The sequence below is a fragment of the Salvia miltiorrhiza genome, chromosome 8 (assembly GCF_028751815.1).
Source record: "Salvia miltiorrhiza cultivar Shanhuang (shh) chromosome 8, IMPLAD_Smil_shh, whole genome shotgun sequence".
Lineage (NCBI taxonomy): Eukaryota > Viridiplantae > Streptophyta > Magnoliopsida > Lamiales > Lamiaceae > Salvia > Salvia miltiorrhiza.
In genome coordinates this window covers 12,838,501-12,908,118 of record NC_080394.1, presented here as the reverse complement: position 1 = coordinate 12,908,118, position 69,618 = coordinate 12,838,501, and the positions used below count along the sequence as shown (strand labels likewise).

Sequence of the window (69,618 nt, the reverse complement as noted above, 5' to 3'; positions counted from 1 at the left end):
GATTAGCTATTATAGAAATTCTATAATATAACATTGATTTTTATATTAGTATATATCCCCACCACTATCCTTTTTATGGTGAAGCAATTTTGTGTTTTGAAGAATAAAGTTGGAATATCTCCATGATTATAGGATATCCACAAATTCAGGTATCGGTAACATATATGTGAGAAATATATATCGATTTTTTTGCTCTTTGAATTTTCTCTTTCTTCTTTTGTTTTGGTGTTTTGGGGTTTTATGGCCAACAAAAAGAAATTATTGTGAGATAATTAATTAAAATGCAATTTTGTTAAAGAGAAAAAAAAAAAAAAAAAACAGTGGAGGACCTAAGAAAATTCTTGAAGACACGATATGTAAACTAAGGGGGGTGTATTCGTTGTGAATTTCCACAGACTTTAAAAAGTCCATGGAATTTAAATTCCATGGAATTCACATAGATTCCAGACGACTTTCAAAGAATTCGTGGTTGGATTTCACCCCGATTTTCACTGATTTTCGAAGACTTTAGGGGATAATTCTGGAATTGAAATCCATGAAAACCAACGCCCGCTGAGTCCCAGCACCGCTGGAAACCCAGCGACCGCTGGGAATCCAGCGAGCGCTGGAAACAACCGTCGCTCTATTTCTTCTTCTCATGTTCTGTACTTTATGTTATGCTATGGGATCTATACTCATGTTCACTAATGTCACAAGACACAACTATGCAAACCAGGAAACATGAACCAAAATTCAAGTTTATGGCACAAAGTCAGATACAGGAGGGCAGGTAATTGATTGGAGACAGTATTTGTCTACCACTTCTTCACACACACACTCAGATGAAGTACCAGAAACGATTGGATTGTCGGCAGATCCAGCCAACCCAATTTTCAAAAGAACATAGAAAATGTAGAGGCGGTCGGCCCACAATACCGGTGCCTCCACCAAAGTGGCAGATGGCGTTATTGATCTGCTGCTACCATTACTGTTATAGCGCCAAGTGTTTGCTGATATGCCGCAGAGATGAAATCCCCTATCGAGATGAGGTAAGAAGGGGGTTTTGGTGATAGAGAATGAGGAAGGGTTTTGCGTCGGATTCTTGGAGGTATATAAGTACCGGCACCCAACCGGCGAGGCGAAGGCGGAGGCGGCGACGGTTGTTTGCAGAAGCATTTCCGAGAAGAAGAAATAGAGCGTATGCTGGACTCTCTCAACGGTGGCTGAGTTCTAGCGCTCGCTGACTTCTTGGCCGCGGGCGCTGGAACTCAGCGCTCGCTTAAAACTTCATGGATTTCAATTCTCGTGGTTCTTGGCCGGATTTCGTCGTGTGTATTTTTTGGATGAAATCCATGAAAGTCATTCCGAATTTTAAGTCAATGGAATAACGAATACACCTAGATTTGTATGGATTTTAAAAAGTCTCAAACGAATACACCCAGATTTCTATGGACTTTTAAAAGTCTTGAACGAATACATCCAGATTTCTGCAGACTTTTAAAAGTCTGGAAAGAATAAACCCAGACTTTTAAAATCCATAGAAATCCATTAAATTCCAGAACGAATACACCCCCCCTAAGAGTCTGTCTCATTAAAACCTTCTTAATGAAAACTCGAAAAACATTAAGAAGGAAAAAAAGTACCTATCTAGAAAGATGAAATTTAGGGCTGAGGGAAACACTACGATTAAGTCGGCTTGGTGGAGGAAAGTGGTGGGATTGAGCAGGGGTGAGGAAGAAAAAGGGGTGAGAGAAAATCTTGAGCGAGTGATAGGAGATGGGAACTCTGTGAGGTTTTGGACACACAAATGGGTGGGGGAGAATTCTTTGGCTGATACGTTTCCGAGACTGTATCGTCTCAATTCCAACAAAGAGGGTTTAGTTAGTAGTATGGGGGAATGGATTGAAGGAACATGGGAGTGGAAATTCGAGTGGGAAAGGATTTTGAGGGAGAGAGATCTTGAGCAGCTTCGAGCTTTAATATCTTGTGTTAGCAAGGTACGGTTGAATGCAGGTACAGATGACTGTTGGAGATGGAAGGCAACCGGTAGCGGAGTTTTCTCTGTCAAGACAGCATACGAGATATTCAATAAAAACAAGAGAATGTCGAATCTTTGCGGAGTTCAAAAGAAGTTGGCTTTGATCTGGAAAGCACAAGTTCCTGCTAAGGTAATTGCCACAACTTGGAAGGTCCTTAAAGGAAGAATCGCAACGGTGGACAATCTTCGGAGAAGACAAGCTGCGACGCACTCGGCGGCTGATTTGTGTGCCCTTTGTCAGCTGAAAGAAGAATCCATCGAGCATATTTTCTTTCTTTGCCAAAAAACTGATGAAATCTGGAAAGAAATCTTGAGTTGAACAGGTGGATTTCATTATCATTATCAAACCAAAGCCCATTTCATTATCAAACCAAAGCTCATTTCAATGCTTTTGTGAATTTGGGGAGCAATAAAGATGTGGATTTCTTCCTTGGTGCCTGGATGTGTGTGATTTGGAGCATTTGGAAGACTCGAAACAATTGTATTTTCAATCAAGGAAGTTGGAACAAGGAAATAATGATGGCAGAGATTAAGGCGAGATTGTGGGGATGGCGATCGAACTCGGTTCAACCAACGCAGGAGCAAGAGTTTCGAAGTTGGTTTACTGTAGCAAGAGGTTTTGACACCTAAAGCTTGTGTTTCAGCTGCTGATCCCGTTCAACCCCTTCTTTTGATCTTTCGCTTCTTTGTTCAGTTGCGGATTGGAGATTGGGATGTCTGAGTTTTTTTTGGGGGCGTTTCGTGATGTTGTATTGGTTGGGATTTTTTCGTTTGCCATTGTTTTTTCATTCTGTTTTTGTACACATTGTACCTCTGGTACCTTGTGATCCGGTTTGTTGGTTCTTAATGAAATCTCTTTTTCTGATAAAAAAAAAAAAAGAAAGATGAAATTTAGACCATGAACATGAGGGGAAATCAAGATGATGACGTTTCCTGAGCTTCGGACTAGCTATCACTCAGAAAATACTCCCATCCAAATGCAAGAACAAAAAATCATGCTGGGGACAGATTCAATTATGGAGTTTCAGACTAACCATCACCCCAAAAATTATTGTGAGATATTTTGTATTGTCTCGCAAAATCAAATTATATAATTATTAAGTAGAACTGCAGCATTGAATAATTGAGTGCATATAAGCTCTAAATTTTACAAATAACATATACACCTTAAAAAATGGCCGGCTAATATCATATGCATCAGTTGAGATTTTTTATGTTCATCTACTGAAGACATACAACAATCGCACCAATAAATTAGATTAATGTCATAACAATCTATCATATATTAGTTGCTTGTTTTTTTTTTCTTTTTCTTTTTTAAAAAATGATCAATAATAGTTCCTCATTTCCCTTTTTGGTGACTTGATCCCCCGACCTATTAATTGGAGGGGAAGCATCCTATCATATATTAGTTGCTTGCTTGTTATGGATTAGTATACTGCTTCCATCTATTAATAAGTGTCACATTTAATTTTTGAGTTGGTCTTGCATGCGATTGACCGCATAGTATGCAGACGGTTACTTTTAGAACACAAGATATACATTTGTTCGCACAAATGTATACTTACGTAATAGTACAAGTTCTCATGAATAAAAGTAACACTTACTGTGAATAAATATAATAATTTAGAAATATTACATTTAATTGTAACAATAATTACTTTTTATTATTACAATGATTACTCGACCAAATAAGTAAGAATAAAAGTATTAACGAGTGAAAATAACTAAAAGTAAAAGTTCTTATGAATAAAAGTAAACATTATTGTGAAGAAATGTAATCTTTCAAACTGTCCGCATCGTATGCGATTGACCGCACATGAGAATTTGCGTTAATTTTTTTTTCCGTGTTCTCCAATATGTGTTTCTTTTCAAAAATTTAGAGTAAGTTATCCATATTTTTTTCATAATATCCCTATTTAACATTTTTCTAATATTTGAATAATAAATAAATAAATTGAAGTTATAAATTTGATATATCTTTAAATATGTCTTTTTTGATGATAGGGGACACTTATTTATAAACGAAGATAGTACATTATACTACGATATGTACGTACTGAAAGATAGTACATTATACTACGATATGTACGTGCTGAAAATAATTTTGATCAAGGTAAAAGTGAAATAAACAATTTTCACTAATTTACTTTCTCCCTTCAAAATTTTATGTATCTCACAAATTGACAGCAATTAAATTCTATGATGTAGTAATAATGATGTGGTTGGGGCCCTTTTTTGCAAAATAATTGGTAAAGTTTTGAACTTTTATGAAAGTCACGAAAAAGGAGGGGTGCAACAAAGTGAAATACAAAAGGTAAGGATTCTTAAAATTAATAAGTAGCCCATGTTCCCAAAAGTCATCAAAGAAAGAGATAATAATGAACACTTAAGAGATTCAATAATTTCAAGACATCATCAAAACCTTACTCTCATTAAAGTTTCTGCACAAAAAACCAAACTTATTTAATTGTTTATATATTATTTGAACTTTGAATTCAATATGATTTTATTAATATTCAAACCTAGAAATGACTTTGTCATAGCCTATAAATGGGTGAAACTACTAAAATGCATATTTCCATTAATTTGCAACGAAAAATATTCATTTTATAAATATATTGTGTTTATATTTAAATTAATTAAATTATCTTTCATATCTCAATCATAAATATATAGGTTAATGGCGCCTAAATTATTAAACTTTGACCAAATTCCGATTTGGGTACCAAACTTTGATGTGTGTCATGGAAAATACTACACCTTCAATTTAATCTGATTTAGCCACTCCGTATATTTTTCGGCGTCTAAACTGATGACATGGATGACTGGAAATTCGACGTGGATACGCCGGACGAGTGATTAACACAGTCGTTTTGACTAGTATAATGCGACGTCGTTTGATGTTCTTCCCCAATTTCTTTCCAAAAAAAAAATGATTTTTAGCTATTAAGAAATTATAAATTGAAACACTCCCCTCAAAAAAATTGTATGTATGTACTACTCTAATTAGTGGGTTCTTTTTTTTTTAATAGCAACTATCTATTGATATTAGAATGAACAATATTTAAAAGTCATAAAGAAAATTATGCTTCTAAATCATTACGTATAACTAGATCATCACTACGCAGAACTAATTACTCTAATTAAGTAATTAGTGGTTTTATGGCTGCATTTTCTTAAGTAGATTCCTTTTTAATTCATAAAAATCGGGTTTACTCATATATTTGAATGCATCCAAAGGATTATGTAGAATAAATTTTGAAATGATAATTATAAAATTAAAGATGTGTATTAGATATATTAGTGGACTAGTTCAACCCAAAACTAAATAAATAAACAAATATAAATAGTGGATTAGTTCAATCAAAATACTGAACTTGTATGATTCATATTCAAGTTATCTATTCTATATGCCATCTAAAAGAAAGTTATCTATTCTATATAGGAGGTAGTCTCCTGTTCACCCGGATGTACCGTACATCTGAGTTGTACCCGATCCAAATCTTGACTCAATTGGACTATTTTAACTTTTTTTTAATGACACTAACAATAATACGATTTTGGAATGACACTAACCCTATTTTATTTTACAAATGACACTATTTCAAAAATGACATTAACATTATTTTATTTTACAAATGACACTATTTCGAAAATGACACTAACAGTATATTGAAATGACACTAACACTACATGTAAATGATACTAACACTATATCGAAAAGACACTAACACTTGACATTCGGATAGGATAGTTCAATTGGATCATATTCAGGTCAGGATCCGGATCGGGTACGACCCGGGTGTACCGTACACTCAAGTGTACATGAGATTTTGTGTTCCATATATAAAAAGAATATTCGTTCAAGAGAAAGTCATTTATGAGATCATCTAATCGTGAAAATATAAATAAGTATATGCATATACTTGCCTTATTTTTTAAACATGGAGTATGAAAAGAGTAAACAACTATTGTGAAATAATTAGCAATAGTAAATAATTGTTAACTTAATATAAAAATATTTAAACTGAGAAATTCATAAATGAAGATATGGAAGAAAAAAAGTGCTGGAATTGGCCAATACCATGTGTCATACTAGTTTTTGTGTTTCACAAATCGACGCAAATCATAGTCAGTTGCTAAGTAAAAGCATGTTAAATTGACACCACCAACTCATCATAGTCAGACTCAATTGCGAAGCAAAAGTATGTAAGTACAAATAAAATGGTGCAAACATTTTATTTTTTTAGCAGTTAAACCTAAACGAAATAGGAAAGAGCTTGATTTGAATGATATATTTTATCTTAAATTAGTAACAAATATGCAACACTAACAACACTCTTTGACATGTATATTGTTTTTTCTATTTCTTTTATTTGGGATATTTTGATAAAGGATAAAGTTAGATGAGGTACATATATGTACAATTTTGTCAGAGTCAAAGAGCATACTGCAACGTTGATATAATTGACAATTCTAATGACAAACATTAGGCTTTCCACATTTTATAGGGCGAATTTATTTAACTATTTAATAACCTTTGCTTAATTACATACATATACATCTCTCGAGGAAAACCCCATTCCCTACTCGGGAGTTACTTTTATATAATAATCCGTAAATTATACAAAAAAAATATACTAATTCTCTACATTCGATTGAAAAAATGTTAGGGTAAAAATCACATCAGATCTTAAACATATGCACTCAGTAGTGAATACTAGCTATTTGTAATTAATTAGGAAGAAAAAAAAAAAAGAGGGAGAGAGAGATCCATAATTTGTATTTGACCATGAAATGGATAAATGGAAGGCGATAAAAGTTGTTGGTAATAAATTAATAATTAAAATTGTGTACGAGATAGGTCCCCCCCCCATTTCCATTTAATTAGTTGAATATGGATAGAAGGGGACCTCTACTTCTTCATAATATAGTCAATTAGGTTTTCAAGAAGATTGACTCTTAACATGATTATTATTTTCTTGACTCAATTTATAGCATTATTTGTGATAAATCATATGCATATATTGAATGTATTAGTGTACAAGTATATATGGATTAATCTACCTATAGTTTTGCGAAATACTATATTTTGTGACCATGTAAATATTTGAACATTTATTTCAAAATGGTTATTTAGTATAAGATTTTTTCTCTCTCATTTTGAACTTCTAGATGATTGTTCGCGTGGATGTACTTTGAGAGAAGTACCATGTACTTTTATTTGGTTCCACTATTATATTAATTGCGTACATGTTCAAAAATGACATTATCCATTAACTAAACAAAATTGTTATATTGAAAAAAGGATTTTGACATTATCCATATTTCATCTTAGTAGGTTTGAAGATGTTGCTGATTTCCAATGAAGAAAAATAAAATAAAAGCTAAAGAATTGGAGAATTGGCACCGGCGGGTTCAATTCACTCATATCCATCGCGAGAAAAATCGACCTACGAATTTTATAGCTAGGCAAGCGCAATAGGCCCCAGCTCTGACTACATTTGATTCTGAGTCTACCCCTCATTTATTTTCTTACTCTGGTTAGGATGGATCAATTTAGTTATCCCAACTTCAGATTTAGATATCATGTCGTTGATATTTAGTTTTCTTGTGTTTTGGTTCCGTTTGATTTTGTCTCCTTTTTCGTCGGGATGTTGTAATTTTTGAGCCACATCTTTGTATGATTTTGTTTTGTTTGGTTCTTGCTTCCTCCTCCTTTGGTCCTATTTGGGCATTGTTATTACTTTCAGACAACATCATATATGAAATGTCAGTTGATGGTTATTTACAGGTTGGGGGTCTGCCTAACCCCTCACCCTCGGGTGTTTTTCTTAAACTCATGTTAGTGTCATGGATATGATTTTTTTTCAACTATCTTACTTTCTTTCTTTAAAAAAATATTAATAACAATTCTTTGTTTTCTCTTTTTCGATAACTCGAATCTTCAATCTGATTGATTAGAGAGAAATCATCTTACCATTTGAAATGCATTTCATTATCTAACTATTTTACTTATAAGCACACGTTTCAATTAAATCGATGTAAAAAAAATATTGGTAGTATTCAAATTCATAATCAGTCTCTTCATTAGGTTTATGTCACTCAGCCCGAGCTATGTCGGCAGTAGCCTCTACAAAAAAGAAAAAATGGGGAGATATGCTGGACGACGAAGAGATGGATGACGACAATGTTGGGGACGACGAAGCTTATTTAGATTTCTCCTCTTAGTTTCTGTTTTTGTTCACCCGTGGTCCTTTGCGGGTTTTCTGTGGTTTTTGTTTTGCTTTTTACGTTTCTTTTTGGCACGGCCCTCTGTTAGCGTCTGTGCTTTCAGGGTTTTTTTTTTTTTTTTAATAAAATTTCTATTTCAGCATTAGGTTTATGTCACTCCAGAAGTCGAAAATTGGGTTGATCGTTGACGAAACCATTTTATTAATTTTTAAAAACTTTACTTTTAAGGGGCATTTGATTGCTCAAAAATAATTTGTCTCGAAATTTACTTGAAATTGAATTGATTTGACATTACTCAAAATTAATTTTGTTACAAGAGATGGTAGGCCAACACTCATAACTCGTAAGACATAAAATAAATTTACATAACATTATTTTGAAATTAAGTATAAAACTATATCTATTCAATTAATCTTAACTATCAGGCGGAAATAGTTGCGTGGCGTGAGCGATTTCTTGGAGAGGAAATTCAACTTTTGCTTTGTTTCTCATTTCTCGTGTATTTTTTTTACTTTTTAACTTTCAGCTTCTCGTGATTTTTTTTCATAGTCTCAGCTTTTATTGACTTGCAATTATATTTTACATATTTTAGCTTGCAGTTAATATATAGTTATTAATTAGAGCTAATAATCTATAATTAAACTACGACAAAGTGTACAAATAACAAATGTTTTGTGTACCCCTTCAAAAAAGAAAAAAAAAATGTTTTATGTACTCTATTTGTTTTTGTTTTTGTTTTTGCTTCTTTTTTTTTGAGGAAAACTCTATTTGTTTTTTGTCTCTTCATAAGTCCGGCAAAGTTCATTATGCAACAATACAACCTACCCTAATCAATGAGAATTTATTCAATTTTGACCGAATTTTACAATTATCTAAAGAATAAAAACCTTTGTCGGATAGAGTTCTTGCCTCTGATCTTTGACGAATTTTACATATTAGCTAACTTTATGACTACATTAATAATTTTACAGAATCAACCAAAATATCAACCGATAATGTTGACATTTTTAGCTGTAAGACATTTAATTTTTTATTAAAAAATTGAACTTTTAATTAGCATGTATAAATGATAAATTGTGTAATTATAACATTATATTAGTTCAGTTATATATTCTTTGTAAAGGGATTTTTTTTTATGATGAATTAAAATTGGAGCAAATTAAAGAATTAAATAGAATAGAAATATAATAGAAAATGAGTAAAAAAAATATAACTTTTATTTATAGAAATAAGCCTATATAAATGAGACATTAAAAAAATGAAAACAAGACTATATACACACACACACACACACAAGCGGGACGGATGGAGCATGTTGATACGTTATACTCTCTCCGTCCATCAAAAGTGGTGTGGTTTGGAGGATATGAATTTAAAAGAAAATATTGAAATATGTGTTTTAGTAGATAAAGGGCCCCATAAATGTTAGGGCCCCACAAAGGGTTTTGAGTGTCGGGTTTTTGGTAAATATTATGCTTGAATGAGGTTGAAAATATAATGGTATGTGTATCGAAATTAAAACACACTTATTATGAATTAACCAAAATACTAAAAAGGACCACACATTTTGTGGACGAATAATTTCAAGTTAACGATACTATCAAAAGAGGTAAGATAAACTCAATAGTATCCAGATAAAATCAAACTAATTATATTGAGTATTGGATTCTTTCTAAATTCATCTAGCTGCCCATGCGACCAAATTATTTGGGTGTGTGGTTAGATGATCTACAAGCCAGCTAAATTATCTAATCACATAAAATCAAGCAAAATCATCAACATCTAAAGATATTTAAATTTATTGACTTGTTTTGAACATAAAGTACTTGTATTTATGGAAAAGGGTAATTTTCTTATACTATAACTTAAATATTAGTGTTAAGACTTAAAGGATAGAGCATTTTAGAGGGCATTTTTCATAACTTCAAGGAATAGGATATAAGTATAACTTAAAAAATAGGATACTTTAAAGAATAAAGCATTTCTAAAATTTCATATTATATAATTTGAAGAATTAGGCATTTTAAATTTTCACTCTAAATATTATGCATGTTTGCCTATTAAGACTTTGTTTAAACCGTGCTTAAGTGTGGATAATATCCAAATCCAACAAAGAAAACTCAAAGTAAAAGACTTGAGACAAACACAGCCTATATGGAGTAGTTGATATCCCTCGCTCTAATTGGTTTTAATTCTGGATGCACAACTATGCTCGCAGTCCACAAATAAGATACCACGCGGACTATTTCTATGGCCAAAATAAACAAAGCAAATGTGAAATAATGGTTTTCACTGTGAATAAATTTGATTGGACAAAATTGAGTTAAATCTTTGTTTCTTGTGCTCTTGGTCGTAGAGAAAACAAATGGCACATCCTTGGTTGTCCAAATCTTAGCTAGGTTGGAAATATGAGAACACGTACCTAAATAAATTAATGTCTATCAATAGTATGATGGTATTATACTTCTTTTGGAATAATAAATTTAGGGTAATTGGTGTATAAATATTTAAATTTTACTTAATTTTTAGTATTTAATATAAATTCTAAAATTTAATTCTAAATGTATAAATTTTAAATTTATTTAATTTTTGATATATTTTTTATTTTTCTTAAATTAAAATTAACTTGAAATGCCTGAATTTTGATGTGGACAAATCAACGGCGAGATATGATGGCATCGTTTTTGGTTAGAGGAAAATAATCCAAAATTAAAATCTGAAAGTGAACGATAAAAAATTGTCTGCAAATTTCACAAATTCAGAAAACCATTTTCATCTTTAAGATTTTGGGATTTGAGAAAGTCAATTTCGCCATTCAGAAAATCAAATTCAACATTAAGATTTGGAGATTTCAAAAAGACAAATTCGTCGTTCATAAAGACAAATTTTAAATTTCGTTCATTAAGATTTCAGGGTGAAATTTCTTTATGATACGTTTCGTCTAGTTTAGTCACATGCTAATTGAATAATTGATTTTGTCAGCTCAGTTTTAATTTTGACATATTAGCATTAATGTCGCTGAATATAAAAAGTGGTTCAATAATTGAACAATGAATAAGTTCATGTATATAATACTAGGTTTTTAAAATTCATGTTAAATACCAAAAAGTGAGTAAAATTTATGTATTTATACACTAATTAAACTTTTCACGGTAGCTCACTCCTATATATATATATATATATATATATATATATATATATATATATATATAGGGAAGAGTTCAATGGAGAACACTAAACATTCAAATAACAGAGAACAAATCTCAGCCGTTGATCTTATCTAATCTAACGGTCTGCATTTATTCACGCCATGTTCAATGAATTTTTATGTTGAACATGTAAGGGTTGAACCCCAAAGCCCCAACAAATTCAGTATATTTTGATGTATGTTCAACGAAATAACTGATATGTTCAATATAATTTTATGAACATGGACGTGTTCGTGTTCTCCATTGAATGCGACCCTATATATATGTACAGGGATGCGAACTAATCCTCACCTTTTATTTTACAAAATATACGGCTTAGATGGATTCTACATTTCCGTCTTCTCTTTATAAAAATTGGCCATCGGTAAGATTTTTACTTCACATATTTCGTAACCGTTTTATTCCTTATTTTGTGGGACTGTGTATGATAGCATATATGCCATTTTATTTTAATCTTATATGTTTGTCAATATACATACGGTGTACTTGATTGGTTTCGGTATATAGAGCATTTTATATTTTTTTTTTTGATCAGTAAAGTAAAAATTTTATTAAAAGAAAAGGGATCAAGGCATCAGGAATGCCAATCAAAACAACAAAACAAGTTTGAAGTCTTTGGAACACCAAGAAGTAAAAGTAATTCCTAACTCCACGATTTTGTAGGCCTCGTTCCAACTCCAAAGTCTCCCCTTAATCTGTAAAACAAGTCTATCAAAGTCTCTCTTCTTTTTTCCAGCCGCAATGAAAGAAATGAAGTGTTGAAAAATACCTCTCGGATTTGCCGTTTTGATGTCAAGCCATTGAAAGATCTGGTCCCACACCGCCGCTGCTTTCGGACAATAGAGGAACAGGTGTTCCGTCGTTTCCTCACTAGAAACACATGCATTGCACCATCTCTCCTCCACGCTGATCTGGACATTTCTTCTACTCAGATTATCACATGTTGCCAATCTGTTTCTAAGACATCTCCATGCCGTCACCTTGGCTTTATTTGGTGTTGGGGCCTTCCAAACCTTTGCCATCTCCAAAGGTAAAACTTGTTGCTCCTCTCTTGTTTTTGCCACAATTTCATATGCCGACTTGATTGTGAAGCATCCATCTGGTGTCGCCTTCCAATTCCATCCGTCTATTACATCTACACAAGGAACAAAATCAGCTATAACCAACCGGAGATCCTCCGCAAACCCTTTCTCCCTCTCCCTTAACTCCCTCCTCCACTCCACCCTCCACACCCACGACCCTCCCTCCCAAAATCCGCTTTCACCAACCAGCCTTTTCTTGTTCAGGCTCAAATTATACAATCTCGGAAACACAAACTTAAGGGGTTTGTCAACCGCCCACACATCCTCCCAAAAGCTGGTCTCAAGCCCATCCCCAATTCTTCGCCTCAAATTATTGATGAACCACCGATCTCTCCTTCCTCCTTCCTTATCCACAATTTTCTGCCACCACCCTTTCTGTCCACCTCTTCCCGCCACCGAACATTCACCCCCTTCCCCCCACACTAGCTCCCCATAAATCGATTTGATCACCCTTACCCACAGAGCTTTCCCATCCCCTAAAAATCTCCAGAGCCAATTACTTAACAGGACCTGATTAAACCAATCGATATTCCGAAACCCCAGACCTCCTGAATCCTTGTTTAGGCACAAGGCATTCCACTTAAACCAAGTGATACCCCCCGTCTGTGTGCCTCCTCCCCACAAAAATTTGGAGAACAGTGAATTAAGTTCCTTAATCACCGCTTTAGGTATGAAAGCGAGGGATAATTGATATACCGGGATGGATTGCAACACCGACTTGACTAGAGTAATTCGCCCTGCCAGCGAAAGGTGTCTCTTCTTCCAGCTTGCCACTTTGTTTGAAACTTTTTCAATCAAAAACTTCCAATCTCCAACACCATTGTTGCGCCCCCCCACTTTAGTACCCAAGTAGTTGCACGGAAAGGAACCGATCTTGCACATGAGGAGCGATGCCCATCTCCTCTCAACTGCCTCATCCACTCCCACTGTCAGAAGACAGCTTTTGTCGAAATTTACAGCTAAACCCGAGGCGAACTGGAAGAGAATCAAGAGTTTTTTTACGCTCTCCATATTCCTGTCATCTGCCTCCAACAAGAAGATAGTATCGTTGTTCGCTATTATTTTTACTACGCCGCAAGTATACGGTGTAGTTGCAATATAGGGAAGCAAGGTCGTATTCCACAAGGATTAGAAGTCAAATTCTAGTGATTACCTTAAGTCATTATGCTAGAGCTATTTAGACTAAACAAAGAGGTGAGTGGTTTAATTAACTAACAAATTCAAAGACAAAATAAGAACAATCAAACAAAGTGGATTAATTAAGTGATGAAGGTGGTTTAGGGATTAAGCATCGATGGATTAGCAATGGACTTCAAATTAGCTCAATATTAGTCTTGATATTCCTATTTATCTAGAGTGATCTCCCCACTAGTTCTAGCCCCCTCCCGGACGACTAAAACTGTAGATTACGGGTCATAGTTGCCGTCCCCGGTCAACTTCTAACCTATAACTCCCAAGAGCACAAATGATCGGTAAACTCTCACCCAACTCTCAACCTCCCGGTTTATTGAGTCAATATGTTTCAAGCTCCTAATCTATTATGATTATCCTCTCCCAATTCAAATCACAAATTAGAAATGCATAGAAAGTGGCCAACAATCCATACAAGAATTAAAGCTAGGGCTTGAAAAGATAATGAAGAAGGCATAATCAAAGACAAATATTGAGCATAATAATCAATCCATTACATAATCTACTAGCCTAATCCCCAAACCAATGGGGGATTTTAGCCTAACATGTGCACAAACAACAATCTTAAATCAAAGAAATACATAAATGAAAGAGAGAGTAAGAAGTGACAAATCCTATTAATGAGCTTTCTTCAATCTTCTCTCCTCTTCAATGCCTTCAATCTTGGTAAAAGATGTGGTAATGGAGGCTAGGGTTTGGTGTGAATGAATTTGGGGAAGATGGAAATGGGTGAGTATGAGGTTGGGGATGATGAATAGTGTGAGGAAAAGGGGGAGAAAGGGGTTTAAGGGCTGAAAAACGCGACTCCGCTCTTTTCCCGCGGTCATGGCCCGCGCCTGTGGTGCTCAAACGTGGGCAAAACTCAGGGAACCCGCGGTCCCGCCCCGCGGCCGCGGGTGGTGACCGCGGTACACCCCTGGAATTGGGAACAGCTGACCCGCGGTCCCACCCCGCGGCCGCGGGTGGTGACCGCGGGGTACTGGGCGTTTTGCACAGTCCGCTCGTTTTGCTCCGTTCTCCCTCGTCCGGACTCGGATTTGGTCGCCGTTTGCGCTCACGGATTCCTCTCGAGACGTACTTCAATCTCATATCTTCAAAATGCTCCAATTAATCCTTTATTTTTCCTGAAATTACTCCAAAACTACACCAAGATATCAAATCTTCATAAAACTAAATATTCGGGCACAAACAAGCATTCACAAGCAAAACATGAAGGGAAATGACAACAAAACATGTGGAATTGAGGTATGAAAACCATGTTTGTCAATCGTCCGCGTACTGTAGATGTGAAATGGGCACTTTATCCTTGCCAATCTTCGCTGGAACCAGGAACTGCCTCTCCGTTGCTCTTTCAATGAACTCGTTGAGGCCTTCCGCCACGATAAGGAACAGAAAAGGTGACAACGGGTCACCCTGTCTCAAACCTCTCTCCATTTTGAATTCTCCCGTCGATGACCCGTTCACCAATACACTTGCCATTCCAGATTCCAGACACCCTTTAATCCACTTCCTCCAAACTCCGTCAAAGTTAAATCGATCGAGAAGCATATCCAAGAAATCTCATTGCACAGAGTCATATGCTTTTGCGAAGTCAATCTTGAAGAAAATACGGCCCACTCTCTTCTTTTTTGCCTCAAAAATAGCTTCATTCAAGATAACCACCCCATCTAGGATGAAGCGACCCTTGACAAACACACTTTGATTATCGGAAATGATCGACCCCATAACCCTCTTCAATCTCTCAGCCAGGATTTTAGCCACAATTTTGAACAAGCTAGTGATAAGAGAAATTGGGCGAAAATCATCGAGCGACCCAGCCCCTTCTTTCTTCGGAATCAAAACAATAAAAGATGCGTTACCACCTTTCGGTATTTTGCCGCTTTCGTGAAATTCCTTCAAAACCTGGAGTAAGTCCTCTTTAACCACGTGCCACGCCGCTCTCCAGAATGTGAAGTTAAATCCATCGGGTCCCGGACTCTTGTCTCCACAACAGCTCCAAACTGCTTCTTTAATCTCGTCCAGATCAAAATCCCTGGTCAGCCACTGCCTCTCGTCATTTGAAATTTTCCTCCTCATGAAGTCCAGGGGGAAATCGGGCATCAGTCTTTCTTTCCTTTTGAAAAAAGCTTCAAAATGATTTCTCACTCTTGCTTTAACCTCTTCCGGTTTAGAAATCCACGAGTTATCAAAGAGCATTCCGCCAATCTCGTTTTTAACACGTCTCCCACGAATTGCCCTATGGAAAAAACCCGAATTAGTGTCTCCCTCTTTGAGCCATTTGATTTTGGCTTTCTGTTGCAGCATCATCTGTTTATTCTTGAGTTGAAGGGAGAGCAGGGCTTGAATCTCATTTCTCCTAATCACCTCTGATTCTTCAAGACCTCTCTGTTCGTCCACCTTATCCTTCTCTTGAAGTTCCTTCTGAAGTTCTTTAATTTTGTGATCAATCTCACCGAAAGATGTCCGATTCCACACCTTCAAGGCCTCTTTGAGTTTCTTCAGTTTCTCCTTAACCTCAAAAAAGCTCCATCCCCCCACCTTAGTCCCTGTCCAAACCTGCTTGACCATCTCCTCGAACTCCGAATGATTCACCCATGCATTGAGGAACCGAAAAGGTCTTGGTCCCCAATCCTCCGATCTTGTAGTGAGAATAATCGGACAGTGATCCGAAATTGAACGTTGAAGTCCTCGTGCCGACGTCCCTTCCCAAGCAGCCAGCCAATTCTCATTAACGAGGAAGCGATCAATCTTACTCTTGCACTTTCCATTTGGTTTGTGCCAAGTAAACTTCCGGCCTTGAGTTTTAATTTCCTCCAAATCGTTCTCCTGGATAAATTCTTCAAAACTTCTTGCATCAGCCGCGCCAAACGTCTCCCCACTGCCCACACGTTCATCCCTCCTCCTAACTGAGTTAAAGTCGCCCAAGATACAGACACTCCTATCCGTATTTTGTTCCACAATTGAGCTTAAGACATCCCACAAGATCCGCTTATCCCCTGTGCCGACTGGTGCGTACACGTTGATGATGCAACATAAAATATCACCCTCCTTGTACCTACCATTCACCACCACCGCCCCCGGTAAATCCCACGTACTAGAAGCTTCGAAAACCTCCCTATTCCACAAGCATACAATTCCTCCTGCCCTTTCCTCCGAATTCCTAATCGCTCTGTCTGTATAATTAGACCCCCACCAAGATTTACAGAACAAATCCCTGAACACCTCCATCTTTGTCTCCTGTAAGCAACAAAAATCGATCTTCTGCCCTTTCACCAAATCAGTAACATCTCTCTGCTTCGCAACACTCCCCAAGCCCCGAATGTTATAAGATAACAAATTCATTAAACATTCCTCAAAATACTCCTAGCATTTACGCAAGAAAGAAAATTACCTTGCGCCTCAATCTGTCGAGCAACATCTTCGTCTGGAATTTGACTTGAAAGCCCGATCTTCTTTCCAAAATCCCAGATCTGCTGACCTGAAATTTTCTCCCCAACTGTCGTCTCCTGCCCTTCTTCGTTCTCCCCCTCTCTTTCCTGCTCTGCCACTTCCTCCCCCCTTCCATCAATTGGCTCTAAATCTGAAATGAAGTGTTCCCATTTCTCTTTCTCCCTGGCTCTATTCTTTTTCTTTTCTCTCCCTTTTTTTCCTTTTGAATTTTGGTCACCAAACCTTTTGATTACGTAGGATAGGATATATGCCATAAGGTTAGTTACTCTTTTCTTTATTTTTTATGCAATCTACTTTATTTATTTTTTTTTTTCTTTTGTTAACTTTGGTTTCCTGCGCACTCTTAATTACTATTAAGAAATACAAATTAGTGCTTATTAGTAATTTTGTATTCAACCGTAAATCATTTTATATGAACCTATATAAAAATGTACATCATTTTATATGAACCTATATAAAAATATTGATGTGCAACTCACATCTAACTACAATGCAACAAAGAACTAGAACTTATGCAAGTTTTAATTATTATTCATGCATGCAACAAAGAATATTCTAAAATTTTAATCCATGTAAGTAAATAAGAGATTATTTAACCTTACTATGTTTATCTATAAAGACTATTAATCCTTCAAAGTAAACGTTCTCTAAGGAGACATTATTTTTATTATATATGATTGATAAGATGAATAATTGAGTACTTTTATCCTCTTTACTGATATTTTTAATTTCACCATTTCAATGAGACATGAATAAATCAATATTAGCTAAAATGATAATAATTATCAAGGGTCTTAGAGCATGTACATCACGGCTCGCTGGGCGAGCTGCAACGCGATGCTAGGGAAGGAGCTCGAGTGGGGGCGTGCACAAGCGCTAGACACAATAGGAGATGGAGGAACACGCGTGTTGAGCATGACCAATTAAAAAAAGATGTTGAATTTTAACATTTCAACTACTATTTGAATGTTTTTTTTTTCAATTTTTTAATTATAATAAAAGAGTTGTTGACTCATCAATGGTCCTTTTCCAACTTTTTTTCTTTATTTTTAATTTTCTCCTATAAATTATAAATTCCTCATTCATTTTACACCACAATTCACTCATTTATCTCTTCATCTCTCCTTCTTCATATTTTTATAAATCAATCTCTTTTTCATCTCCATAATATGTCTTATTCTTCACGCTCCTCTTCCAACTCTTCATCCGATTCGAGTCGATGAAGTTTTGACCGTCCAGGCTCCGAACATTCACTCCGGCCTTTTGGTGTTCTTCAAGCTTTTTTAGCTATATCATTGATCTGACTCGTCTATGGAAGAAGGAGCAACTTAGCGATATCATGTTTGCATGCACTATTTTACATAAAATGATAATCGAAGATGAAAAAAAGATATGATGGAATGGGAAGACGAGGGGAACGATGTGGCGTCAAGTAGCACTTCTCAAACTCAGACTCATACATGAGCTCCACCGGAATTTCATACGTATTTGGCTCGAGACTCCACATTTCGCGACAAACCGATGCATGCCTGCCTCCAAGGCGATTTAATCGAGCACATTTGGGCACGATTTGGTCCAATAATATAATTTTTTAAGTTATTGCAAAATTTAATTTTCTCATTAATGTAAAATTGATATTTAAATTTAATAAAAATTTTGTTGTTAAAATTCTATATTTAATTTAAATTACAAATGCATTTAAACTAAAGAAAATATAGAAATAAAAATTAGAGAGCCCGATTTAAGAGCCCCCACTGTTGAGGAGGGGCTCTCTAGGAGTGGGGACCACTTAAGGGGCTCGTGGGTGTACATGCTCTTAGGATATCCCAATGTTCCAATCTATGTCGGTAAATAAGGTATTAATTTTTCGTTTTCAATGGGACATCAAGCGGTACAAACTTAAGTCTGTAAATAGTTAGGTTTAGGGTTCAAACCTCATCGCTTTCCCTCTTCCAAGAAAAAAAAAAGGATTAGTGGTTCTAGTTTTATCCATTTGGGCTAATCATCAAAAGTACCACCTTTTTTCTAAGTAACACCTCTTTTCTAAGGACGTTTAATTAGAGTGATAGGATGGATAGATAAAAATAATTCAAGATAATTTATAGTTTACTTTGATGAACTAATCAGTTTTAAACTTATTTAATCATTTTATCTTTCAAATAATAATTTGTGTTAATGCTTTATCAATCTATCTTATCATTTAAAGCGAATAATCTCTTATTGTATTCAAACTAGCACAGGCCAACTCGTGCGATGTAATATCAGTATCGAAACTGAACGATATTTTAAATAAATACTCCCTCCGTCCGCCAAAAGTATTCCACTTTAGCTGGGCACGGAGTTTAATAAAATTGGAGATGATGTTGAAGTAGTGGAGAAAGGGTCCCACCACTTTATGAGATGTGTGGTTGAGATTGAATTTGAGGTGGGTTTTTTGTAAATAAAGAGTGTTTGTAAGGATAAAATATAAAGGTGGATGGTGGGACCATGACTTAAAAAGGAAAGTGGAATACTTTTTGCGGACGCCAAATATAGTAATTGTGAAATACTTTTGGCGGACGGAGGGAGTAAATATGCATAATATATATAATTTATATAAATCTAAATACAAAATTAAAATTATCCACGACATAATTTCAATAAAAAACATAATTCAAAAATATATAAATTTTCAATTTTTTATTTTCAATTATCAATTTATTGATTTTCATTGATAATGTGTATAAATATATAAATTCAATATATAAATTCACAATCAAAAGAAAGTATAAATAATAATGAGTATCATTATATATCATATAATATTCTAAGATGTTCAAAACTATTTATTTGCATATAGTTTAATAGTATATTTTTGGACTGCATATTTAATCATATTTATGTGGTCATTTTGTTTAAATACAAATATTAAAATAAAGTTCCTATACAATAGAAAATATGAAAAATGAATGAAGGAGAAAGAACGGTATAATTCAAAGAAATTAGAAAAGAGAAATGAGAGATAAAAGATGAGAGAGAAGAATTAATTTTGTAACTTTAATTGATAATAACTTATTCATTTTAAATTTATTTTTATAATTTTTATATCAAATTAAAGATCTTTTCGTTATCTTTAATTTAACATCCATGTTGAATATTTTTTTTATTAATCAAAGTTGACGATTTTTATAAAAGAATCAAAACAAAAAAAGAAAAGTGAGGAGAGAGAAATTTTGGTGGGAAAAAGCGGCCGTTATACTGCTATTTTATATAATATTCCATCCGTTCCACTGTATCTGAGACTCTTTCTATTTTGGGCGTCCAACTGTAAGTGAGACTTTTTTTTTGGGTAAAAGTTTTTCTCTTTAAATACATTTTCACTTTTTTACATACACATAAAATACATTTTTCTTAATTCTCGTGCCCCAAAAAAAAGTCTTACTTACAGTGGGACGAAGGGAGTATATAGATTAGATATATCTAGAGTGAAGGGAAAAAAAGGCAATGAACTTAGTAGTTATCTAATTTAGCATCTATAAATTCAATTTAAGATCAGTTCAAGTACTCGAATTAGTGGATAATTCAAGCAAATATCAAAAAGCAAAAAATGTAACGCTCGTCGCATACGACCGTAGCCCCGAAGCTCTGTATAGTTCACGAGTGGAAAGATACCACGTGGCGCACTGGGCCCAACCTATACATCTCTGCTTCACTATATAAAATCCTCGCCCACTCATTTCTTAGCACACATAAAAAGAAGAGAGAAAATCAATCCAATTGAAAAAACAGACACCCACAAACACAAATACACTCAACGAGTAACATCTCTTCGCCGGCCACTTCAACATCGCCGGAAAATGCAAATTCCGGCGCACGGTTTCTCTTTCTTCCCCTACAAGCACAATGTTCGTGTTTCCTTCCATCACCGTCACGTTTTCCGCGAAAAACCCTAACAGAAGCTGTTTCCCTCTTCTTAATTTTGCCTTTTGAAGTAAATATTGCTGCGCAATTCTGTTTTGATCCTTTTGTTTTTGTGTTGGAGTTTGATTGTAATCGGATGATTTGGAGTTGAATCAAAAGCTATAGAATTTAGATTGCGTTTTTAGGTTCGCTCACATTGAAAATTTTGTAGAAGGAATTTTGTTCGAGTTTTGAAGTAATTTGTTATCGAGTGAAATGCCTTTTCCGATGAGAATCCTGCCGATCGATGCGATCCGGCAGGACGTCGTCAAGCCACCGGTGTTGAAATCGCGGCTGAAGCGGCTTTTCGACCGTCCGTTCAACAGTGTTCTGAGGAATTCATCAGCTGATAAGCAGGCAGCCGGAGGAGAGAAGGACGGTGGCGTGGCGCCGGAATTCGAACCAAGCTCCGTCTGTTTGGATAAAATGGTTCAGAATTTCATCGAAGACAACAGCGAGAAGCAATCGTTCACCTCCGCTGTGAAATGCGGCCGTCACCGCTGCAACTGCTTCAACGGCAAGAGCAACGACAGCTCCGACGACGAGTTCGATTTCTTCTCGGACTCGTTAGCAGTGAATTCTTCTTTCACCGATCCCTGCGATAGTCTCAAGGTACCGCGATTTTCCATCTTTCCTTTACTGGTGAAGACCTAGTTTGTTGTGCTCTGTCGAATTATACTCCGACTCTTTGCTGTTATGATTGTAGAGTTTGATTCCCTGCGCGAGCGTGGCGGAGAGAAATTTACTGGCAGACACTTCGAGAATCGTCGAAAAGAACAACAAAACTTGTAAAAGGAATGACGAATTGAGAAAAGTCGTCACCGATTGCCTAATTGCTCTTGGATACAACGCCTCTGTTTGCAAATCCAAATGGGAAAAAACTTCTTCAGTTCCAGCTGGTAAACTCTTGTTCCATTCTCCACTTTCATTTGAGAAAGTGATAGATAACGATTCTAAATTCGAACAATTAAAATGAAATTCGTAAAATTCAGTCGTTTGAGGCTAAATTCATTCTCAAATTTGAATAATTCTCATCTCTGATGGTTTCTATATGCTCAGGCGAGCACGAATACATCGATGTGATAACTGAAGGCGGCGAGAGGCTGATAATCGACGTGGATTTCCGATCGGAGTTCGAGATCGCACGATCAACAAGCGGTTACAAGTCGATCCTGCAGTGTCTGCCGTCGATTTTCGTCGGAAAATCCGAGCGGCTACTGCAGATCATCTCGATTGCGTCGGAAGCCGCCAGGCAGAGCCTGAAGAAGAAAGGCATGCATATCGCGCCGTGGCGCAAAGCCGAATACGTCAAGTCTAAATGGCTCGGCCCTCACACACGCATCCCAGCCGTAAACAGCGCCGTTCAGAAGCCTGACGACGATCCCCGACCTGAACCCGAAGTTATCGAATTTCTAGAAAACGAGAGAGGAGAGCTGGACCTGATTTTCGGGGAGGAAACGTCGTCGTCGCTCTCGCCCGAGTCTGGTATGGAGAAACCGAGTTCGCCGGTGATGTTCTCCGGCGAAATATCGCAGTCGGTGACGTGGCAGTTGCCGGAGCTGAGGCCGAAGAGTTTGGAGAGGGGGAATAAGGTGGTCGTCACGGGATTGGCTGCTCTCCTCAAAGAAAAACTCTGATAAAAAAAATAAAAAATAAAAAATAATTTTTTGTTTTTTCACCAGAAGCTTCTCTAACTTTTTTTCTTTTCTTTTTTTACTATTGTATTTTTGAAAAAGAACATTAGACCGACAAATATACAGATGATCCCCTCCTAAAATAGCTTGTGTTGGGTGTATAAAATGGGGAACTCCGAGGGTTAATCTGAGGGATTTTGTTTTTGCGCTTTCATTAGCGTTCCTTGTTTTTCCTGTTATAATAAAATACAGATATTTTGAATTCGAATTATTGGTTTTATAATCCCTAGGGACGACGACGTTTGGCAATATTAAATGAGAGCTGGAGATGCATGCATATCCAATTGCTTCCTAGTTGGGAAACAGAAGGGATATATGATTCTCTTTCTTTGTGTGCTTGGGAAAAGTGTTAAAAATTGGTGGGGGGGAGAGACTCGTGCCATCTGGGGCATCGTGAAGGTGGAGCTAAATGCCGAATTGTGTAAATACTAGTAGTATTTGTTTGGATGGAGCTCCTCAAATTTTAGATTATTATAGGTGTATGCTTTCTTTCTCTTCCTAAAGAATACAAATATGTACAAATGTTTTGATGACTTGAGAGAGTAAAATAGGGCTCCTCACACAAATTACGTGATGATATTCCCTTTTTCTTTTTGTTGGTTTGCATCTACCTTTTCTTTTTTATTTTTCTTAACGGGACAAAGGGATTTGAAATTTCCAACTCATTTCAGATTTTCAAATATTTGGGATTCTGCACTTTTGATTTTACTATTTTTATTCTAATAATTGCAGCAAATAACACATCTTTTACTCGTAAATGCATTTTAAACTGTGGCCATAATACACCTTTTAATATTATATTATGCACCATATATTTTGGTGCGAATCATCTACAAGCGAAATTGATTATAAGGGCATTGATGTTTTGTGGGTAATAAATAATCTCAAAAATTAATCGGTACCATTCTTTGAATTAGATGTAGACACTATTTTGCTCATTTCTTTGAATTAAATGTAATGGATAGAATTACGAAGGGAAAGAATTAAGTTTAACAAAAAAACTATCAAAGAAAAAAGCTAAAGAGTGAAGAATAAGACAAAATTGAAACTCAGCTTCGCCATAACTTTGGAGCTCAATTTTTCCAAACTTTAGCAATCCCGTTAAACGTCAAGTTAATTACTATGTCTTTGTATTAAGTTTAAATTTGTAGGGATTTTCATATATATAAGGGATCATGATTCACGAAGTCATTCATTATCCACCAACTCAAAATAAAAACTCACTTTTATTCAATGCATTTTCAAATCCAAATTCTCAACTATATATTCTTATTCAATTTTTTTAGTTTTACAAATTTATTATTGAGATTCAAAATCAACTTAACAATTAGATAATTTAATTGAGTAGCGGCGATCTTATAATTTATACACATTTTAAATTTCAATTGTGATTTCTCGGAATGAATATTAGAATATATATATTTTTTTTAAATGTAAGGAAAGAAGTTTATACATAAGGGCATCTCTAATGTTGAACACTATTATACAACAACTTTAACATTTAAATACCATATAATTTCATTTCACATCTTTAGTGGTTTGTTCAATTATACAACAAAAAAAAATATTAAAAAGAAATTGTTTTAATTAATTTATTTATAATAATAATAATAATAGCAATGTTGCATAAAATTTAACCCAATTTTACTCTAAAATGCGCTTCAAAAAGCCCTAAGCGCTAATTTAACATCTCTACTAGAGATGGTCTATAACCTTTTCTGATTGGTACTTCTTATCTAGTTAATTATACGTTATAATAAAATGGTAATAATAAATATAGATTGAGTATAATAGTTACGGGTTTCAGTCTTTTTTTTTTTTCTTTCAAATTTTCTTTATTTGACGAGAGAAGAACTCAGATTCTTGAAACTTCTCTTTTGCTTTACAACAAAATAAGAAAAATAAAATAAAAAAGAAAATGATTATTCGCACGACACAGTAAAGTTCGTGAAATGAAAATCCGTATTTTTTTATCTTTGGGGCCTTTTCCCTTTGACCAGACAAGAAGGAGTGGGGCTGTGAAAACCTGCAGTTAAAAATAAAAAAAAGAAGACGAGTTACACGTGTTGCGTGTGCATTGGGGGCAGTAAAATACAAAAATAGTAATGTCTCAAGCAAAGAATATATTGAAATAATGCAACAGCCGTATGAACATTATTGGCCAACGTCGTATTACTTTATATCTCTATTATAGTAGAACGTTTTTTTAGTAAAATACTCACCCGTCTCGCCAATCTTGAGTCAATTCTTTTCGGCACAGAAATTAAAAAAAATGGAGTAATATTTAGTGTGTTAAGTATGGTAGATGAAAAAGTGAATAAATGAAAAAAAATTACCGAAAAAAGAAAGTGACTCAAAATTCGTGAAACGGAGGGAATAATTACTAGTAAAAAAAAAAAAATTACTTTTAATAAAATTAATTCAATGAAGATCAGTGTAAGATCATCTTATGAATTAAATTCTCTATAACATGTCAAATTTGGAGAACAAATACAATTAAGAATTAACATAAATTTAAATATTATATACTCCATCCGTCCGCCAAGATTATGTAAAAATTACTATATTTGGCGTCCGTCAAGATTATGTCACTTTCCTTTTATGGCAATGGTCCCATCATCCTCTTTATTATTTTATCCTTACTAACACTCTTTATTTACAAAAAACTCACTCAAAATTCAATCTCAACCACACATCTCATAAAGTGGTGGGACCCTTTCTCCACTATATCAAAATCATCACCAATTTTATTAAATCTCGTGCCCAAGCAATTTTACATAATTTTGGCGGACGGAGGGAGTATATAACACCAATCTATAATATATTAAAAATAGTTACTTTGAAAACAATTTCAAAATAATTTGAATGATAATTTTGTAATTTTGTAAAAAATAACGACTTATTATATGTACGCAAAGATTAAATCAAATTAACTTAATTAAAATTGCATCTAATTATTAGCAAAATTGGCTTATTATTATGTGATGTAAAAAACTGCTTTTACTTTCTTTTTTCTGTAATTCATCTTTTTTACAATATGCATATTATGTAAAAAAATTGTAATAATCCTAGTTTATTACTATGTAATTATTATAGAATAATACCATATAGTTTATAATTTATTTTAAGAAACATTATATTTTTCAATTTAATTATATAGTATTTTTTATTTTTGTAATTATAACTATTGTACATCTTTCGATGACCTATTCTAATACAGTGGTGGAGCTACTCATGGGCTAGGCCCCAATTAAAAAAAATATTTTTATTATTCATAAATAATAATTGTAAATAGAATGAGCTATGTTATTTGTAATGTACTATATTATATATGAAAATGTTGCTCGATTATTACTATTATATTTGTATTTTTATAAAAAAAAATGTCTAAAATGTATTGAATGCCCCAAAAATTTCATAGGCTATGTTATTTATAATGTATTGAAACTATACTAGTTTGTTGCCCGTCGAATTTCGACGGAATTAATTATTATATATAAATTTTGTTAATAATTTTAAATATAAATTTAATAATTATACAATATGTGGATTATGAACTTCGTTTATGTACTCGTATTCGTTTTAAACTCAACTAAAAGTGATTTTACTACTCATTCTCATTTTAAATTCATAATAGTAATATATGCTAATTATCCGAATATGCTTAAATTTATGAATTATCTAAATAATCAAATATAAGTTTTTACGATATTAGTTGTGTATCTCAATAAAAACTCATAACATTTCAAAATAAACATTAACAATAAATAATAAAAGATTAATAAATAGAGAAAATTTACGAAAGTATGTAGATAATTTTTTATTTAGATTCTACCATTAGTGAAGTCTTCCACAAAAAATAAATGTGAATTCCTGAACATCTATATGTATCATGTATGAGTTAACAATAAATGGTATGAATAATAAAAACTATATAATTTATGCACTTATTTAAAACTTATATATTTTTACTTGTGCCAAACCTAATTTAAAAGTAATTTTAATTATTCGCCTGTCCAAACTGACAAACATATGAGAGAGAGTTACTCTCTTTCCAAACACATATAAAATAATATCCGTTAATTATCTGGACTCATTTAAATTTTATAAAATATCTAAATAAACAATATAAATTATTATAGTTATTGGTTAACTAACTCAATAAAAGCTTACAATCAATGTCTTTCTGGACATTACAAAGTATACATTTATAATAAATAGCATAAATTATAAAAGATTAAAAATTAATTTATAATAAATGTAGAAATTATATATTATACGAAATATTTTTAAAATTTATATATCAGTCATGTCCCAGACCCAATTCAAAAATATTTTTACTACCGGTTCCCGTCAAAACACGTATAGTAATATTTGCTAATTTTTCTCAAACTCGTTTAAGTCTATAAATATCTAAAAAGTCAAATATAAGTTGATACAATAATTGATTATCTGTCTTATTGAAAATCAAAACATTACAAAGTAAATATTAATAATACCTAGTATAAATTGTTCTCAAAAAAATAATACCTAGTATAAATAATAAAAGTGGCTGGTACCTTTCTCTATAATTAATAACACACTATCAACTAAACATTTCTTAAAACTCATGCCAACCAATTTCATAAATTAGGAAATTATACAATTTACGAAGCATGTTTAGAATTTATATACCCGTACTCATCTCATATCTGATAAAAAATAATTTTATTGCTTGTCCTTTTCCCAAACTCATATAATGATACTGCTTACTACCTGAAATTGTTTAAATTTATAAATATTTAAATAATAAAATATAAATGGTTACAATAATTGTTTATTCATCTCAATAAAATTTTGACATTACAAAGTAAATATTAATAAATTGTTTAAATAAATCTAATTAATACTCTATATCAGTAATAACTTCTCTTCTCAAAATTTTACAACCAATGTAAAATTTCTAATATGTGAGAATTTCTCTTCTCAAAATTTTACATTATTATAGTAATATGTGAAATTAGTAGAAAACATGAAAAATGTTTTTCCTCTTTTTTTTTTTCTTTATAAAAGTAAGCGCACTGTAAAAAAATATTTTCTTATTTAGAAAAAAATAAGAATGAATGAGAATTGAAAGAAATTAGAATTGAGTGATTGTACGATGACACGTATGATTGAATTTATTTTGTTGAAATATTTATATATAATATTTTTTTAGATATTTAGTTTTTAAATATATCATGATTTTTAGATTTTTAATGATTTTTAGATATAAAAATTGATTAAATTTTTTAAAAAAATAAAAATAAATAAAAATTGAGGAAAATTAGAATTGAGTGATTGTACAATGGCACGTAGCATATGATTTATTTTGCTTTAATATATATATAGAATCATATATATATATTTAGTTTTCTCGCTTTGTCCATTTAATTGCGCTAATTTAAATTTGATCTATTTTCGAATTGCTATTGTAATCATAATTGCAAAATTAAAAAGCTAATACAACGATTTAAAGTCATATAATAAACAAAAAGCATATAAAATCATGTTATCAAATACTCCCATTACTTATAAATACTCAATTGCGTGGACAATTGATAAAGCTATGTAATTTAATATTGAGAAAATTGAAAATAAAATTATGGTATACAAAATTTTTATTTAAATGATTAAGGAAAAAAAATCACTTTGTCCATTTAACTACGCTCTTTGTCATCTTCTAGGAAATTATTGTGTAGCAAATTTAATTGTTGGCCAAAATATTAGCCAAATTAAATTTTGCAATAAAAAATATAATTATTTATTTGACCAACTAATTAATCGGTCAAATTTAGTTGTTGATGAATTTACTAATCCTAATAAATACATGATTACAATTGGTGAAGTTTGTTAAAATTTCGATGTGGGATTTAAGATAAATAAATTGATTATCTCAATTGATGGAATTATTTTCCTAATACTGTACCACACTCGGGTTAATACATAAGGATGAGATTCGGTGTAAATTATTTTTATTTTATTAATTAGTTTGAGGCTAATCTGATTCACAGATTTTGATTATTAAATGAATTATTATGATTAGTTTTAACACATAATAATAGTTTTTACGTATATAATATTGCCTTTTCATGGTAATTAAATTTGTTTTTTGTATGCTGTAATTGTTTCTTTAAGGATAATGTTTTAATATATTACAATAACACTTTATTTTGAATAATCACGGATATATATATATATATATATATATATATATATATTATATTTTAGATATATGAAAATTGATTAAAAATTAAGAAAAAAATAAGAATCAATGAGAATTGAGGAAAATTAGAATAGAGTGATTATACGACGCCACGTAGGATGAGATTTATTTTGCTTTTATATATATATAGATTATCTATAAAAATATTGTTCAATTAATACTATTATATTTATATTTTAGTAAAAAATGTCTAAAATGTACTGAATGGCCTCAAAAAAAATTCGGACGCTACCGCCCCCAAATCCCGTGGAAGTTTAGTCCCTCCAAACAAAATTCTTGGCTGTTCTAATATGATAATGTATATGAATTTAGATTCAATTTAATTCTGATGCAATGGTTTCGTACAAATTTTAGAGTTTTTTTTTTTTTTAATACTTCCTTCGTCCCATTAAAAGAGATTTGTATTCTATTTTGAGTCGTTTCATTATAAGTGATCTATTTTATAAATGGAAAAAATTAACTTTTAAAAAAAATGTAAGTCTCACTATTTTTAATTAATTTATACATTCTTCTTAATTTTCGTATTGAAAAGTTTTGAATCTCTCGTATTGGGACGGAGGAGGGGAGTAAGAAATTTTAGTGTTTTTCAGTGATATAATGAGCATGGGTTTTGATATCACTATCAATCATTGTGGTGGGGTTGGGGATTATTATCTTATACATAAAGTGGGTGGGACCAAAACAAGAAGTTGTGGGGCCATGTTTCCTAAATTTTCTTCTTTAAATTTAGTGAAATGGGGCCCTTATTCCCTGCCCACAGCAAAATAATAAAAAGCAATTGCCCAAAGTTTTGACAATAATACCACCTCTTTGAAAGCTACTCTCCACCCACACTCTCTCTCTCTTCAATGGATATGGATAATTGGATATGGTTTGGGAATTGAGATTTCTTGTGAAGTGTAAATTCTGATAGATGTGCTTACAAACTTAGAAAATGCTATGTTTTCTCAAACTTTAATTCACCAACAATTACCCCTCAATGTTTTGTTTGCCATCTTTGTTCTTTCTATATTGTAAAGATCTACGCGTTATTAGATAAAGTGTAATATATTTAATTGAAATATTTTTTATTATATATCATATTAATATTATATTTGATATAATATATTAAAATATCTGTAAAATATAATATGTTGTTCGATACGATATTAAGATTATATAAAATTCATACTAATTATAATTAATATTTATATTACGTATACCACTTTCGAATGTGGTATACATAATCTCTCAAATCAGTATAATTTTTTTGAACTTTTAATTTATAAAGGACCGTGTGTTTCGTATTACTACTTTTTATCAAATATTCCATTTGTCTCAACTTTTAGTATCCATTTGAGAGTGACACGAGTTTTAATAAAGTTGTTGGGTGTGTAGTAAGTGGAATAAGTGTTCTATATTTTATGTGAGTGCTAAAATAGTTAAAGTGGACCAAGGGTTCCACCTACTTTTATTAAAAATAGAAATTGATACCAAAATATGAAACGACCAAAAAGGAAAGATGAATACTAAAAATTGAAACGGAGGGAGTAAGATATTAGGATGTTATGGACATAATACACCCTAATCACCCTTACCACACTTGCCCTTAGAGAGTTCAATTTTTATGATTTATTGTAAAATATACTCGTCACTTTCATTTTGATAGTCTCGTATTTCTTTTTAAGATATAATTTACTTTATAAATTTAAATTGTATTAAGATATTTTTTTATTAAAATAATCTTATTTAATGTTTGTGAAGATAATGTGTAAAAAAATTATATATAAGTACATTTTTCAAACAATATTTATTGTATGTTTTTAATATGCATGTGCGAAAAAGTAAGGTGAAAGTATATCATTAAATATTTTTATTTTTATCATTATAATTTTTTTTTAAATAAGATATGAATTAAGTAAAATTAATTAAAATGATTGAAATTATCAATTTTTTAAGATATCTTAATAAACAATGAATTAACTTATACTTTTTTTTTATCTATCTAAACTATTTCTTAAAAATCAAAGTGCCTAAAGCTAATGGAAAATAAAACCATGGTGTATTTTTTTTATATGAAGGTTGATTCGCTCTTCATTGCTCGTTGAAAGTGATGCTAGTAAAATCATTTACATCCTGAAAGCCACAGCCACCAATGATATGATCATCGTTTACAAAATCCTGGAAATAATTTTTTGCTTCTAGAAACTCGATTGATTCTATAGAAAATAATCAAGAAATGTATTTTAGGAGAAGATAATTGGTAAATTAGATGAAATCCCACTTTATTTATTACAGTTAGAAAAGTTTTTGGTCGATACTTTTTTTAAGGGGTTTTTGGTCGATATTTAAAAATACACTTCGTGCATACATTCTTTTCATAATAAATCGACAAACTACACCAAAAAATTAAACAGTTCACAAAAATCGAATACAAAAACACAGTATTAGTAGTAATTCTTAATCACAATCACACAATAAAGAAATAAAAGAAATATCAAGGAGGCAATTAGTACGATGAAATGGAATGAAAGCAAGAATCACCATTTTATTTTCACTTTTATTTCATCGTACCAATCACCTCGTTACATTCTATTGAAGTAAGCTAATGATATAATAGAGTATATATTTTTAATCCAAAAAGTTTGAAGTTCTAATCCCATACAAGAAAAGGAATACCGAAAATGAAATCACACTTCCTATCCAATAAAGTAGTGCCATCTTTTTTGCAAATATAACCAACCATGTTCACAAAACTTTTGTATCTATCCGTTGATGCTTATGATCAGATTCTGACCGTTGATCAATGACGGTGCTGCTACTTCATTTTCATGTCCCCTTTTCTTCTAAATACTACTTCAACTTTATTTTATTCTTCACAAAAATTTGGGTACAATCGCTTTGACCTGCACTCAAATTTTGACCTGCATTCTTATTCGAATCCGCATCTTGAGCCAAATCGTATAAATAACATGCTATTCGGTTATACACATAACACTATCTATAATTGATACTATTCAATTATATAAATGATATAACCAGGGGGCTTAGCCCACTGGCCCCGGGTCCTCACTTAAGTGAAGTGACCCGGGTTCGATCCCTCTTGGGAGCGAATTGGAGATTGGAGATATAAGGTGGATTTGGTGAATGGAGAGATAAGGTGGTTCTTGGAGTTGATGGGGACTAATTACTAACATCTAACATGACTTTGCCCAATGTCATTTATACGTAGTGTCATTTGTATAACATAACAGTGTCAAATATAGGCAGTCTCATTTGTATAACCGAATAATGTTATTTATATGATTTGGGTCAAGATGCAGGTTCGTATCCGAATATGGGTCAGAGTTTGGGTGCGGGTCAACCCGGTTATACGGTACACCCGGTTGTACCCAAGACTAGGGATGTCAATCGGGCCAGCCCACCGGATTAGTCGGGTGCGGGCTAATCGGGTTGGAGATTTTTTCGGGTTGTAAATCTTCAACCCTAACCCTAAACTTTCGGGTTTCGGGCTAGCCCATCAGGCTAATCAGGTTAAAGGCGTAAAAATAAAATTACCATTTGTATTTTATTATTCCTAATGATCTAATGTATAATGTATAAAATATACATAGATATTAAAGATATAAATTATATAGCAAAGCATGAAATGCAAAAATATAAGATATTCAAGATTACATAAACAAAATTATATTAAAATGAGATAGTAAAATTTAGCATGTATCAATGCACTAGAATCAATCTGGATTATTACTGAATAATTAGTGGATTTGCCATGCATGTCTCATTGACAGAAAAAAAAAATTGGTATCACTTTAAAATGAGATACTAATAATTAATTTCTAACTAATGAGATACTAATAATCAATTTGTACAAAAAATCCGTAATTAATTTCACTTTTTTTAATGAGATTGCACACACACACACATATATATTCTAACTAATTAATTTCACTTTTTTTAATGAGGCTACATATTTATATTTAAGCAAATACCATAGATTCAAACATAGCAGAAGTTGTAACTGGATGCATCAGTCACAATTCTGTCAGCCCACCGGGTTTTCGGGCTAGCCCTATATATCGGGTTCCGGGTTAGTCAGGTGCGGGCTAATCGGGCTGGAGGTTTTTTCGGGTTGCGATTTTTCAACCCTAACCCTCTAATTTTGTCGGGTTATTCGGGTCGGCCCACGGGTTTCGGGCTGCATTGACATCCCTACCCAAGACCACTTCTTTCATTCTTTTATATACATATATTTTTTTAAAAAATCTTTGTATTTTTGCGGAGGCTTTGCATTACAATTTCGTTTGTCCGATTTGAATTAATTGAAATTCTAAATATAGCTCCTAATTTACGACACTCTTTAAGCGAATTGGATGGTGAAATTTAGCAATTGGGAGCTGATTATAATCACAATTGCATGAAAAAATTGAAATTTTTGATCGAGAATTACACATTCGACCTTTCTTTTATTTAATTTTTTTTTGTTATCATTAGGTCGACTCCAAGTATCCAATAGTTTGCACTATTTTAGTGCGTATAATAGCGATAAAATTGTTTGCAATAATATTGTACCAGATGTCACTACAATGAAAGATTGTGATCTAGAAAGACTATTCTTTAAAATATTTTATTGTTTTTTAATCTTTTGAGTTTCAACTATGAAATTTGTGAAGAGTGATTTAGTAAGTAAGATATAGCCGTATTTCTCTAAAAAAAGGTGCTAATATGTTATGATTTTCATTTTCGTGAAGACAAAATCCATAATGTTGAAAATCAATGAAATTAAGCTACTGGCTGTATATATAGGATTAGAATTCAAACAAGCAAAGATTTTTTTTTGGTTAATTAAATAATCAAAGTATCTTAACTATGCATTTTTTAGATGTCTAGCTCATCATAATGTACAGATACATCTATATTTGTATAACAAAAGGAAAAGATTGTGGAACAAGCTAGGAACGAGTATTAATAATCTCACCTAAAAAGGCAAGCAATAATTGGAAGTAAAATAAATAGAAAATTATATCTAGTCATAATCATTAAGTCAATGTATGGAGATTGATTAGATTAATATAATAATTCTATATGTATAACGCCTAAAAAAAATAAAAAATAAAAAATAAAAAATTCTATATGCATATGTATCTTTTCGTTGATCTTTTATATAGGTACTAATATATAGTGTTATGTGTCAAAATTGTGTAACGTTAGCGATTAGGTAAAGTACACTAAGGAATATTTTGAAGGTTCTTTTACTATAAATTAAGCCCGAATCATTGGTAATTATTGGACACAACTTATAATGATACGTAAACAAATACGTACAAAGAAATAAAATCAAATATGAAAATTTGTAGTTGTAGTTGATGCTCAACTAACCAATCAACATTTACCCGAGTAATGTACTTTGATGGGGTGGTTGGGATAAATATTGTTCAAGAAAAAGGGAATTTTGGTTAACAGTTTCCAACAACTTCTTAATTGTCCTAATTATAATATAATTATATATGTATACAAAAATGAATCTAATAATCGAACCAGTAGCTAGTTTGGAGTGACCTAGTTTGTATAAAAGAAATAAAAGAAAAAAAAATCGTTTGGTACCAATAAACCAGTAGCTATATTAGAATGATTATTTTTTACTCGTCTGTGTGCGATTTTTTACATTTAGTTTTATAAACATATGTGTTTATTACTTACTTTATCTTTTTTTTTTTCAATTAAAAATATAATCTTGACAGAGTGCATGCAAATTCAAGTTTTATTCAAGCATAACCCGAAATACATTCATTTAAGCCCGCTAGTTATAACATCAAGCCCAAGTCATAAACGGGCTCAAAAAGGGTTGCTATATTATTGATTTTCAAATTAAATCAATTTCACGACTGACTTGAACAAACGATTCGGCCCGTTGAGATAGAAAGAGAGAGAGATGCAAAAGAGAGAGCAAAACAAGCTGGGCGGAGCTGCGGGCGGCTCCGCCCCTCCCGCCGCCAAGAGAGGCCGTCCTATAGGCAGTGGAAGCAACAGCGCCGCTTTATCTGCCGCAGCCACAGCTGCGGCTGCGGCTTCCGGTGATACTATCGCACCCTCCACCCTCCTCGGCCCCTCGCTCCAGGTCCACTCCGCCTTCGCCGGTAATTCCCTACTAAACCCTAATTTCTCTGGTAGTCCAAAATTATGTTTATTATTGTAGCTAATGGGCATGATTCTACTTAGACATGCTATGAAATCGTGAATTTGTGATTTTGAGCTTTGAGAATTATTCCGCGTGGTGTTTTTTCTTATGAAAGTTGTGATTTTGAAATGGCTTGTTGCATTTTTTAGCAGTTAGATAAGAATATCTCTTCTTGCGTACGTTTATTGTGTGCTTTAGCTATCTTACTAGGCAAAATTTTCAAAGAAACTGAGATATTTCATATGTTACAGACAATGCATTAGCAAGATACAGTTTTTTCTGATTTCTGTCCATGGGAAAGTCGAAATGGAAAGAATTTACTCCCAAAACACACACAGATACACACATAGGGTGTATGCTTTAGATTTTAAGTGTCCAAGCTAAAGAGTAGGATAGAAATTTGATCTTTTAATCTATAGGGTATTATGTGCATTAAAGTGGTTTAAATATATCTGAAAGTGGTTTAAATATATTTACTTTCCATCTAATTTCGCTTATGATTCACGAGTTTTGTTCGTCTTCTGCAAATACTTTACCAGAGCAGAATAACAAAAGGATAGTTATGGCTCTTCAAAGTGGATTGAAGAGTGAGTTGACATGGGCATTGAATGCTCTCACATTGCTTTCGTTCAAAGAGAAAGATGAAGTCAGAAAAGATGCAACTCCTCTTGCCCGGATTCCTGGATTGCTTGATGCTCTACTTCAAGTTGTATGTAGCAATTTCTGCATATCTATGTATCTGTTTGTGTGTATTGAGCTTACATGAATATGTTCAACTAGAGCAGATAGATGACTGGCGTGACATAGCTCTACCAAGAGTTCTCGCAAAGACACCAAGGGCGAGACTGCTGGGTGCTAATTCTGCTGTTACTGGATTTGGGAGTGAATACGAGACTGTCAATACCGGTGATTCTGTTCCACATCCTACGTAAGGAATAATTAACACTGCATGTCCTGATAATTCAAGTTTAGATATTTCAGCTTGTGGTATTGGCTTAAATCCTGATATGTATTTGTGTGTATGGTAGTGCTGGGTCTGGTTCTTCAAATAAGGATCTGTCTGCACAAAAGAGTAGTTCGAAGTCTCGCCCTTCAGGTTGGTGGTTCGAGGAAGATGGCCTCTTTAATCTTGATGATGAAGGGCGGGCAGAAAAACAGCAGTGTGCTGTAGCTGCTTCAAATATAATTAGGAACTTTTCTTTTATGGCTGAGAATGAACTTGCAATGGGTCAGAATCGTCACTGTCTTGAAACAATGTTCCAGTGTTTGGAAGATTATGTTACAGGTTACGGAACTTGTGTCATGTTGCTAATATTGTAGCCCCCAAATTCTGCATTTTTGTGTTTATTTTCACCACTTTTCCTAAACTTTCCAAAATGCTTGAATGTTAACAGAGGATGAAGAACTCGTCACAAATGCCCTTGAGACAATCATGAATTTGGGCCCATTGCTAGACCTTCGGATATTTAGCTCATCAAAGCCTTCGTTCATCAAAATGACGTAATATTTTTTACTCTATAGCTCTTGTAATGTCTGTGCTGTGTGTGACCCGTTACTCTATTTCTCATTATGTGTACAGAGAAAAACGTGCACTCCAGGCCATCATGGGGATGCTCGGATCTGCTGTTAGAGGCTGGCATTGTGCAGCTGCTGAACTGCTTGGCCGCATGATACTCAACCCTGACAACGAATCTTTCCTCATGCCGTTTGCTCCACAGGTTACTTTGTCCATTATATAAACATTTAACATGTAGTTTAGCTACCATTCTTCTCCGACACTCATGTCAAGTAATCGATACAAATTGCAGATATACAAGCGATTGGTTGATATTATTAGCTTCCCAGCTGGCGATGCTCAAGCAGCAGCTGTTGGTGCGCTATACAACCTTGCAGAAGTTAACATGGACTGTCGGCTGAAACTAGCTAGTGAGAGATGGTTGGATGCAATTCATCAATTCTGCTAAAACTCTTCTTGTCTCTTAAGTTAAAAGTTGGTGTCTAAATAATTCCGACATTAAATTTCTTTCAGGGCAGTTGATCGGCTTCTCAAGGTGATTAAGACACCACATCCTGTGCCAGAAGTTTGCAGAAAAGCAGCGTTGATTCTGGAGAATCTCGTGCTGGAGCCACAGAACAAGCCTGTGCTGCTAGCGTACGAGAATGCATTTGCAGAGATGGTCTTCTCCGAAACAAGGTACGCTGACACATTTGCTCGGATATTACATGAATTGACGTCTCGACCCAGCAACAAAATTGCGTCTGCTCGTGGTATTTGGGGCATGTAAGAGAAGGACCTCTTTTTCTTAGATCTCAATAGACTCAAATTGTAAAGGGTGGCATCTTACCTTTACTGGACATGTATCATACTCAATTAGTCAGTTTCGTGATCTGGATAGCCCTCCTGTGTAATTTTATTACATTCAGCTGTTCTTTTTCGTTATATATATATATGGTTTTCCCATGAATATTCAAGTCTTGTTCAATCCCATTTCTCCTATTAAACTGCACGAATTCATGTGGTGTAGTGTATACCTCAAAAGGGTAGATAAATTAAAATTAAACAATGGTTTAAAGCTTTGTTTTTTAACAAGAGTAAACATGGTTGAATTTCAATCAGTTATAGCTGCTACAAGAGATGTAGACGATCTGGAGTAACGCTCGATGAGAAGCAGCACCTTAACTGCCTTCCGCTGCAGATGCCTCTCATCACATAAATTGTGAGAAGCAAGTTGCCCTAGAGGCGCTCTTGCCGTCGCACCGTACAAGTCCACCATCTCCATCGACACGAAAACTTTCTCCAACAGGATCAGCGCCTCTGCTTTCAGCGACTCCGAACCCCATCTCAACACCTCTATTGTTGGCCCGATTGCCCCGTACTCATGCAGCGCCGCCGCCCCTCTCTGAGGTGAATCCTCATGAACAAGGGTTGACAGCGTCTGGATCGCCTCATAGGCCGTGGCGTGGACCTTATCCTGCACAAGCCGGACCAGATCAGGCAACGCATTCCCCTCCAGCAAACAGAACGTCGTGCTGACACTGCAGGAGCCTCCGTGCACCGGGCACACTGCACCTCGTGGCCGATGAAAGCACGACCAGAAGCAGCCATGCTTCTTCCAGTGCACTTGGCTCAGCTCAGGACTGCGCATGGAGAGGTCGCCTAGCAGAGCTGCAGCTCTCGCACTAGCTGTGACTGAACTGGCTCTGAGAAGCCCTGTGAGGAGAGGGAACGCGCCCAACTCAACCACGACGCGCTGTGACTTGAGGTTCGTAGGATCGGTGAACCTAAACAATGCACTCAGAGCATTCTCCTTGGCTTCCCCTGTCCCTAATCTTATGATCTGGATTATTGCCTCCAGCCCTCCTAGCTTGATTAGTTTCTCCGTTAGCGACGTTTCCGACTTGGGGAGGTTGGCGAGCAGACCGGCTGCAGCCATCTGCACGTCACCCTTCTCAGAATTCTCAAGGAATCCGACCAGAGCCTCGAGGCGCCTAGGCTTAAGGAGATACTCCACCACTCCCTCCGGCTCGTGCTGTGAGAAAAGGAACACGAGGTTGATCGCCAGTTCGCGTATCTCCTGGTTGGAGTCGTCGAGCAGAGCAAGAACAACGGAAATACCACTACAGGAAAGTACCGCAGACTTCACCAGCCCGGCCTCGGATTGACAGATCCCAACAAGGGCGCGTAGGGCCGGCCTCCTGATAACGTCTAGCGAGTTGAGATTCTGTTGGAACGCGAGCAAATTGGCAGTGAGCGCCTCTAGCTCGAGCTGGCCTCCATCTTCGTCCACCAGAAACGTGGTTCCATCCCCGTTGGCCGAGAAGTTGGCAAGAATCTCAGCACATCTTGCAGTGACCACGGGGAGCACGTGAGGCGAGGAGAGCAGCTTCACCACGAGACAAACGCCACCACCACTACCGATGAGGTGTTTGTTGGCCCGGAAGGTAGACAACTTCATGAGAGCGTGCAGCGAAACCTCCTTGGACTCTATGCTTCCGGATGCCGCCATCTCCAGCAGGGGCGGAATCAGCCCCTCCTCACCAAGTAACTTCATCTTCTCATCATCAACTTCTAGGCTAACAAGTTGTTTTACCATTGAGATTCTTTCTGATACTGATCCTGTTAGTGGCAATGTCATAAGATTTCCACCACAAAGATTCTTCAAACAGTGTTTAATGGATTGGAGATCTGACTAACCTCGTACCACCTTATCTATTAATGGTCTGAACCAGTTTACTCTAGCAGCCTTGATAATGTTATCATCTTCTTCACAAAGTTTCAACAGTATTTCCTCTGCTATTTTTGATGCATTCTTAACAAGAGAAACAAGAAGTGGGACTATTGCATCACATTTCTGAGAGAGCCTCTTGCAGCACGACGCGTTCCAGCTCGATCGATCGAGCAAAACCTCGTACAGCAGCCTCACTGCAGCCTCTGATATGCTCGGATCCAATCCTAAGCACGGCACAATCTTCTCGATTCCTCCATTCTCTACGAAGATCGCCTGCAGAGTCGGAGTCAGACAACATATGTCGAATCAACATTCAAACCAAAAAAACTAACCTTGTTTCTAGCATGGCCATCTACGATGTCCTTCAAGGTCACCAACACCTTCTTCATCACAGCTTCAGTGGTCCTGCTCTGGAGCAAGGCGATGGTAGCGTCCGTCAGCCCTCCAATTGAGATCCAATCCTTGTTGATCGAGTTCTCTGCAATGAGCTCCTTCATCCGATCAAGAGCCTCCATGACACACTCCTCCTCCCCCGACCTCAGCCTCGCCTTGCAAGACCTAATCTTGAGGCAGTGATTCAGCTCTTTCCATTCCTGTATGGACTGCCTCAGCTGAATATTAGGCCTCCGTGAGAAATCTTCAAGAAGTTCCCCCGTCTCCGGGTCAGCCTTGTTGCCCTGCTGGAACCACGCTTCAAGGGCCGACCTCTCACACGCGGTCCCCGTGCAGAGGCTCACCGGATCAGTCATCACACCGCCGGTTATGCAACAGTGGAAAGCCTTGAACGGCTCTATGTATTCTTTTCTTGGATCGTAGCGTTGGATGACCTTCACCCGCTGCATATACTGGTTGCTCACCTCCTCAAAATCCCTGGCAGCATCTGCACGAGAAAGCAACTCAATGACCTGTTCTAGAAAGAAGACCTCAGCCCTCTCCTTCCTATTCTCAGCTTCCTCCTTCTCCCTCTTGAAGCTAGCAAGCTCCTTGGTGATCTCGGAGGGCTCAACGGGCACGCCCACGGCGCGTGCAATCTCCTTGAGCATATCATTGGCGAACTCCTTATCAAATGCCTGATCAGAAATGCCCTGATTGAGCTTGTCAACAATCAGGAGACGGGCGTGGGAGGCCTCAAACTGGGCGCGTTGCATCTCGTGCTGCAGCTTGTGGACCTGATCGGAGATCCCGGAGAGGACTTCAAGATTGGCGAGGGAGAGAGCAGCCAAGGAATCACCAATCTCTCTGGTGACATCCTGTATCTCCTTCACAATGTGCCTGCATTTTACTAAGAGGTAGAAACGGGCTCGGCCTTTGTACTTGTCGACTAAGGTGTGCGCCTGCTTGACGTTGGTCTCGAGTGACTCGAGCGCCTGCCTTGCAGCGGGGGAGTCGTTCAGCTGCTGCGACTGCAGCTCCCTCAAGACGGGCTCGATGTCGAGGAGATGCTCCACAAGGACACGGAAGCTCTCCTTCTCGAACACGATGTCCTTGGCGGCTTGGCTGATCTTGATGATCTGGTGAGACAGAACGCCCAAGATTGTTCCAATCGGTATAAGCTCAGCCATTCTGCATCCATCTTTTCTATCAGAAACAACTCCTACCTATATATGCTGTTGATTTTTAATCATTTCAGGAGCCTTTCATAAAAAGCAACCAATAATAGAGCTACCTTACACGTTACTTTCTAAAGCACTTCTACATTAAGCATGAAAATTAAAGAAAAAAAACCCAACAACAGCAGCATTAACAGAGATCATAATCTTGTTCATATCGAGGAGAAGAAGAAACCAACAAAAACTCCATTGAAAAGAAGAAATAGCTGGGCGTGAAGCAAATTCCATGACTAGAATCAAGAAAATCACAGAAAAAATCATTTTCAAGGAATCAAATATACACAAAAAGAGCTGAGAAATCTACCTTCACGAAGCTCGAAATACTGGATTTTGGAGGCTTTGATGAAAAATGAAAAATCCCATGTTTTTGTAAATCAGCATGCTTTAGACTGAATTGACTTTTAAGTCAATGAGTCTTTTTACTGCGATTTTGTCATTCATTTTCTTAGAAAGAAAAACATTGCGCGTTTTATTAACCACCTGTCTCCATTGAATTTTCCCATTGCCGGTCAAGTCCAGCATGTGTGAAAGTTCTAGTATGCTTTTTGCTTGTGAATTTTCTACAACTTTTTTTTTTCTTTTTCTTTTTATAGAGTACCTTTTACCACTTTGGTACAGTTGATTCAACCGAATATGGTGTAATTATTTTGGAAAATCCTTTGCAATCACGTCAGGTGGAGCTTCATAAGTCATGACTCATGAATTTCGTTCATGTTTAAAATCACATGTGCATATTTTATACAACTACACAAAACTGAATTAATTTAAGGGCAATATCATAGAAATTTGGGGTTAAGTATATTCGATTATCTTTACTAGTCCATAAAGAAGCATTCACTCAAACCACTGGGATGGAATTTTTAGTGATAATCTTTCTTCTAAGGTGCTCGTTTGGTTCAAGTAGAGGAATGGAAAAGGAATGAAATCAAATAAATGAGTAGAATGGTAACAATAATCATTACTTTTATTAAGTATTTGGTTTAACAATGAAAATGAATCATTAATAAGGGATTCCTTTTTTTTGTTTCCCCTCTATTTTGAGGGGTAACAAATTGGGTGATTGAGTTACCCTCAAGTAAGGATAATAATTGTCTTATTATCCACCCCAAACAACAAGTAATAGATTCAATTATCTCTAAAAACACTCAATCAAGCGTGGGCTGAACATGTGAACAAGTCAAGACTCAAAGATAGATAAATAATAAGCTGAACTGAACACAAGTTCTTGCAATTAAAGAGAGAGAGAAGGGTATGAATTGCATATGGGCTGGCCCAACATACTGCATCTAATTGGGTCAAGAGCAGCCTAATAAATTGCGAGTGCAATAGCATACTTTTTTTTAATTAATATTAAGCGCAACATTTTTCATGACACTGTAATGCTACAGTTCAGGTGTTTCAATTCCTCCCACCGTCCACCGCCGGCTACCGCTGCGAGATAGGGTTCTGGTGAAGAGATCGGGAAGACTTGCCACGTACGGCCTCGTATTCTAGGTGAGCTCCTCCTGCAAGCGACCTAAAACACCACTTTTCTCTCCAGTTATTTTTCTCGTTTTATCCAATGCTTTTTATTTGCTTCCCATTTTCTGCATTTTTAGTTCGATAACGAGCTTAGGGTTTTGCATTAGTTCTTAGTTATTTAACTGAATTCTGAATTTAATTGCACTTATTGCTGTGTGTTAATAAATGTAAAGTTGGGATAGCGTGAAATCAAACTGATGAAAATGCAATTGAACGGAAATTATTCCAATTTCAGATTTAGGCATTGTTGGACTATCTCTTAGTTTGGCTTAAATTTCATCTCTAAGTTGGGAGACAGCTTCAGAATGATGCCTCAGTTTGAAAGTTGTGAATTTTGACATTAAAACATGCATTTTGAGCTGAGCACTTGATAAACATGCATAGAAAGTTACAAAAACAAAGTGAGCTCTATATAGCTCTTTGATTCAAGAAGATAATTGATGAATGAAGAAAGTTATAGCAGTAATGGTGGAGGTATGGTGGACACTGGTGGGTGCAGCTATTCCTGTTTTGGTTGGTGGTCAAGCTTTGAGAGTGAAGGCGAGGCATGCCGAGGAGCAACGGATGAAAAGTGGTCGGGGCAGGGAGAAGAGCGCGGACGACATCTTTGTGTGTGAGAGGGTTTGCACATCGAAGAGAATGCTGAAGAAAGTCGGGGCCTTCTCCAAGGATCCGATCCCAGACACATGTGTCACGGTGTGTGGAGTTTCAGAAGTTGATGCTTGCGCGGATGCCTGTGCTCGAACTGTGTGCGTTAACCAACACCAGGTACCCAATTGGAACGATGTTTGCCTCCGTAGATGTCAGAATGAATGTCTCAAGTTATCTGCTTCATGACATAACATATTACATGTGTATGCATCTCCTTTATCACTTAGTCATCAATGTTGCACAAAACGGTATTTTAGTGTTTTGCCTCTGCGCCACAACATTGAGATCTGTTGGAGTTATGATATGTTGCTCATTTGCACCCTTCATTTCTAGTCAACTTATTTTCATGATCATGTCAGTATATATCTTTTTAGTTGGTTGATGAATGGGCAGGTTAGGTTGCATTGTGGAGAAAATGAAATTTCTTCGGTTTAACCGAAAGCTCAATGTCAGCAGTGACCCCTGAGGTATAGAAACGGTAATGGAACACATTTTATTCAACAGAAATGATGATTATTAGTTATTACCCCCCAAAAGTTATTGAACAGGAAAGCAAACAACAAACAGAGGGGGCACAATCAAATTCAAACATAGGCATCTGGGTTCTGAATGAGGAAAGCTTCAACAGCCTTGTACATCCCCAAAACCCTCTCTTTGCCTGCCTTCACTTCCTCCTCCTTGAGAGTGAAGTCCCCAGCAGTGTAGTACTTGCTCGTAACCTTGGAAATCGAGCCACCATCGCCCGACTCCTCAAACTTAACCTCGTAGGTTATCTTCTCCAGTTTTTCCGCCAAAGCATCGCCTTCCACCAACGTGTAGCAATAAGTAAGCGTCTTCTCGTCCAGTTCGTCCACACGGTACTTCACACACTTGAGAGGGCTACCTGCAGCCATGTTTAAACTTACTGAAGCAATCTACTGATATATATATATAGAAAACAAAAACAAAAACTCAAACTCGGAACTGACCTTCAGCAAAGTTGATCTGCTTGATGCTCCCAGCACCTCCATCACCCTGTGTGAACTCAATGCTTTTGATGGCTTGCGGCAGGAGCTTCGGGATCAAGTTGTGAGAATCGACGATCGACGCCTTGAAGATCCTCGATGGGGCAATTGGGGAAATGTATTCATCACTGAATGTGCTCACACCCATGGTTATTTTCTAACTCAAGGATTCGGAAAAATGGTAGATTACTGTTATGACTTGTTTGGGGATGAGTGAGTGTGTGAGGAAGAAGATGAAGAAGCAACGCATATTTTATATGTGCAATTTTGGGTTCTTCAAATTATTCCAGATCGTGTCTTTAAACTGCAGACGGCCAAACTTATACCATAATTATTCCATTTCAAGGTTACAATAGTTTATTATGCAATTTTAGAGTCCCAAGCTCACAGCCAATCTAAAAATTTACTAATTTAGAATATTATGTAAGACAAAGAAGAGCATATCTTGAGCTTAGATAATTCCAAACACAAACTCAAAGATTAAGAATTACACATGATCTTCATTTCACCACAATATCCAATGTAGAGCAAACAAGAAAATGGATATGTACATGAATATATGCTACTCTATTTCACTCTGGGAAGCACAAACTAAACTTCATCTTCGCTAAAATCATCATCGTCGTTGCGTGCGTGTATTGGCCTAGCGGTAAGAAGTTATTGCCCAAGACTTGAGGTCCTGGGTTCGAATCCTCCATTGCGTGGTCATCAAATTTCTTTATTTACTTATATAATTTATCAAAAAGAATAAAATCATCATCATCGTCATTGCGGTGTCCCTGAGAATGATCTCATCGGGCACAAACGGGATTCGAGCATCTCAAGCATAAAATCCAAGCACAAATAACGTGGGAATTATTTAGACACCACGAAGAATTTTAGCAGATTTGATGAATTGCATCCAACCATCTCTCACTAGCTAGTTTCAGCCGACAGTCCTTGTTGACTTCTGCCAGGTTGAGCATCGCCAGCATGTAAGCTCAATGCACAGAAACAGATACATATATATGCAGAAATTACTACATACAACTTGAAGTAGAGCATCAAGCAATCCATGAATCCGGGTAAGAGGAGTTGCATCTTTTCTGACTTCATCTTTCTCTTTGAACGAAAGCAATGTGAGAGCATTCAATGCCCATCTCAACTCACTCTTTAATCCACTTTGAGGAGCCATAACTATCCTTTTGTTATTCTGCTCTGGTAAAGTAGTTGCAGAAGACAACAAAACTCGTGAATCATAAGCGGATTTAGATGAAAAGTAAATACTTTTATACCACTTTCATGCATATAGTAGCCTATAGATTAAAAGATCAAATTTCTATCCTATTTTTTAGCTTGAACACTTAACTCTAAAGCATACACCCTATGTGTGTGTGTGTGCGCATTTTGGGGAGTAATTCTTTCCTTTTCAACTTTCCCAAGGACAGAAATCAGAAACACTGTATCTTACTAATGCATTGTCTGTAACATATGAAATATCTCAGTTTCTTTGAAAAAATTGCCTAGTAAGATAGCTAAAGCACACAATAAACGTACGCAAGAAAAGATCTTCTTATCTAACTGCTAAAAAATGCAACAAGCCATTTCAAATCACAACTTTCATAAGAAAAAAAACCACGCAGAATAAGTCTCAAAGCTCAAAATCACAAATTCACGATTTCACAGCATTTCTGAGTAGAATTTTTCTCTGGACACATAATGAGAAATAGAGCAGCGGGTCACACGCAGCACAGACATGACAAGAGCTATTGAGTAAAAAAAGTTACGTCATTTTGATGGACGGAGGCTTTGATGAGCTAAATATCTGAAGGTCTAGCAATGAGCCCATATTCATGATTCTCTCAAGGGCATTTGTGACGAGTTCTTCATCCTCTGTAACATTCAAGCATTTTGGAAAGTTTAGGAAAAGTGGTGATAATAAACACAAAAATGCAGAATTTGGGGGCTATAATATTAGCAACGTGACACAAGTTCCGTAACCTGTAACATAATCTTCCAAACACTGGAACATTGTTTCAAGACAGTGACGATTCTGGCCCATTGCAAGTTCATTCTCAGCCATAAAAGAAAAGTTCCTAATTATTTGAAGCAGCTACAGCACACTGCTGCTTTTCTGCCCGCCCTTCATCAAGAAGATTAAAGAGGCCATCTTCCTCGAACCACCAACCTGAAGGGCGAGACTTCGAACTACTCTTTTGTGCACACGGATCCTTATACCATACACACGAATTCATATCAGGATTCCAACTACTCTTTTGTGCACGAACTAAACTTCGTCTTCACTAAAATCATCATCGTTGTCATCCATGTTAACGACGGAGGAAATGGTCGCAGCCCACGTCTGCAGACCAGCCGCGGTGTCCCTCTTCCTCGTCTGCTCGAGCTTGTCCACAGCGCTTTTCGGAACTCCACATTTCAAGAGAATGATCCCAAGCGACTTGAACGTGGAGTCATCTGGCACGATATGGGATTCGAGCATCTCGCGGAAGGTAGCTACCGCCTCCTTATACCTCCCATCAGAAGCATAGAATCCAAGCACAAGATTATAGGTAAGCAGCCTTGTCATCAGCCCTAATTCTCTCATCTTTCTTGCAATCCAAAAAGCTTCCACGAATCTCCCATTCCTTTTATACATGGACAGCATCATAGCATGTGTGAACTCATTCGCCTCCCCATTTTGCTTCAACCTCTCGAATATCTCCTCCGCCTCTGCCACCATCGAACGCTCACTGTAGAGATCGATCATGCAGTTCAAGGAGTAGACATCAAGCCCCGCCTCTAACGACTGGAGCGTCCTGTACACCTCCTCCGCTTCTCTCAAGTACCCCACCTTCGTGTACAGCTTGATCAACGACGTGCATATGACCTGATTCATCGACAATCCTATGTTTCGCATGGCACGGACATAAAATGTCGCCTCTTCCACATTCCCAGTGTCTGCAAACGCATTTATAAGGACTCCATACACGATTATATCAGGCTTCACGTTGTGAGAGATCATGTCCTCGTATAACTCAACAGCCTTGTCTACACGACCTAACTTTGCATAACTAGAGATGACTGCACAATATGGGACACAATCAATCACAAGCCCTGCCTCCTGCATTCTTCTAAGATAAACTATCGCGGTTTCTGGCAAATCCGCGCTAGCAAGCATTTGCACAAGAGAATTATACCCACATCTATCAGCAACCAACCCATGTTTCCCCATGCTATCAAACAAGCAGCAAGCCTGCTCGAATTTCCCCCCGATACCATATGCTTTGATCATCACATTAAACTCGATAACAGTCAATTTTTGAACTTGCACACAACAATCAAACACTTTCTCAGCTAGTGAAACATACCCTCTCTCACCAAAAGCATCAATGTTGGCAGAATAGCACTCGGAAGTCATTCCCCCTCCACGGTGAAACCTCTGAAACCACGACCACGACTCCTCCAGCAAGCCAGCTTCTATATACATTCTTGTCAAGGAAGATTGAGTGAACTCATCAATCTTCAATCCTCTCTCATCCATCTCTGAAACCAGCCCCTCTGCCTCATGAACCATATGCCTAATTGCGTAGGCATACAAAAGAGTCCGATAGCTGACAGCATCGGGCTCAAGAGAAGCTGCCTTCATCTTCTTCCAGTATCTTGCTGCAGATTCTATGTCATTGTGCTTAGCATGAAGTGATATGAGAATATTATAAGTTCGTGTATCGGGACAACATTTAGCACTCTCCATTCTCCCAATTAGGGCAGCAACCTCATCAAGCTGACCATTGTTACCATACATGTGAATCATAGTGTTAAAAGTCACCGTGTTAGGAGATATACCTTTCTGCACCATCTCGTTGAACGTCTTACTTGCTTCATCGAGTTTTCCTGCTTTTCCATATGTATCAATCAGCGTATTGTACGTATAAGAACCAACAGTAGCATCCGTTTTACTCTTCCATACACCACCTCTACGCCCCTCCAACACAGAGTTACCACGCGACCACTTCTTGAAGAACTCCTCAGCAGCCGCGAAATCCCCTGCTTTCTTATACATCTGCACCACAATCCCCATGGTGACCTCATCCGGCTCCATTCTACGCATGATCATCATCTCCAACCACTTCATCGCCACGTCCCTACGCCCTCCTTTGCTGTACACATCAATCAGAGTTCCATAGGTGGAGTTTATGGGCTCAACCCCATTCTTCGCCATCTCATCCCACAGCCTCTCGATCTCACTCCACTGCCGCGCTTTCCCAAGAAGGCGAAGCATTATGTTGTAGTGAATGACATTCACTTCATGACACCCTTTCCTCTTGAACCACTCGAAAATCTCCATTGCCCTCTCCCACCCCAGCTGTTCCTTCAGTAGTATGCTCCTCTCCTTGTTCGTCAGCGTCGTCTCCCACGGCTTCAGCGCCTCATCCAAGTCGCTTATCCTCTCCAAAGCCTCCAACATGGCGGGAATGCTCCCTCCGTACCTCCCCCATTTCGTCGAACACTTGGTCTGCATCCCTTCGTCCCGCCTAATTCCTTGGCCATTTTTACTGTAATTTCCCTTTACTTTCCTATAAACCCTATTTTTCGCATCTTCCGCCAGCGAATTACGAGCTAGCAATTCCTCATTAACCCTATTTTCCGGCACCGAAAGCACATCAAAGCTCCCATTTTTTCCCACCTTACTATCCGAATTCTCCAGAATCTCTTCTTCTTTCTCGGGAACCACATTTCTATCATAAAAGAGGCCACCTTGAGTTCCAGAACAACCCCCGAAATCGAGGTTTCTCTCGATTCTGCCACGAGGACCTTTGACAAATCTATTTTTTCTTAACAAGCCGGGGCACTCGAGAACTTGCCGCTTCAGCTTCTTTTTTACTGTGTCGCTGGATTTCTGGGGTGGTGGAGTGACAGAAATTCCGACGTTTGGCGGCGTGGTTGTGGAACTGAATATGCGTAGACAGCTGGTGTCTGAATGCGAAAACTGTACAAACATTTTGCCGGGATTAAGGTTAAACACCAGAGATTCTTGATAGACAGTATTTTACAAACAAATGAAAACGAGCACGAGAATAAATACTGTTATGTTAATTAATACAGACAATAACAATAATATGATTTTGATTATAGTTAGCGATTTTTCAGTAAGCCGTCTTAGCTCAGCTGGTAGAGCGCATGGCTTTTAACCATGTGGTCGTGGGTTCGATTCCCACAGACGGCGTTTAATATTTTTGTGTTTGATTTCATGAATGAACTCCCCTAGTCCTTGATCCTTATGTAGGATTAGGATACATGGAAAATAATACTACTCCGCTATATTTTTATTAAGATATTAAATATATCATCTCCCATTATTTGACAATGTTTTCTAATATTTTTATTTATTTCTTTTTTATTCTTATTTTTACCTTACTTTTTTTTTTCTTTCTAAAAACATTATATTTTAGTTAATAATAAAACATTCAATACATATCAAATAAAAGATCATGACTAGAGTTTTAATTTAATATTCCCTCCGTCCCATGAAGCATGATCCAGTTCTTTTCGGCATGAGAATTAAGATATTGGTATTTTGTGTATTAAGTGTGGTAGGTGAAAAATTGAAAAGGTGAATAAATGATAAATTTTTTTTGTCATTTTTAGAAACAGGTCGAGCTTCGTGGGACAAACCGAAAAGAAACTGGGTCATGTTTCGTGGGACGAAGAGTGTATATAATATATCTAAAATAAAATTGAAGAAATCTCATCAAAAGGATGGAATTGCCCATTTTTATCAATCATGTTATCAATCATATAAAATAAACACCTTTAAAGTGTGTTTACTTCAATGGAAAATGAAAAAAATTGTATATTTTTTTTTATCAATTTTTCATTATTTACATATATTTATCATGATAAATAAAAAATAAAAAAAATTAAGAGCGGGTGAAACATTTTCTTGGACAGCTTCTTTTCGCATATTTTCTCTCTAATGTTGGATAATATTATCCTAGGTAGGGGTGTGAAAATATTACTATCTAACATTTTCTAATCTTTTCATTTCTTGCTAAACATATGATTAAGAAAAAGAAGAATAAAATAATATTTTCTCATTTTTTCATATTTTTTATTTTTTAATAAATATTTTACAATAAAAATAAATGCACATTTGGCTTATTTGATTATATAATAAATTACTCTTGTAATTCTTAATAAGTCAAGAACCAATAAATAAAGTATTTCATGTGTCCACGAAAAGATGTCATAATTTATTATTTTAATTCGTTCAAAAAAATATTTTAATTTATTTTTAGTAATCCCTCCGTCCATGAAAGAACTTCCTAGGAGAGAGTGACACATGTTTAAAAGAAATGATGTTGTGTGTATTGAGAGTGGATAAAAGGTAGAGGTGAAAATGTGTTATAATTAATATTGAGAATTGTGAAAAGTGAAAAATAAGAATAATTATAAATGGTGGGGTATAGTCCAAAAATATGTTGGAAGTTTTTTTGTGGACGTCTAAGAAGTTCTTTCGTGGACGGAGGATGGAGTATAATTTATGAATCTTTTCTCTACTCGTTAACTTGCGGCTTATTTTTTGACTCATTAATTTTTATTTTTATTTTAATTTTCCTAATGTATGGACCATTTTCTCCATTCACTACTCTCTTGGCACATCTTTACTGGTGAACGGGCGAGTATGATTGTATTCATATAATTGCACTGTCGCCATTTTCATCATAAAGCTCGCACCTTTCAATTCTTCAAACCTCGAAAACCTAATCCCCAAATTTTGAACGCAATCGACACAATCTCCGGCATGGCGACGAACCCGTCTGAGGGCTATGCCGCCGACTTCTTCGAGCAAATCCTGTTGATGTCTCCCTACGCCGGGCTTACCGGAACCGCCGCCGGTAGTTCGTCGGAGACACCGTCGTTGAATTCTAGTGCTTCGCAGCTCTACCAGCCGCCTCCCATGTTTCCGTTGGGCCTCAGCCTGGATAACTCTCGCGCCGCCGTTGGCGACGCCGCAGCTTTTCCCGCGAAGCCTGTAAGCTCGAATTATTTTGTCGCACTGTTTTTTTTTTCAGTTTTGGCGGTTGACTTAGGTAAATTTGCTGCCTATATGTGATTGACTGTGTGTCGGTTATGATATAATCTAGTAAATTAGTCAGGATGGGTGGTCATGAATATGTGAGCATCGAAGAAATTGGGTGACAATTTGGAAAGTTCGTATCTTTTTTGTTTGAATCAGTGAGTGGGGGAAGTTGTTGGTGTTTTTGGTGTATGAATCTTGATTGTATCTGTTTCCTTTTTCAGCAGGATGCAGTAGCTGTGAATAGTATGACCAATTTGTATCCTGGTTTTGATCAATCACAGAATCCTGCTACCCACCACCCTGTTCCTCAGGTTCAAGACATCATTCTCTAACATTCGTTGTAGACTGCAGTTATTCGCGTCTTAGCATACGTATAGTCTCATGTGTATCGCGTATGTGGTTGTATGCATCCCTTTTGGGGAAGAGGGAATATATCTTGGACTAGAAAACCATTTGGTTTGCTAGCATCTGTGGGTTACTTTCACCAGTTCTCTCCTTGTTGCTGCTTCTGAAACGGCACTCTGTACGTGCTAGAAGCTAAACCGAGAGTCTCTGGTACTTGTGCAGGCTTTTCAAGGTCATCCTACGTCTGGCCCAGAAGTTTCTGCGCCACCAAACCCGCCTCCCATTAGGCCAAGGGCGCGGGCACGAAGGGGGCAAGCAACAGATCCGCATAGTATTGCTGAAAGGGTATGTCCGTTATCAAAACAAGCAAGAGAAACTGGTTGTTGTATTGCTAGTGAATCTGATAATTGGTCGTGTTTGGATACAGCTGCGTAGAGAAAGAATATCAGAGAGGATCAAGGCATTGCAAGAAATCGTTCCCAGCTGCACCAAGGTGTGTCTATTCTGCAACAGTAGTTATGCTTGTCGCACATTTTTGAAGCGGTTGTAATTATGGTTTATTAATCCTGTCTCTTTTGGCAGACAGATAGAGCTGCCATGCTTGATGAGATACTGGATTACGTGAAGTTCCTAAGGCTTCAGGTCAAGGTAAAAGAGTCGCTTAACTCTGTAGCAATTTAACTTATGAAGTGTGCACTAATACATTTGGTAATGGGATAATTTTTGCCTTGGTTTTCATATTGTCAAAGGTTCTGAGCATGAGTAGGCTTGGTGTGGCTGGTGCGGCAGCACAGCTCGTTGCTGACCTTCCCCTGCTGCCCGTCGAGGTGAGTAGACAAAACATATGTTAACAATAGTGCATGCAGGCAATGCACATATGGGATTAATTTGAGTTGATAACCCCTAGGGTGAGAGTTGTGAAAATGAAGCAAATCATCCGGTATGGGAGAAGTGGGCGAGCGAGGAAACAGAGTGCGAGGTAGCTAAACTTATGGAAGATGATGTGGGAGCTGCTATGCAATTCCTCCAATCCAAATCACTCTGCATCATGCCTATTTCACTTGCATCACTAATCTACCCCACTACTGCACCCGATGTCAAAGCCGAGCCCTCATGAACCTTCTAGAAAACTTTATGCACGTGCCTTTCACAACTCCCACACTTGGCTTGATGTAGCTGAGGAGCGAAAATTTGGATAGGTGCTCCCAAACTCATGATATTTGTTGTATGTAAATCTAATATTAGATGTTGCTACATATGGTCATAATCTTGCCTCATCTTCTGCCCCTTTTGTTGCTGATTATATCGCTCAAATTCACCTTTTGCAATGTCAACTTTCTATCTGTATTATGTTTATGTATGATGTGATCAACAAGGCATTCAACTCTTCTATGTGTGTTTTCTGGAACTGCAAAATGGTTGAAATTTTACAATTGAGTCAATAAAATAAGAAAATACTACTGTATAAAACATATACAGAGTCTGTATATGTATGACTAAAGCTTCCAATTATATATTTTACGATACTAAAGTAGAATATTTTAGCTAGTTACCTTAATAGTGTTTAGATTCGAAATTACAGCGTTGATGGAGGCAAGAAACAAAAGCAAAAGGTTGTATTACTATTTAAGCAATAAAACAACAAAAGGGATATATGATGAGGATTTTAACAAAAACAATTCTTATAGGGTATGTAGTGATGCAATTTATGAATGAAGCCAATATATGAAAAACCATCATTGTTAACAATCAATTGAGATAACTTTTGACTTTTGAGTTGAAGAAGTTGAAAAAATGTAAAAGAAGATAGACTTGGAAAAAAGGACACGATGTAAATACTTTATTATGAATACAAATGTTTGCATTGCACTAAAGTCCGTATGAAAATAAGTTCTCCAAAAAAAAAAAAAGTATGGAAATTGACACAAAGACTAGTAGAAATAATTTATTTTGAAAATACAAATCTGAATGCAGTAAAACGTTATTAAAAGTGACAAAAATTTGTGTGAGAAGAAGAGGGTGTCCCCGCCAATCCATGAGTCATAACTACCCCCAACGGTTATTATTATTATAAATTTATAATCATTGTTCCAAGCAAGAACCCTAAGTATTTATGTTGAAGGATTTCCTATTTTACCCTTTGAATCTGAATATGGTAAAAAAACAAAAGTTAATTTTTATATCCCAAATTTTCATTTTCTTCTAAAAAACCTCGAATTTTTTATTTTTTCTACAAAATATCCCGCTATACAAAATTTGATGACGAAAAAATGATAAAAAAAAAACTCCGAACTTTTAGCGTTTTCCAACAATGGTGGTTCCTAATATAGTTTTCTAACAATGACAGTCCCCAAAATATTTCTTTCGGCGAGATAATTCATCATTTTGTCACCGAATTACGAATAGAGAGACATTTTATGAAAAAAATTGAAAGTTCGGGATTTTTCAGGAGAATAAAAATTCAGGATATTTTGTGGAAACGTTGAAAGTTCGGGACATAAAACACTATTAACCCTAAAAAAAATCAAAAGTTTGAGAGCTGAGTAGTGTATGCAGTAGAGCTGGCAAAACGGGCGGGTCGGACCGACGAGCTTATGAGATTGACCAGGCCGGCCCGAATTCGATCAGGCTGCCAATTTTCAGATCCAGCCCAACCTCAATTGGGCTATCGGACAATCGGGCCAAACACACCCATTGATTTTTTTTTTCAAAAAAATCTATTTTTATTTTTACAAAAAATTAAATAAATTCAAATAAATTTAAATAATAATTATAAACAAAATAAAAATATAAAATTTGTTATCGGTGATGCTTAATTTAAATGAGGCAAATATGATATTCTTTTTTATTTTATAGAAAATAACTATGACTGCCTAAAAGATCTACTGCTTCCAGTATGTCAAATGTCTGCCTAAGCTATATTAATGTCTTGTTTCAGGCATCAATGTTATGATACTTGTTGATGCATTTACTTAAAATAAGCTTTCTGTTAACCATCAATAACCCATTTTTCATGTACTCTGGGCATCTGTAACCCTTTCTAGTAATACTTTTATATAAATGGAAGTTCCTGCAGAGCTTGTTTAGGGTTTCAACTTTCAAAACAAAATAAAATAGAATACTAAAATAAAATTAGAATAATAAAATTAAAATTTAAAAATGAATCGAGCGGACTTTTTAGCCAGAAAACCACAAGCTTTTTAAGGGTGATTCTATACATAGCCCCTATTTTACTCAGTATAGCCCCTTACAAAAATAATAAGAAAATTACTATTTTAACCTTATAACACCAAACAAATTAATCACGTAATAAATAATTGTTCTTTGCTTTTGAGAAACCAGCCTCAACGAAACCAGTCCCACCTCGTAGTGGAGACACGCAACTAAAATCAAACTAATTAAAAGAGAGAAATGTTTAGGAAAATTCCTAAAGACTGAAATATATACAATTGAATCATCAAAAATATATATACAAACAACTCGCGATTTTGAGTAGCACAGTCGAAAGCCTCTCAAATAATATGGCTACAGAATATGTAGCCTCGCTCCATTGAATTCTAAAAGCAAAATTGAAACGAGAATTTATTATTAGAATAAGCAACCAAATCCAGTGAAACAAAAAAAGAAATATTATCATTGTCAAAGCCTCTGTCCATGATCACCTTCAGTGCAAACTGCACAACCCCTTCAAACATCATATTGTTTCCAGAAGCTCTCACCTCTATTTAGCAGCCATCAAATCCTGATCATCATGATTACGCAGGAATGGATCATCCTTAATTATTCTTATTGTTTTGAGAGAAGAATGGTGGCTATGAATAGAATTACCCGCTTTTTAACCTTGGGCCCGATTAGTCCAACGGGCTGATTGGATGAGCTTTTTAGGCCTGAGTTTTTTTGGGCCTACATTTTATACAGCCCAGTTCAGCCCTAAACACGGCCGGGCCGGGTCGAGCCGTCGGGTTGAGTCGATTTTGCAGCTCTAGTATGCTTGTGCAAAACTAATTTTCACTGACAAAGTTGAAAGCTTGGAAAGTCACCGGAGATAAGTCGCCAAAACGACGTCGTATGGTCTGTGCATAAATACCAAAGATTGTGTGAGGAAAGGTATTAGTTATCGCAGATGGGGCACGGCGGCTACGGGAAGCGCAGTGGCGCCGCCATCGAGAGGAAGAAGCCCGCCGGCCAGCGCCGCCCCAAGGCCTTAGCAATTGACAAGAAGTCCAAGGCCACCAAGCCCAAATCCGTCACTTTCAAGAACCAAATCCGCTCCATTGAACGCATGCTTCGCAAAGTATTTCCTTGCACTTTCCCATTCCAATTTCACGATTTTCCTCGTGTATGTGTGTTTGTGTCCATGTAGGACTTCATGTGCAATTTTGCTGGCAAGGCTATGTGGTGAAAGTTTGCGTTTAATTTGGCTAACCCTTGTTTTGGTAATAGGTATCGGCTTATTGAAATCAATTTCTGTTTAGTATTACTCGAAAAGTTAGTTATTGCAAAGGGAATGGAGATTAGGGTTGTTTTAGGTTAAGCATTACTGTTTTCGGATGCTAGAAACTTGGTGAAATTAGAAGAGAAGCTTTTAGATAAAGAATTTATTTCCATTTTCCCTTTGTTTTAGACATGAAAGAGGCTGGTATACCTGTGAAACTCAAGAAGCTTTTTCCCCCCTTGAATTGGATTTTCCCGTATGCTTTTTTTTTTGGTGGAGGTGTGGGTGCTAAGCTAATAAACTCTTTTGAATTTGCTTTATTTAAATGAAACGTGTAGATGATCAATTATATTGTAATGCACAGGATCTGCCTCTTGAAATAAAGGAAGCTCAAGAGAAGAAGTTGGAGGAACTCAAGAGACAACAGGATATTCAAAATCGTCTGGCTCTGGAGCGTAAAATATTCTTGCGGTATAGAAGGATCAAATTCTTTGGTGAGTATACCCATGAGGAAATTTCAGTATGCTCTTTAGTTCAATGCCTTTGTGTTCTTTGTACAATTTTAAAAATTGTTGGAAGTGCTTACTAATTCCAATCTTTCATGGCCAGAGAGAAGAAAGATCGAAAGAAGGATAAGGCGGTTGGAGAAACAGCAGCGTGCTTCCACTGGTCAGGCTCAGGAAGCAGATATTTCTGAACAACTGTCTAAACTGAAGGAAGATCTTGAATATGTCAAGGTATGTTGAGGCATGTTATGCAGCAGCTCGTGTGATCGTATCTTTCATAGCATGTCTTTCTGTACAATATTCTATGACCTTGTAAGTCAAAATGAGACATATGTACTCTGTGCTCATCTTAATCACAAATGCTTTATGTGGAAAAAAGAGCAGGTATCATTGTTATCAGGTGATTTGGGGTGATGAAATGGAGCACAATAAGTTTAGGCATAAAGTTGAACATTAAAGTGGTTTGTGGGTTTATTCCACCACACAAAAAGTGTTTGTGATCCCTGCTATAAGACTGCCTATATACTTTTCTCATCGAAATTTTATTTCCAAATTCTGCCTGTGTATTATTTTCATAAAGACTCTTATTAATCATTTATTCTTTATTTTGTAACATCAATACAGTTCTTTCCGAAAACCGAGAAATATGTGTCGTTATATGTTGGAGGTGACGAGGCAGAAATCGTGGAAAAAAGAAATACTTTGCGCAAGCAAATTAAGGATAATCTGATTGCTGCTGCTGCAAGTGGGAAGGATTTGGAAGGTACTTTCTTTGCAAACTCTTAGTAGTTCTGCTTAAGCTAAATAGTGGTTGTGTTGTTCTGGCAAATAGATGAATTGGATTTTATTATTTGTCTTCTCCAAGGACAGGTATCATACTTTTCAAGTAATTGTGAAATTTAGAATCACATTGTTATAGAAGTAAAGTAGAGTGGAAGATTATATTCTACAAAAAAGTTGGATGTTTATTGTTTTGTCAATTAGCAAGTGAATGATACGGCTGGAGCTGCATTTCTTGTTATAAATAAACCAATAGCTTCTGTTTTATTAGCCATAGCATACTCCCCAATTGTTGGGTATTCTATTTTCTTCCATGATCATATTCATAGTCTCTTAGGTTCTTGCTAGTGTTGAAGAGAGCTAGTGTGTGATTTGAGAGTGCAATATATCATGTTGTTTATTTTATTTTTACCGGTACATCTGTAGAACTACATTAATTTGAACTTATGTCACAGAGACAGGGAGTGAGGATGATGGCACCTTGGATCCCAGTGATGATGATTTCTTTTTAAATGGGAGCTCTAGTGAAGAGGCTGAAGCAGATGATGAGTGGAGTGCAAGGTACTCAATCTCAGTTTTGCATTTCATTTTCAATATCCCATGATCTTGAGAAATTTTGCTTTTCTCCTTTAATTGTCGAAAGCCCTATTAGAAAGAGAGTTCATATAAATTCAAGTAAAAATGTTGTTCTCATGCTGCCATTGCAATAAATCAGCAGGGACAAGCCATTGCGTTAGATCGGTGATGACAATATTTAATGAATCTTCTTTTCATAGGAAATTTCACTCTGTAGAATGAATAATGTACCAGGGTGTGACTTAAAGCCTTAAGCCCAGTCACTGGGGCAGCCCATCATTTTTCATGCTTAATTTTTTGAAAATATTTCCATCTTATCATCTTATGATTACTTTGCTATCAACTTCTCACTACCTATTTCTTCATGGAATACACTATCAAGAGAATCTTTTCATTTGGCATGCAGGGATCAAGCCTCTAGCGCCTCGGGCAAAGCAGCATCTGGGATGTCCAGTGACGAAAGAAATCAGGTTAGCAAGTGAATTATATATATAGTTTCACTTCCATTAGACTATATCTGAAAGCTGTTATTTCTTTGTCTATACTTGCAGAAACTGATCTCTGCTCGTGCTCTAATGCCGCCTCCTGGTCCCTCCAGGAGGCCAATAGTAAGTTCAACTAAGAATGAGTCGAGATTCGCAGGATCCAACAAGAAGCCATACAACAGAGCTGAGATATCCACATCTAGCAACACTTCTAGTATCGTTAGACCTACCTACAGTAAGAAGCCATACAGCAGAGCTCAAATATCCACATCTAGCAACACCTCTAGCAGCTTCAGTAGACCACCCTCACGAAAGAGAGACCCCATGGAGTCGACCACTGGTACCTTGAGCTCAAACTCAGACGCTAGAAAACCACGAAGAAAGAGGAGGCCTAAGAAGAAAAGGCAACAGACATCATAGTTGGGAACCTAAAGAATACGCTGTTGTCTATCTTTCTGCGTTGCTCGCTCTTCTTACTGCGATCTGAAGTGATTTCGAATTTGATTCTTGATTAAGGCTTGACTCAACTCTGGCTGAAAAATGTTGTCATTTTTAGTCATAGGTTGGCTGTTCTATTATCCATAGTTGTAGTGTGAAGATGTGTACAATTACTTTGTATTGTAATCTTCAAACTTCTCATCATGCATATCTAATGTATTTATTTTTGTGATTCTAGTTATATCAGTTATTGAAGTTCCAACTCATTGCATTTTCGTTATGCATAAAACTCAAATGAAATGAAAGTTCGTTAATGAGATTATAAAATTGAAAAAGATATGAGAAAACTACTAAAATACGTGATACTATTTTTTAGTCAAATTTCTAACTATACATTGACTTTCAATGCAAATTCTTAATAATTTGATATTTTACAAAATAGTTAGAGGTAAAAACAATAACTTTAACCACTTTCTTATTGTTCTATTTTTGACAAGATCAGGCCATGATGCTTTGTGGCACACTAAAACGACCCAAAGAATCTATGGCCATAATAGGTAGGGTTGTAAACAAACTAAGCCGCTCGCGAACTATTTGGAGCTCGACTCGAAAAAAGCTCGTTCAAGTTCGTTTAGAGAAGCTCGATAAATGAACAAACTAAACTTGAGCTTAGTAGCTAGTATTCGGCTCTTTAGCTCGTGAACATGTTCGTCAAGTGATTTAACTTGAAAAATATAAATTATTAGTAGATACAACTTATATTTATCCACTAAAATAAATAATAATTGTATTAAATCTCTAATTAATTTTGTTTGTTATAAGAAAATAATTAATATATTTATTATTTTGAATAAAATAATTTATTTTTAAAATATATTTTTTGTGGAACGAGGAAGTAGCTTTTGGCGAGAGGAATCTAAATAGTGGCAACACTACTTATAGAAACTTCATCTTTTGCTCCACCATATTCTCACGCCATTAAAATACCATACAATTGTTATGGATGGAATCATAAATGTATATGCATATATAGCTTATATTAGTGGAATTGAAACACCAAATTTAGTATAAAAAGTAGTAATACAAAAACTGAACTAGTTAAGATGTCCTATCATGGAGGATGGTAGCAACGATGAATTCACAAAAATAATTTTAAGAGTGTCACATGACTCACATCAGCATCACATCAAAGGATTAAACCCATCAATTTTTATAAATCTATCCCCTCAACAATGAACCTAGGAAACAACTTTTGCATGCATTTAAAAGGCAAAAAGTTGGGTCCTAAATTTTAAACAATTTTATGAATCCTAAACTTTGAAAACATAATTGATTAATAAAAGCAAAAATAATAGTAATACTAAAATAAAACGAAATCAATCCAAAAAAACAAAAAAATAAATAAAAGAAAAATAAAAGAAAAAAGAAACAAAAGAGTATAAAAGATGCTACACTCCCTCTCCTTCAAGCCTTGAAATTTGTGCATAAGTGAGTCTTAAAATTGAAAGTTGGGTTTGTGTTTTTCGCCAGTAGCAAATCCAGATTTGTCATTTTAGGTTGCTAAATTTATTGAAATACTACTATATTTGAAAATATTTGCATGGGGTTCGGGGCAGGAGCCCCCGAGCTATTTTTTTTTTTCAACATTCCGTCCATTTTATTTTTATATTCAATAGAATCTTAATGGCCTTAGAATTAGAATCAATCACTTAATATTATAAATAGTTGTTCGCAGTTCTATTAATTCAATGGCGAGTACATTGAAAGCATATAAAGACCTACTTCTACGCCTTTTTTTTTTTGAAAAATTGTTTCATCTTCTAAAAAAATAAACTGATTCAATATTAATGTTCATAATTTTACTTTGACTCGATCATTGACTCAAATTCAACATTAAAAATTAATTAATAAATGAAAATGGGTAAAAAATAACACAAATTTAACAAACCAATATAATAAATCACTATAAAATATTAAATAATTAACGTGGATATTATAGTTATTAAAATAATATATTATATTATATTATATATATATAGTAAAAAAAAATACTAATTTGGGGGTACAATTGCACCAATGTGCATCCGCCAGTATTTTTCGTCACTTGAATTCATGGTGATGCATTGGTGAAAAAGTTGACTCCTCAACTTTTTTGGCAAAAAAACTTAACGTTGGTAGTTCACACAGCACAACAAGGTCGACCTGCCTACTTTGAGGCTAATCACTCCACTAACAATGAATAACATTCACACACAAAAAATCTTTTATTCGTCCATCATTGCCACCAATATATATTAGGTCTGGAATGGGGAGCCACAAAATCTACAAACTTAATCACCGTATTCTTCTTTTGTTTTGAATTTCACAAGCCAAATGTGTGTTTGATTTTGGTTAAATACTTCAACTGTGAAATTGGTAAAAATTAGATATTGACGTGTGTTTGATCTAGGGGTGTGCATTTGGATTTTTGGTTTAATTTTTTTACTAAAATCAAACCAAATCAAATTTATACTATTTGATTTAGTTAAATCAAATTGAATCGAATAAATTGAACCAAATTAACTGAAATTTTTAGAATTAAAACCAAATCAAATTGAAATAATTCGGAAAAAATTGAAAAAAAGTTGAAAAAAAAAACGTAAATAAATCAAATTGTACTTCATATGTGCCCCAATTTCATGCCCCTTTGAGATTGACACATGTTTTAATAAAGAGTGACGATGAGCAACCACATTGTGACCACTCACAAACTAGTTAAATATGAAAAAAAATATTTGCTCAATTATTTTTTTTAAAGATGTAATTATTTTAGTGTATTGTTCACATTGTAGTTATTTTTTTATATAATTTATGTGTAGTAGTATTTTATTTGTAAATAAATAAAATAAAAGAATGCAAAAAATTAAAAAATTATAGGTACAATATAGACAATACAGTAAAAATAATTACTATCATATTTTTATTTTAAAAAAGTAAATTAATTAGAATTTTTCGTATTAAACTAATTTGTGAGTGGCCACAATGTGACTGCATAGATTTATTGTTTATAAAATGATTTAGTGTATCTTACGAGGGTGTTAAAGTGGAATAAGGGAGGGTCCTTTTATAGGGTTATACAAAGTAATTTTACTGAAAATAAAAATGGGCATGAAACTGGGGAGACATACTAAAATGATAAAAAAACAAAATGAAATTGGGGAAGGAGGGAGTATTTAATATCAAAATTATATATATATATATATATATTAAAAATAATTTGATTTTTGATTTTGTTCGATTTTTACCGAATAAAAAATAAATCACACTGAAAAATCGAATTCTTTTAAAAAATAAAAGTAAATCAAATCAAAAAATCGAATCATATTTTAATATTTCAATTTAATTATTTAGTTTCGACTATTTTACTCCCTCTTAATTATATCTATTTTTTTATTAATTTATATGTGCGGAGCCAACCAAATTAGGGGTCACGGAAAAGGAGTTAAAATCTGGATATTTGCCTGATAAAGAAAGGGATGCACAACTAACAAACCCGATATATCATAAAGTTTAGCAACTTATACTTGGTTTCTTATCCACCAAAAAGAAAGGAAGAAGAAGAAAAAGAAAAGAACTATAAAACATTTAATGAATTTTAATGCGTATATATTTTGTATGTTGGTGTGACAATGACATCAATTACAAAAGGAGCCTAAAGTTGTGTTCGGCGAATTAATTGAAAATTCACTATTTCACCGGACTACTTAATATTTTTAAGGAGCGTTTAGCTCGATGAATGAAATAAATAAGATTAGTAGAATTATTCTTTTGTAAGAGGTCTTGAGTTCATTTTCGTCTCCGTGCAGTGATATCTTTTATGTTTAGGTGGTGTTATATTCTCGTGTAGCTTTCCCACAATTGTGTGGTGTTGAGGTTCCGCCTGCGTGCGAATTGTATAATTGATTATATTCAGATACCTTTTGTAATTCTATTTTTTTTTTTTAAATAAATTATTCAATTTTGAATGATAAATAATTATTCAATTAGATTGGGTTGCGGGCCAAGTTTTAAATCATACAAAATAAATACTTATTTAAATTGAATTTTTTTATCAATCATGCATTATCACTCATCAAAACCCTCCTTAAAATTGTATTTCTCACATAAGACTTTTGGGTACAAATTAATACTCCCTCCGTCCCATTATTGAAGACACACTTTCCTTATTGGGGTGTCCCAATAATAAAGACACACTTCCAAATAAGGAAAGAATTAGGCTTTAATATACACTAATTAATTGCACCTTAATTAAAGTATAAATAAGACCAAAAAAACCCTAAACCAATTTTCTACCCTCTGCCTCTCTCCCAGAATCGACCCCCCTCTCTCTCTCGGCTCTCTCGCCGCCGGCGCCGCCCTGACCGCAACACCTCCCGACGAAGGCCGGCGGTATCCATCCCCATCTCGCCCTCTCTCTCTCTCGCCCGACGAAGACGTCGCCTCAGCGGTGCAGCCGCCGCCTGCTGCTTCTTCTCCGGCTAAACAGCCGTCACCCACCCCATGTTTGGCCGTCACCCACCCCCTCTCTTCTCCTTTCAACTGCACAGCAGCGGTGGCTTCGTTTCCTCCGACGGAATCGTTTGCCTCCTCTCCTTCGTTTTCTCCCTCCTCGCCGGTGGACTAGGGTTTACTTCTCCGCTTCTCTTCTCCTTCTCCGCCGCCGCCTGCTTCTCCTTCTCCAGCCGACGGCGGCTCTGGGGCCGCGCCGCGACCGCCTTCCTTCTTCCCCTCGCATCTCTCTCTGTCCGACTCCTCTCTCTTTCCCTCTCGGTTCTCCCTCATCTCTCTCTCCCTAGACTCTGTGTCTGCCGCGATTCGATTTTTGGGTTAGGGGCTAGGGTTTGCCGCGATTCGATTTTGGGTTCGATTTTGCAGGTTCGATTTTGGGTTTGATTTATGGGTTTGATTTGGGGGTTGAATTTCTGAGGTGGTGGTGGTTGTCGTAGGCGGCGGCGGTAGTGTCGATTTTGGGTATGAATTGGAGGTTGAATTTCTGAGGTGGCGGTGGTGTCGGAGGTGGCGGTGGTGGTTGTCGGAGACGGCGGTGGTGGTTGTCGGAGGTGGGGGTTGAGTTTCCAGACAATATTTTTTATTTAATTCATTTAAATTAATTAAATTTTTTGAAATTAATGAAATTACAAAAATTTAAAATTCAACTAAAACATTAAATAGAAATAAATAAATACACTAAATTAAAACTAATCAACTACACTAATAGTGATGGGCCACAACACTTTAACAACTAATCTACCTCTCCTTAATCTCCGTGCCCAAAAGACCTATGTCTTTATTAATGGGACGGAGGGAGTACTATATACGATTAACTTACCATTACTATAAAGTTTGTACACTATATACATTGACGTAAAATTCAAAACTACATATTTCTTTACCTCATGACCCCACCCAAGAAAAGAAAATGAATACGAGATAAAGGAGCAAAACAAAAGGTTAGCAAACCGCTGGTAAACAAGCAAAAATTAATGTTAGTTTAGAATCAGTTTTGCAGAGACATGCCTCATTCTTAATTCTTTGCCAATGTCTTTTTAATTAGCAAAATAGTGATTAGACGCTAATCAAGCTTAGTGTATACTAAGATACAAATAAACATTAGTATTATATATGTAGATGTATTATAACAAATGAAGTTTGGTAGATGATGATGGCCACCTTGGTTTTCCTGGTAATAAGAGAGTATCCTTAAAGCCTAGACAAGATGGCACATACAACTTGGATTCATATTATTATGTTGTGCAATAATATGTGTATTTCCCTTTTCAATTCACAAACACAAACATTAATCATTTTATGTCTTCTAAATGTTGTGTTCTTTCGCAAGATGTAAAGACAACAAATTAAATGTCGTTAGGGCAGGTTAGTTATGAGTTTGAATTATCATGGATGGAAATTAATTGCAACCTTGCCTAGAATATTTGAAGTCTAGCTAACTACATATGTATACACAAACACCCTTAAATATACCCCTATCGTCCATTAAAAAACTTCTTAAGAGGGAGTGACACATAATTTAAGAAATTGTTGTTGAGTGTATTGAAAGTGAAAAAATGTATTATAATTAATATTGAGAATAGTGAAAAAGTGAAAATAAGCATAATACAAAAATAGGTAGAATTTTTTTTGGGACGTTCTAAAAAGAAAAAAGTATTTAATTCTTTCATGGACGGATGGAGTATTTGTCTATAATAATAATTCTCAAGAAACTTTTAGAGTGTGTTCTTTTTAGTTGATAAATTTATCATGGAAAAATGAGAGATAACAAAAAAATCTCATCTTTCTTTTTTCCTCATTTTCTTCACCATTTTCATTCCTATTTTTCACTTAGGCTGCGTTCTCTTTGTGGGAAAATGATGGAAAACAAATAATTTCCCTCATTTTTCATCTTTTTCATGTGTTCTCTTTGTTAGCAAATTTTATTCGGGCATGAGGAAAAATTTTCCCGGACAGCCCCTTATCCCACATTTTCATCCCAAATCATGATAATATTATCATGACCTGCAGGTGTGATAAAATTTTCCCATGATGTATATTTTTTTGATCTTTTAATTTTGCCCTTAACACTAAGAATGTCAGTGAGTGAGTCTTATTCGGATCGAAACCATTAATTTTTTTTTCTTCAATTTTACTCCCCATCCCACCCCCCGCTCCCACCCAAAAAAAAAATTCTCGACACCTCCACCCACCCTCCCCTACCCCACGCCCCCACCCACCCCCTCCCCACCACCCCCCACCCCCACCCCAAAAAAAATTATTTTTTTTTTCTCGCCACCTCCACCCACCCTCCCCTACCCCACGCCCCCACCCACCCCCTTCCAACCCCCCCTTCCCCCTCCACACCCCCCCAATTTTTTTTTTAATTTTTCTCGCCACCTCCACCCACCCTTCCCTACCCCACGCCCCCCACCCCCAATTTTTTTTTTTTTTTTTTCTCGCCACCTCCACCCACCCTCCCCTACCCCACGCCCCCACCCACCACCCACCCAAACCCAATTTTTTTTTTTAAATTTATCTTGCCACCTCCACCCACCCTCCCCTACCCCACGCCCCCACCCACCCCCTTCCCACCCACCACCCACCCCCCCCCCCCAAACCCCCAAAAAAAAATTAAAATTGATCTCGCCACCTCCACCCACCCTCCCCTACCCCACGCCCCCACCCACCCCCATTTTTTTTTCTAAATTTTTCTTGCCACCTCCACCCACCCTCCCTTACCCCACGCCCCTACCCTCACCCCCCCCCACCCACTGCCAATTTTTTTTTTTAATTTTTCTCGCTACCTCCACCCACTCTCCCGTACCCCACACCCCCACCCACCCCCTCCCCCCACCACCCACCCCCTCCCCCCAAAAAAATTTGGGGGTGGGGTGGAAGTGGCGAGAAAAATTAAAGATTTTTTTTGGGGGGGAGGGGGTGGATGGAGGTGGCGAGAAAAATTAAAAAAAAAAATTGGGGCAGTGGGGTGGTGGTGGGGAGGAGGTGGGTAGGGGGCGTGGGGTAGGGGGGATGGGTGGAGGTGGCGAGAAAATTTAAAAAAAAAAATTGGGGGTCTGGGGTAGGGAGGGGTGGGTGGAGGTGGCAAGAAAAAATTAAAAAAAAAATTGGTTGGTGGGGGGGTGGGGAGGGGCGTGGGGCAGGGGAGGGTGGGTGGAGATGGCGAGAAAAATTAAAAAAAAAAATTGGGGGGTGGGTGGGGGCGTGGGGTAGGGGAGGGTGGGTGGAAGTGACGAGAAAAATTAAAAAAAAAAATTGGGGTTGGGGGCGTTTGTGGGGAGGGGGTGGGTGGGGGCATGGGGTAGTGGGGTGGGGTGGAGGTGGCGGGAAAAATTAAAAAAAAAATTTGGGGTGGGGAGGGGGGTGGGGTGGGGGCGTGGGGTAGGGTAGGGGAGGGTGGGTGGAGGTGGCAAGAAAAAAAATTTAAAAAAAAATTGGGGGGTGGGGGGAGGGGGTGGGTGGAGGTGGCGAGAAAAATTATAAAAAAAAAATGAAGTATGGCATAAAATAAAATTGAAAGTATGACATAAAATAAGTAAGTCAATAATAAGGGTAATATTGTCATATAACAATTTATCCATCATTTTTTCACAAAGAGAACATATGTATAGGATAAATGAGGTCTAAGATAAACAAAAATTTCCATCAAAGTGAACATGAGATAACAATAGTGGAAATGATAAAATTTTCCCATCGTTTTATTTCCATCATTTTCTCATGATAATTTTACAACCAAAGAGAACGCACCCTTAAAGGATGAATAATATTATCACACCAAAAATGGAGGGATAATATCATCCTTTGTCGGAGTGAAAAAGAAGAATAAGAAATGATGAATTTAATTTTATAGAAAATGAGGTAAAATAAAGAAGACATTATAAGGGATTTTTTTTTGTTATTCTTTCATTTTTGGGTTAATTGCATATAATATCATGAACTTTGCCAGAAATTCATTTTCCCCACGATCTTTAAAAATTTATTTTTTTTATCAAATACTTTGACATTTGTTTAATTTTTCCATGATTTTTTTTTTCCGATGATCGGAAAAATGACATAGCAGTGACGTGGATTTAATTTTACACGTAACACTGACGTGGAATATATATGAATTTTGAATTACACAGATAATATTAAATCATAATAAAAAGTCATAATTTCTTTTAATTTCTCGTTTTTATCGGGCAAAAAGGAAATAAAAAATTACTTTTGGCGCTAGAATAAAACGATTGCTTTCCTTTCCACTACCTCTGTCGAAGGGTTTCTCTCCAGACTAGTGTGGAAGTCTTTGCGTCGAGGTCTTCCAAACTAGTGGCACCGATTGCTTGCTGATTGCTGGCGCCGATTGCTTCATGTTTTCAGTCTTCCAAACCAGTGCGCCGATTGTTGGCACCGATTGTTGGCGCCAGTGCTTTGCCCATTGGTGGTATTGATTGCTGAAACGAGGGTTTTAATGTTTAAACCGAAACGCAACGTTTAATTTATCGGAATGGCATGTGCCTGCGAGCCACATCAGCGCCACGTCAATTTCGATTTGAGGGTAAAAAAATCGTGGGTAAATTGAACAAATGTCAAAGTATTTGATAAAAAATGAATTTTTTAAAAATCGTGGGGAAAATGAATTTCGGGCAAAGTTCGTGATATTATATGCAACTAACCCTTCATTTTTCAATAATAAATTTATCAATAAAAGAGAGCATACCCTTAGAGTATCTTGGACATTCAATACACAAAAGAATCAAATCACAATTTGGTTTCGCCCATGGATCAATTGTTCTAGAATTCAACTACTTTTGAGATACTCCATCTGTCCCACGAATTTTGACATGTATTCCTTGTTGGACCATCCCACGAATCTTGACACATTTCCAAATAAGGTAATAATCATTACTTTCTCTCTCATACTTTGTCACTTTTATTACCATCTCTCTCATACTTTATCATTTTTATACTTTATTACATACACACTTAAAACACTAATCTACAACTCCTTAATTCATGTGCCGAAATCAAACGTGTCAAGATTCGTGGGACGGAATGAGTATATTTTTAATAGTGTTAATGGATAATAATGTAAATATTATAATTTCTAATTAAAAATATCATTTATATATATATATATATATATGGGAGGGCTAGAATAAAAACACTCTTAAGTGTATAAAATATAAATGATTTTCAGCCCTTAGATCATCAAGATCTACGGTTGATTCGTAACCCTTTTGGATGAATTCGTGGTCCTGGGTTCGAATCCCAAAGATAGCAAAAATTTATTTTTCACAATTCGTAACCATGTTGGATGAATTCGTAACCTTGTTGGATAAAATTCGTACATTAAAAAACGTTTAATGTACGGTGGATGAAATCATTTTCTGCACGTGGAGATGGTTAAAATAAAATTCATTAAACGTACATGTATTCCTTGTTGGACCAATTTAAAATATAATAGATGCACAATTTTGATTGCATAGATGCACGGTTTCAATTGCATAGATGCACAATTTCGATTTGCTTGAGTATTTTGCATTGTTGGTTTCAATTGCATAAATTGCATATTTTTTAAGTGCACAGTAAAATATAATAGATGCACAGTTTCTTTTGTTGACTAAATCCTAACCATTAGATCTAATATTTAAAAGGTCAAGATTAGGTTCCTAGTTCTTATTTTAACAGAGGTTTTTATTAGAACCTCTTCCTATATATATATATATATATATATATATATATATATATATATATACACACTTGATCCTATCTCCAAATTAAAATAAAGATTCGAAATTGCCTTTGGATATTGATGACTTTGCATCATTTTTTCTGTAAGGTCTTACACTTTTTCAATACAAATATAAATATGTAAGAAAATTGTAAAAAAAAATTATCTACTGTCAGGAAAGTAGGTTGCCGTTCGGACGGCAACTTCAATCTCCGACCGACAAGCTACTTTTTTATTAAAATTTTTAATTTGCTATAAAAAAAAAGTAGGTCGTCATCCAGACGACAACCTACTTTTTCGATAGCAGACTATTTTTATTTTGCAAGCACATTGCTTTTTCGATAGCAGATTATTTTTATTTTACAAGTACATTGATTGAAATATTAAGAGTAGTTTAGACAATTTGAATATAAACACAATAGTTTTATAAAAGTGGGCATTTTTCATTATAATTTAACAAAGGTTTGACATTTTAAATTTTTATTCTTTTTAAT

General features: G+C 35.8%; 9 protein-coding genes and 1 non-coding gene across 19 annotated transcripts; 6 read left to right on the top strand and 4 right to left on the bottom strand.

The window, feature by feature from the left end:
- Positions 1-12,948: 12,948 nt before the first annotated feature.
- LOC130998093 (uncharacterized) lies at positions 12,949-13,556 on the bottom strand. The gene is made up of 2 exons (XM_057923526.1): positions 13,066-13,556; positions 12,949-13,021 (listed from the first exon to the last, which is right to left on the bottom strand). The coding sequence occupies exons 1-2, from the start codon at positions 13,554-13,556 to the stop codon at positions 12,949-12,951; spliced, it is 564 nt and encodes a 187-aa protein (XP_057779509.1).
- Positions 13,557-20,737: 7,181 nt separating this feature from the next.
- Positions 20,738-23,027, top strand: LOC131001110 (uncharacterized). Its single transcript, XM_057927338.1, has 3 exons — positions 20,738-21,737; positions 21,832-22,024; positions 22,185-23,027. The coding sequence occupies exons 1-3, from the start codon at positions 21,342-21,344 to the stop codon at positions 22,760-22,762; spliced, it is 1,167 nt and encodes a 388-aa protein (XP_057783321.1). The 5' UTR covers positions 20,738-21,341; the 3' UTR covers positions 22,763-23,027.
- An 11,549-nt stretch (positions 23,028-34,576) lies between these two features.
- LOC131001109 (armadillo repeat-containing protein LFR) lies at positions 34,577-37,688 on the top strand. Its single transcript, XM_057927337.1, has 8 exons — positions 34,577-35,182; positions 35,763-35,932; positions 36,009-36,151; positions 36,252-36,508; positions 36,618-36,723; positions 36,803-36,941; positions 37,032-37,159; positions 37,253-37,688. The coding sequence occupies exons 1-8, from the start codon at positions 34,978-34,980 to the stop codon at positions 37,506-37,508; spliced, it is 1,404 nt and encodes a 467-aa protein (XP_057783320.1). The 5' UTR covers positions 34,577-34,977; the 3' UTR covers positions 37,509-37,688.
- Positions 37,689-37,752: 64 nt separating this feature from the next.
- LOC131001108 (U-box domain-containing protein 43-like) lies at positions 37,753-41,564 on the bottom strand. 3 transcript variants are annotated; one of them, XM_057927333.1, is made up of 4 exons: positions 41,367-41,564; positions 39,785-41,015; positions 39,419-39,725; positions 37,753-39,340 (listed from the first exon to the last, which is right to left on the bottom strand). In XM_057927333.1, the coding sequence occupies exons 2-4, from the start codon at positions 41,012-41,014 to the stop codon at positions 37,833-37,835; spliced, it is 3,045 nt and encodes a 1,014-aa protein (XP_057783316.1). In that variant the 5' UTR covers position 41,015; positions 41,367-41,564; the 3' UTR covers positions 37,753-37,832. The 3 variants fall into 3 exon arrangements, with proteins under 3 accessions (XP_057783316.1, XP_057783317.1, XP_057783318.1); XM_057927334.1 differs by having other exon boundaries at positions 39,785-41,059; positions 41,367-41,539; XM_057927335.1 differs by having other exon boundaries at positions 39,785-41,050; positions 41,367-41,496.
- Positions 41,565-42,397: 833 nt separating this feature from the next.
- LOC131001107 (uncharacterized protein At5g64816) lies at positions 42,398-43,560 on the top strand. Of its 3 annotated transcripts, none has more exons than XM_057927330.1 (2): positions 42,398-42,556; positions 43,047-43,560. In XM_057927330.1, the coding sequence occupies exon 2, from the start codon at positions 43,049-43,051 to the stop codon at positions 43,418-43,420; it is 372 nt and encodes a 123-aa protein (XP_057783313.1). In that variant the 5' UTR covers positions 42,398-42,556; positions 43,047-43,048; the 3' UTR covers positions 43,421-43,560. The 3 variants fall into 3 exon arrangements, with proteins under 3 accessions (XP_057783313.1, XP_057783315.1, XP_057783314.1); XM_057927332.1 differs by having other exon boundaries at positions 42,406-42,556; positions 43,034-43,560; XM_057927331.1 differs by having other exon boundaries at positions 42,407-42,556; positions 43,044-43,560.
- A 142-nt stretch (positions 43,561-43,702) lies between these two features.
- On the bottom strand, positions 43,703-44,479 carry LOC131001106 (major allergen Pru ar 1-like). Its single transcript, XM_057927329.1, has 2 exons — positions 44,203-44,479; positions 43,703-44,117 (listed from the first exon to the last, which is right to left on the bottom strand). The coding sequence occupies exons 1-2, from the start codon at positions 44,384-44,386 to the stop codon at positions 43,819-43,821; spliced, it is 483 nt and encodes a 160-aa protein (XP_057783312.1). The 5' UTR covers positions 44,387-44,479; the 3' UTR covers positions 43,703-43,818.
- Positions 44,480-44,716: 237 nt separating this feature from the next.
- Positions 44,717-49,285, bottom strand: LOC131001105 (pentatricopeptide repeat-containing protein At3g23020). Of its 4 annotated transcripts, none has more exons than XM_057927326.1 (4): positions 46,219-49,285; positions 46,005-46,110; positions 45,266-45,435; positions 44,717-45,187 (listed from the first exon to the last, which is right to left on the bottom strand). In XM_057927326.1, exon 1 carries the CDS (start codon positions 49,214-49,216, stop codon positions 46,505-46,507), a length of 2,712 nt encoding a protein of 903 aa, XP_057783309.1. In that variant the 5' UTR covers positions 49,217-49,285; the 3' UTR covers positions 44,717-45,187; positions 45,266-45,435; positions 46,005-46,110; positions 46,219-46,504. The 4 variants fall into 4 exon arrangements, with proteins under 4 accessions (XP_057783309.1, XP_057783311.1, XP_057783307.1 ...); XM_057927328.1 differs by having other exon boundaries at positions 45,266-45,430; XM_057927324.1 differs by having other exon boundaries at positions 44,717-45,435.
- An 83-nt stretch (positions 49,286-49,368) lies between these two features.
- Positions 49,369-49,441, top strand: TRNAK-UUU (transfer RNA lysine (anticodon UUU)). Its single transcript has one exon. It is a non-coding gene; the product is annotated as a tRNA-Lys (tRNA).
- Positions 49,442-50,792: 1,351 nt separating this feature from the next.
- On the top strand, positions 50,793-53,033 carry LOC131001103 (transcription factor UNE12-like). 3 transcript variants are annotated; one of them, XM_057927321.1, is made up of 7 exons: positions 50,793-51,250; positions 51,520-51,609; positions 51,866-51,988; positions 52,071-52,136; positions 52,226-52,291; positions 52,393-52,470; positions 52,551-53,033. In XM_057927321.1, the coding sequence occupies exons 1-7, from the start codon at positions 51,020-51,022 to the stop codon at positions 52,758-52,760; spliced, it is 864 nt and encodes a 287-aa protein (XP_057783304.1). In that variant the 5' UTR covers positions 50,793-51,019; the 3' UTR covers positions 52,761-53,033. The 3 variants fall into 3 exon arrangements, with proteins under 3 accessions (XP_057783304.1, XP_057783305.1, XP_057783306.1); XM_057927322.1 differs by having other exon boundaries at positions 50,843-51,250; positions 51,523-51,609; XM_057927323.1 differs by lacking the exon at positions 51,520-51,609 and having other exon boundaries at positions 50,843-51,250.
- A 2,553-nt stretch (positions 53,034-55,586) lies between these two features.
- Positions 55,587-59,104, top strand: LOC131001102 (rRNA-processing protein EFG1-like). Its single transcript, XM_057927320.1, has 7 exons — positions 55,587-55,937; positions 56,443-56,572; positions 56,688-56,815; positions 57,209-57,347; positions 57,820-57,925; positions 58,347-58,410; positions 58,492-59,104. The coding sequence occupies exons 1-7, from the start codon at positions 55,767-55,769 to the stop codon at positions 58,843-58,845; spliced, it is 1,092 nt and encodes a 363-aa protein (XP_057783303.1). The 5' UTR covers positions 55,587-55,766; the 3' UTR covers positions 58,846-59,104.
- The last annotated feature ends 10,514 nt before the right edge of the window (positions 59,105-69,618 follow it).

Coding starts and splice junctions, on each gene's coding strand:
- LOC130998093 (XM_057923526.1), bottom strand. CDS start 13,556: ATGGAGAGCGTAAAAAAACTCTTGATTCTCTTCCAGTTCGCCTCGGGT. Junction 13,022..13,065: donor GGGTTTCGGAATATCGATTG/GTTTAATCAGGT, acceptor GGAGATTTTTAG/GGGATGGGAAAGCTCTGTGG.
- LOC131001110 (XM_057927338.1), top strand. CDS start 21,342: ATGCCTTTTCCGATGAGAATCCTGCCGATCGATGCGATCCGGCAGGAC. Junction 21,738..21,831: donor ATCCCTGCGATAGTCTCAAG/GTACCGCGATTT, acceptor TTATGATTGTAG/AGTTTGATTCCCTGCGCGAG. Junction 22,025..22,184: donor AACTTCTTCAGTTCCAGCTG/GTAAACTCTTGT, acceptor CTATATGCTCAG/GCGAGCACGAATACATCGAT.
- LOC131001109 (XM_057927337.1), top strand. CDS start 34,978: ATGCAAAAGAGAGAGCAAAACAAGCTGGGCGGAGCTGCGGGCGGCTCC. Junction 35,933..36,008: donor TTGATGCTCTACTTCAAGTT/GTATGTAGCAAT, acceptor CAACTAGAGCAG/ATAGATGACTGGCGTGACAT. Junction 36,942..37,031: donor TCATGCCGTTTGCTCCACAG/GTTACTTTGTCC, acceptor TACAAATTGCAG/ATATACAAGCGATTGGTTGA.
- LOC131001108 (XM_057927333.1), bottom strand. CDS start 41,014: ATGGCTGAGCTTATACCGATTGGAACAATCTTGGGCGTTCTGTCTCAC. Junction 39,726..39,784: donor ATGGCCATGCTAGAAACAAG/GTTAGTTTTTTT, acceptor CCGACTCTGCAG/GCGATCTTCGTAGAGAATGG. Junction 39,341..39,418: donor AATAGATAAGGTGGTACGAG/GTTAGTCAGATC, acceptor TGCCACTAACAG/GATCAGTATCAGAAAGAATC.
- LOC131001107 (XM_057927330.1), top strand. CDS start 43,049: ATGGTGGAGGTATGGTGGACACTGGTGGGTGCAGCTATTCCTGTTTTG.
- LOC131001106 (XM_057927329.1), bottom strand. CDS start 44,386: ATGGGTGTGAGCACATTCAGTGATGAATACATTTCCCCAATTGCCCCA. Junction 44,118..44,202: donor GCAGATCAACTTTGCTGAAG/GTCAGTTCCGAG, acceptor ACATGGCTGCAG/GTAGCCCTCTCAAGTGTGTG.
- LOC131001105 (XM_057927324.1), bottom strand. CDS start 49,216: ATGTTTGTACAGTTTTCGCATTCAGACACCAGCTGTCTACGCATATTC.
- LOC131001103 (XM_057927321.1), top strand. CDS start 51,020: ATGGCGACGAACCCGTCTGAGGGCTATGCCGCCGACTTCTTCGAGCAA. Junction 52,137..52,225: donor TCGTTCCCAGCTGCACCAAG/GTGTGTCTATTC, acceptor CTCTTTTGGCAG/ACAGATAGAGCTGCCATGCT. Junction 52,292..52,392: donor TCCTAAGGCTTCAGGTCAAG/GTAAAAGAGTCG, acceptor ATATTGTCAAAG/GTTCTGAGCATGAGTAGGCT.
- LOC131001102 (XM_057927320.1), top strand. CDS start 55,767: ATGGGGCACGGCGGCTACGGGAAGCGCAGTGGCGCCGCCATCGAGAGG. Junction 55,938..56,442: donor TTGAACGCATGCTTCGCAAA/GTATTTCCTTGC, acceptor TGTAATGCACAG/GATCTGCCTCTTGAAATAAA. Junction 56,573..56,687: donor TAGAAGGATCAAATTCTTTG/GTGAGTATACCC, acceptor TTTCATGGCCAG/AGAGAAGAAAGATCGAAAGA.